The following is a 72,089-nucleotide window of genomic DNA, read 5'->3' as shown; positions in this document are numbered from 1 at the left end:
GAGTACAAATATAAAGAAGTCTTTCTGCAATTGTAAAAGGCTTTGGTGGGACTGCCACTGGAATAATTTGATCTTTGCATGGGAGACGGGCATCGCTGGCCAGGGCAGCATTTTTGCCCATCCCTAATTCTCTTTGAGAAGGTGGTGGTGAGCTGCCTTATTGAACCACTGCCGTCCATCTTCTGTGGGTACACCCGCAGTGCTGTTAGGAAGGGGTTGCAGGAGTTTGGTCCTGCGAAAGTGAAGGAATGGTGGTGGAGATCCAAGTCAGGATGGTGTATGACTTGAAGGGGATGTTGCATGTGGTGATGTTCCCATGTATCTGCTGTCCTTGTCCTTCTAAGTGGTAGAGGTCAAGGGTTTGGAAGGTGCTGTTGAAGGAACCTTGGTGCGTTTCTGCAGTGTATCTTATAGATGGTACACGCTGCTGCCACTGTGCGTCAGTAGTGGAGGGAGTGAATGTTTAATAGATTGGATGCCAATCAAGCGGGATGCTTTGTCCTGAATGATGTAGAGCTTTCTGAGTGTTGAAGCCGCAGATAGCCAGAAAAGTGGAGAGTATTCCATCACACCCCTGACTTGTGCCTTGTAGATGATGGACAGGCTTTGGGGAGATAGGAGGTGAGTTACTCGCCGCAGAATTCCCAGCCTCTGACCTGCTCTTGCAGCCATTTTTATGTGACTGTTACAGTTCAGTTTCTGGTCACTGTTAATCACCAGGTGGGGCTTTCAGAGACGGCAATAACAATGAATGTCAAGGGTATATAGTTCAATTCTCTCTTGTTAGAGATGGTCGTTGCCTGGCACTTGTGTGGCGCGAATGTTACTGGCCAATTATTAGTCCAGGCCTGGATAGTATCCAGGACTTGCTGTATTTCTACACGGACTGCTTCAGTATCTGAGGAGTCACGAATAGTGCTGAACATTGTGCAAGCATCATAGATAAATAGAAACATAGAAAATAGGAGCATGAATAGGCCATTCGGCCCTTCGAGCTTGCTCGGCCATTCGTTATGATCATGGCTGATCATCCAACTCAGTAGCCTGTTCCCACTTTCCCCCCATACCCTTTGATCGATTTCGGCCAAAGAGCTATATCTAACTCCTTCTTGAAAACATACAATGTTTTGGCCTCAAATGATTTCTGTGGAAGCGAATTCCACAGGCTCACCACTCTGTGGGTGAAGAAATTTCTCCTCATCGCAGTCCTGAAATATTCACTCCTTAGACTATGACCCCTGGTTCTGGCAACCCCCACCATCGGGAACATCCTTCCTGCATCTACCCTGTCAAGTCCTGTTAACATTTTATAGGTTTCTATGAGATTCCCCACCTCACTCTGCTGAACTGCAGCGAATATAATCCTAATCAACTCAATCTCTCCTCATATGTCAGTCCCGCAACCCAGGAATCAGTCTGGTAAACCTTCGTTGCGCTCACTCTATAGCAAGAACATTCTTCCTCAGATAAGGGGATCAGAATTGCACACAATATTCCAGCTGTGGCCTCACCTATGCACTGCAAACTTTCAGCAAGACATCCCAACTCCTGTACTCGAATGCTTTCGCTATGAAGGCCAACATACTATTTGTCTTTTTTACTGCCTGTTGCACCTGCTTGATTACCTTCAGCGACTGGTGTAGGAGAACACCCAGGTCTCGCTGCATATTCCCTTTACTCTCTTTACAGCTGTTCAGATAATAGTCTGCCTTCCTGTTTTTGCTCCCAAAGTGGATAACCTCACAGTTTTCCACATTATACTGCATCTTCCATGCATTAGCCCACTCATTCAACTTGTCCTAATCACCCTGAGGCCTCTCTGCATCCTCCTCACAACTCACCCTCCCATCCAGTGTTGTGTCATCTGCAAATTTGCAGATATTACTTTTAGTTCCCTCATCTAAATCATTAATGTATATTGTGAATAGCTGGGGTCCTAGCACCGATCCCTGCGGTGACCCACTCGTCACTGCCTGCCATTCAGTAAAAGACCCATCTATCCCTACTCTTTATTTACTATCCGCCAACCAATATTCTATGCATCACAATACACTACCCCGAATCCCATGTGCTTTAATTTTACATGCTAATCTCTTATGTTTGCATCAGCGAATATCCCCACTTCTGACCTTATGATTGAAAGGTCATTGATGAAGCAGCTGAATATGGTTGGTCCTCGGACACTACGCTGAGGAACACCTGCGGTGATTTCCAGGAGCTGAGATGATTGACCTCCAACAGCCACACCATCTTCCTTTCGGCTAGGTGTGTATGCAACAGAGAGTTTTCCCCCTGATTCCCATTGACTCCAGTTTTTTCTAGGGCTCCTTGAGGCCATACTTGGTCAAATGCTGCCTTGATGTTTTTTGTTTTATTCATTCATGGGATTTGGGCGACCCTGGCCAGGCCTGCATTTATTGCCCATCCCTAATTGCCCTTGAGAAGGTGCGGGTGAGATGCCTTCTTGAACCGCTGCTATCCATTTGGGGTAGGTATACCCACAGTGCGGGTTTGGAAGCGGCTGTCTAAGGAGCCTTGGTGCATTGCTGCAGTGTATCTTGTCGATGGTACACACTGATGCCACTGTGCGTCGGTGGTGGAGGGAGTGAATGTTGGTCGATGGGGTGCCAATCAAGCGGGCTGCTTTGTCCTGGATGGTGTGGAGCTTGTTGAGTGTTGTTTGAACTGCACCCATCCGGGCAAGTGGAGAGTATTCCATCACACTCCTGATTTGTGCCTTGTAGATGGTGGACAGGATTTGGGGAGTCAGGAGGTGAGTTACTCACCTCAGGATTCTTAGCCTCTGACCTGCTCTTGTAGCCACAGTGTTTCTATGGCTACTCCAGTTCAGTTTCTGGTCAATGGTAACCCCTCGGATGTTGATAGTGGGGGATTCAGCGATGGTAATGCTGTTGAATGTCAAGGGGAGATGGTGAGATTCTCTCTCGTTGGAGATGGTCATTGCCTGGCACTTATGTGGCGTGAATGTTACTTGCCACCTATCAGCCCAGCCTGAATATTGTCCAGGTCTTATTGCATTTCTACACGGACTGCTTCAGTATCTGAGGAGTCACGAATGGTGCTGAACAGTGTGCAATCATCCGCAAACATCCCCACTTCTGACCTTATGATTGAAGGAAGGTCATTTATAAAGGCATACGGCATGCTTTCCTTCATCGGACGGGGCATTGAGTACAAGAGTTGGCAGGTCATGTTACAGTTGTATAGGACTTTGGTTCGGCCACATTTGGAATACTGCGTACAGTTCTGGTCGCCACATTATCAAAAGGATGTGGATGCTTTGGAAAGGGTGCAGAGGAGGTTCACCAGGATGTTGCCTGGTATGGAGGGCGCTAGCTATGAAGAGAGGTTGAGTAGATTAGGATTATTTTCATTAGAAAGACGGAGGTTGAGGGGGGACCTGATTGAGGTGTACAAAATCATGAGAGGTATAGACAGGGTGGATAGCAAGAGGCTTTTTCCCAGAGTGGGGGTTTCAATTACTAGAGGACACGAGTTCAAAGTGAAAGGGGAAAAGTTTAGGGGGGATATGCGTGGAAAGTTCTTTACGCAGAGGGTGGTGGGCACCTGGAACGCATTGCCAGCGGAGGTGGTAGATGCGGGCACGATGGAGTCTTTTAAGATGTATCTAGACAGATACATGAATGGGCAGGAAGAAAAGAGATACAGAACCTTAGAAAATAGGCGACATGTTTAGAGAGAGGATCTGGATCGGCGCAGGCTTGGAGGGCCGAAGGGCCTGTTCCTGTGCTGTAATTATCTTTGTTCTTTGTTCTTTGTTCATGTGCTGCTAGATGGTACTGTTGATGATACCTTCCATCACTTTACTGATGATTGAGAGTAGGCTGATGGGGCGGTAATTGGCCGGGTTGGACTTGTCCTGCTTTTTGTGTACAGGACATACCTGGGAAATTTTTCCGCATTGCAGGGTAGATGCCAGTGTTGTAGCTGTACTGGAACATCTTGGCTAGGGGTGCGGCACATTCTGGAGCACAGGTCTTCAGTACTATTGCCGGAATATTGTCAGGGCCCATAGCTTTTGCAGTATCCAGTGCTTTCAGTCGTTTCTTCATATTACGTGGAGTGAATCAAATTGGCTGAAATCTGGCATCTGTGATGCTGGGGACTTCAGGAGGAGGCCGAGACGGATCATCAACTCGGCAGTTCTCTCTGAACATTGTTGCAAATGCTTCAGCCTTATCTCTCGCACTGATGTGCTGTGCTCCCCCATCATTGAGGATGGGGATATTTGTAGAGCCACCGCCTCCAGTTAGTTGTTTAATTGTCCACCACCATTCACGGCTGGATGTGACAGGACTGCAGAGATTAGATCTGCTCCGCTGGTTATGGGATTGCTTAGCACTGTCTATCGCATGCTGCTTACCCAGTTTGGCACGCAAGTAGTCCTGGGTTGTAGCTTCACCAGGTTTACACCTCATTTTGAGGTATGCCTGGTGCTGCTCCTGGCATGCCCTCCTGCACTTTTCCTTGAACCAGGGATTGTCTTCTGGCCTGATGGTAATGGTAGACTGAGGTTGCAGATTGTGGTTGAGTGCAATTCTGCTGCAGCTGATGGCCCACAGCGCCTCATAGATGCCCAGTTTTGCATTGCTCGATCTGTTCGAAATCTATCCCAATTCGTACGGTGAGATTGCCACACAGCACGATGGATGGTATCCTCAATGCGAAGGTGGGACATCGTCTCCACAAGGACTGTGTGGTGGTAACTCCTACCAATACAGCCATGGACAGAAGCATCTGCAGCAGGCAGTTTGATAAGGACGAGGTCAAGTATGTTTTTCCCTCGTGTTGGTTCTCCCACCACCTTCCGCAGACCCAGTCGAGCAGCTATGTCCTTTAGGACTCGGCCAGCCCGGTCAGTAGTGGTACTAACGACCCACTCTTGGTGATGGACATTGATGTCCCTCACCCAGAGTACATTTTGTGCCCTTGCCACACTCAGTGCTTCCTCCAAGTGGTGTTCAACATGATGGAGTATTGAGGCATCAGCTGAGGGAGGGCGGCAGGTGGTAATCAGTAGGAGGTTACCTTCGCCATGTTTGACCTGACGTCATGAGACTTCATGGGGTCCGGAGTCGATGTTGAGGACTCCCAGGGCAATTCCATCCCTATTGTATACCACTGTGCCACCACCTCTGGTGGGTCTGTCCTGCCGGTGGCACAGGACATACCCAGGGATAGTGACTGCAGCGTAGTGACATTGTCTGTAAGGTATAATTCAGTGAGTATGACGATGTCAGGCTGTTGCTTGACTGCTCTGTGGGACAGCTCTCGCAACTTTGGCACATGCCCCAGATGTTAGTCAGGAGGACATTGTAGGGTCGACAGGGCTGGGTTGTCCGTTGTCGTTTCTGGTGCCTAGATCCATGCTGGGTGGTCCGTCTGGTTGCATTCCTTTTCATTAACTTCGTACCGGTTAGGTACAACTGAGTGGCTTGCGAGGCCATTTCGGAGGGCATGTAAGCGTTAACCACATTGCTGTGGGTCTGGAGTCACATGTAGGCCAGACCAGGTAAGGACAGCAGATTTCCTTCCCTAAAGGACATTAGTAAACGAGATGGGTTTTGACAACAATCGACAATGGTTTCATGGCCATCATTAGACTTTAATTAGAGATTTATTATTTGAATTCAAATTCCACCTTCTGCTGTGGTTGGATTCGAGTCCATGTCCCCGGAGAAATACCCTGGGTCTCTGGGTTACTAGTCCAGTGGTTACACCACTATGCCACCGCCTACCCATGTCAAGAGCGGTCACTGTCACTACGCAGGGAGATGGAGAACCCTCGGCAACAGGCTTTTTAGCAGCTTCGTCAGGACCTGTTCTTGGGCATGATTAAATTGTGCAGGTCCACGATGTGCGTGGGCCATGTTGGGTGGAGTCAATTTATCTGCCAGCCTCTCTCCCAAGATATTGTCTGTGCCTGGGGACCGTGGAAAGGGAGCACACTTGATACCTTCTGCATCCGGTGGGCAGCTCAGGGTACAGAGTGTCTCATGGACACTGCTAAATTTCCTTTCCACAGGATGTGTTGCCATTTCCCTCTTTCGTCAGCTAGTGACTCCCAAGTGCAATAGTCGACATTTAGGACCTTCATGTCACACTTGCAAGCATCCTTTAAGTGGAGCTTTTGGCGCCCCACTGGTTGCCTGACCCCGGCTAACTCACCATACAGAAAGTCCTTGGGTGTCCGATTGTCTTCCAACCTGCGGACGTGTCTGATCCACCGATGCTGCTTCTGTTTGATTTGTGATTACGCTTGGGAGTTCTGTCTTTGGGAGGGCTGCTGCATTTGTGATTTTGTCCTGCCAGGATATACCCATAATGTGCGGCCGACAGTGAAGGTGGAAATTATTGAGCTTCTTTTCCTGGTAGCTGTCAGTTGCCCATGTTTCACAGCCATACAACAAAGTGCTGAGAACACAGGCCTTATAAACCATCCGCTTGGTCCTCAGGCCCAGCTCGGTGTTATCCCATGTGTGTTTCACGAGTTGGCCAAAGGTGGTAGCTGCTTTCCCTATGTGTGCATTGAGCTCTGCATCAAAGGGCAGGTTGTCTGTCACGGTGGGCTCAATGCAGCAGAATTTGCTAACCACTTCCTGTAGGGTGTTATTTAGTGCGATCAGGGGCAGAGATTCAACACCTTGTCCCATGACCACAGTTTTCATGACACGTATAGTCAAGGAGAACAAGTTAAGTCATTGGCACCAACCAGACCTTTACATCACGCAGAGGTGCGATCGTCCCAGTTTTCTCCACACCCGCACCTATCATAGCACAGATCACAACACCGAACACTCTCTTATCAGCTGCAAAGTGTAGTTGCACTTCCAGAATCTCCACAGCTCCAAACACGAAGGCCCACCACATATCAACATCCCTTACCGAAGCAATGATGCTAAATACCAGCACTTTGCACTGTCATTGGAACACTTGTTACCCACCAAAGCCTTAACAGGAAGCACCGATGCTGAGATTGATGGAGTTTGGAAATCACGAAGCTGAATTATTTATGAAGCAGCAGAAGCATCATTTGGTAAAGGTAGAACCCGCAACATGGGCTGGTTTGACACCTGCTCAGCTGAGATAATGTATCAGTGATGTAAAAACAACGCCTCTATGATGCACAACATAAGCCTGACAGCTTAGACACTGCACGACCTGAAAGTAGCCAAGAAAACTGTGTAAAGAAGCGAGATCTTGCACAACCACTGAATCAGATTATGTCAAGAAATCCAAACTGCATGTGATAAAGGGAATATGAGCAATGTGCGAAGCGATCAAGAGGGCGCTGGGCCCTGCCATCACCAAAGTTGCTGCTCTGAAGTCCGATTGAAAGTAAATCAGTTAAATTCTGCTTTGAAGGTTGCGGTACAATTATGCAACAGTCATTTAATCCCTAGATAAGGACAGATAGAAACATCGAGTTATACAGCACAGAAACAGGCCCTTCAGCACAGTGGCGCAGTGGTTAGCACCGCAGCCTCACAGCTCCAGCGACCGGGGTTCATTTCTGGGTACTGCCTGTGTGAAGTTTGCAATTACTTCCTGTGTCTGCGTGGGTTTCCTCCTGGTGATCCGGTTTCCTCCCACAAGCCAAAAGACTTGCAGTTTGACAGGTAAATTGGCCATTATAAATTGCCCCTAATACAGGTAGGTGGTAGGGAAATATTGGGACAGATGGGGATGTGGTAGGAATATGAAAATAGTATCGGATTAGTATCAATGGGTGGTTGATGGTCGGCACAGACTCAGTTGGCCGAAGGGCCTGTTTCAGTGCTGTATCTCTAAATAAAAAAATAAATAAATAAAAATGACTGTGCCGGCCATCCAGCACCCAACTATTCTAAACCCATTTTCCAACACTTGGCCCATAGCCTTGCATGCTGTGGCGTTTTAAGTGCTCATCTAAATACTTCTTAAATGTTGTGAGGGTTCCTGTCTCTACCACCCCTTCAGGCAGTGTGTTCCAGATTCCAACCACCCTCTGCGTGAAAAAACGTTTCCTCAAATCTTCCCAAAACATCCTGCCCCTTACCTTAAATCTATGCCCCCTGGTGCCCCCTTGGCTCCTCCAGTAATGGAAAACAAAGTTTCTTCCTATCAATCCTATTAATGACCCTCATAATCTTGCAAGCCTCAATATGTTCCCCCTCAACCTTCTCTGCTCTCAGGAAAACAACCCTCGCCTTTTCAGTCTCTCTTCATAGCTGAAATGATCCAGCCCAGGCAACATCCTGGAGAATCTCCTCTGCACTCTCTCCAGTGCAATCACATCCTTCTTATAGTGTTGTGACACTGTACTCCAGCTGTGGCCTAACTGGCGTTTTATACAGATCCATCATAACCACCGTGCTCGTATATTCTATGCCTTGGCTAATAAAGGCAAGTATCCCATATGCCTTCTTAACCACCTTATATATCTGTGCTGCTGTCTTCAATGATCTATGGAGAAGTACACCAAGGTCCCGCTGACCCTCTGTACTTCCTATGGTCATACCTTGCACTGTGTATTCCCTTGCCTTGTTCGCCCTCCCAAAATGCATTATCACACATTTCTCAGGACTAAATTCCATTTGCCACTGCTCTGTCCATCTTACCAGATCATCTATATCTCCCTGCAATCTAAGGATTTCCTCCTCACTATTTCCAACACCACCAATTTTCGTGTCAACTGCGAACTTACTGATCATACCTCCTAAATATACGTCTAGGTCATTAAAATACACTATATCGGCAAGGGTCCCATCACCGATCCCTGTGGTACACTACTGGTCACAGGCTTCCAATCGCAAAAAAAAGGCTTCGACCATTACCCTCTGCCGCCTGCCACAAAGCCAATTTTGGATCCAATTTGCCAACTTGCCCTGGATCCCATGGGCTCTTACCTCCTTTTAAATCTCCCATGCGGGATCTTATCAAAAGCCTTACTGAAGTCCATATACACTACATCAACTGTGTTACCCTTATCTACACATCCAGTCACCAACTCGGAAAAATCAATCAAGTTAGTTAGACACGATCTCCCACTAACAAATCCATGCTGACTGTCCGTACTTAATCCTTGCCTCTCCAAATGGAGATTAATCTTGTCCATCAGAATTTTTCTCAATATTTACAATCACTGATGTTAGACTGACCTGCCTGTAATTATCGAGTTTATCTCTGCTACCCTTCTTAAATGATCGTACCACATTCACTGTCCTCCAGTCCTCTGGTACCTCTTTTGTGGCCAGAGAGGATTTGAAAATTTGTCTCAGAGCCCCTGCTGTTTCCACCCTTGCCTTACATAACAGCCTGTGATGCAATTCATCTGGGCCTGGAGATTTCACCACTTTTAAGCCCGCTAGTACTTCCTCCATTTCAATCCTAATATGTTCAAGTGTATCACAATTTCCCTCCTTGCTCTCCACACCTACATCGTTCTTCTCCATAGTGAACACCGATGATAAATAATCATTTAAAAGCTCACCTACGCCCTCTGGCCCCACACAAAGGTTGCCACGTTGGTCCCCTATGGATCATAACCTTCCCCAGGTTGTTCTCCGAGCCGTAATATACTTATACAACGTCTTAGGCTTTTCCTTTATTTTGCCCGCCAGTATTTTTTTCATGACACCTCTTCGCTGTCCTAGTTACTTTTTTAAGTCCCTCCCTGCACTTTCTATACTCCTCTAGTGCCTCCACTATTTTCAGCACTTGGTATCTGCCGTAAGCCTCATTTTTCCTTATCCAATCCTCTACTTCCTTTGACATTCAGGGTTCCCTGGACCTGTTGGTCCTACCCTTCACATTAACAGGTACATGTCGGCTCGGATCTCTCACAATTTCCTCTTTGAATGACTCCCACTGATGTGATGTAGACTCCCCTGCAAGTAGCTGCCCCCTGTCCACATTGGGCAGATTCTGTTTTATCATATTGAAATCGGCCTATTCCCAATTCATTACCTTTATTTCCGGCCCTTCTTTGTCTTTTTCCATAACTACCTTAAATCGTACAGAGTACAGATCTTCAATGTGTTTCCAGGACTTCCCTATTAATGTGTTAGAGGGAACATGAGGAAAAACATTTTCCCCCAGAGGGTGCTGGGTGTCAGAAATTAACTGCCAGGAATGGTGGTGGAGGCAGAAATCCTCAAATCTTTTAAAAGGTACATGGACACGAATCTGAGGTTCTGAAACCTAGGCTATAGACCAGGTGCTGGAAGGTGGGATTAGATTGTGCGGCTAGTATTCTCGACTGGCATGGACACGACAGCCTGAATGGCTTCCTTCTATGCCCTAATCTTTTATTTGGATCTATAGTGCTTGATGGCAGGATAAATTAGCCAAAACATACTCGTGGATGCAATCCTAACAGTTACTGTGGAATCACTCCCATTGTGGAACTCCGCTGCTGTAGGTTGCAGATTGGAGTTTTTTATCACATGGGATGGGAGCATCGCTGGCAAGGCCAGAACTTGTAGCCCACCCCTAGAGAAAGTGGTGGTGAACCGCCTTCTTGAACTTCGTCAGTGCATGTGAGATAGATAAACCCACAGTGCTGTTAGGAAGGGAGTTCCAGCATTTTCGCCCCAGACAGTGAAGGAACGGCGATATTGTTCCACGTCAGGATGGTGTGTGCCTGAGAGGGAACTTGCAGGCGGTGGTGTTCCCATGTGCCTGTTGCTCTTTGCCTTCAGGGTGCCAGAGGTCACAGATTCAGAAGGTGCTGTGGAAAGAGGTTTGTTGAATTGCTGCAGTGCATCTTGTATATGGTTCATACTGTTGCCATTGTGTGCAGGTGGTGGAGGGAGTGAATGCATAATATGGTGCAGATCAAGCAGACTGCTTCGTCTTGGAGGTTGTTGAGCTTTGAGTGTTGTTGAAGCCACACACATCCAGGCAAGTGGAGAGTATTCCAGCAGACTCCTGACTTGTGCCTTGTAGATGGTAACAGTGTTTGTGGAGTCAGGAGGTGAGTTACTTACCACAGAAATCCCAGCCTCCGGTCTGCTCTTGTCATCACACTTTTTTATGGCTGGTCCAGTTAATTTTCTGGACAATAGTAATCCCAGGTTATTGATGGCGGTGAATTCAGTGATGGAAATGCCAAGGGGAGATGGTTAGGTTTGCTCTAGTTGGTGATGGCCATTGGCACTTGTGTGGTGCGAATGTTTCTTGGAAATGGGACCTCCAGGAGTGGACTGTAAGAAAGCTAGGTTTCAGTATTCTGTCAAATACATGAAGAACCAGAAGAATCCTTACAAAGGAACTGTTTGGGGTTGTACCAGTCAGCAGAGGACCAGGGATGAATAATGCCTGACTACCCGAACTGTATGACACTGAACCCAGATTGGAACAAGATGCGAGGAGAATATGGACAAATACCACCCACAATTGAAGGAGACAAAATCAGCTATTAGATAAGCTGAGAGATCTTTGGAAATGAGATGGTCCATAATTCAGCGAATCTGATCAGCATATCCTTCCATTCCTTTGTCCCGCTTAAATTTACCTAGCTTCCCTTTAAATGTATCTCTGCTATTCATCACAACTATTCCCTGTGGTATCACATTCCACATTCTTCCCTCGCTTTGGGTAAAGAAGGCTCTCCTGAATTCAGTATTGGTTTATTGGTGACTATCTGATATGTATGATCATTAGTTTGGGAACCGCCCTCAAATGGAAATATTTTCACCATGTCCGGCCTGTTTAAGCTTTGACTAATCCGAAAGACCTCTATGAGCTCACCCATCAACCATCTCCATTATCTCCAGCAAAGAGCTCCAGTCTGTTCAGCCTTTCTTGATAACTTTATCCTCTCAATACTTAGACAAATCTTGCAAATATTCTTCGCACCTTTTCCAGTGCCTTCATATCCTTTTGATAATGAGGAGACCAGAACTGTTCGCAGTTCTCCACGTGTAGTCTAACCAATGCTCAATACTAGTTTAACACAAATTCACTTCTTTTCAATTCTATTCCTATAGAAATGAACCTTTGATCTTCATTTTCATCTTTTATGGCCTTATTCAGCGGTGTTGCTACTTTAATTGGTCAATGTATCTGTACCTTTGCTCCTCTGTCCCATTTGGACTCTTATTTTCCAAATTGTAGTGTATCCTCCTTATTCATCCTGCCAAAATACATCACAGCAGTTTTATCTATATTGACATTCATTTGCCGATTACAATTCCTTTTCTGCAAGTTTATCGATGTCTTGGTGCATTTCGTCTCAGTTTTCCTCAGGAGTAACTATCTCCCAATTTGGTGTCATCCACAAATTTTTAAATTGTACTTCCGGTTCCCGGGTCTAAATCATTTGTGAACAGAGTGAATAGCAGTGGTCCCAGCACCAATCCCTGTGGAACACCACTTCCCACTTTCCGCCAGTCTGACTAACTACACTTCACCCCGAACCTCTGTTTTCTGCTTGGTAACCAGCTTAGTCTCCATAACTGTCTGTACAATCCGCTAGGTAACCAAGATCAGGCTGTCTGTGGCGAACGACCAGGCAGCAGATTGCATGGAAAGGTGGCCAGAAAGTAGAAATCGGAGCGTTCGTTTTTCTGGGAATTCATAGTGGTGTACGGTGAACCACCACCGAAATGGGCAGTTAGCTCCTGGTGTTTGAGAGAAATCAGCTTTCAAAATGATGCAGAGTTTCACCCAATGAGGGAGATCTGGGCTCAGCCCCGCCCATTCAGGGCCATAGGCACCGCCCCTCATTCTCTCCATTTGGTTGGAGGACCAACTTCCAGCTCAGTCCCCCAGCCGTGCCTTTTTTCTTCCTATTGGTCCAGAGATATCATCAACCAGCCGGATGTTGTGAGCTGCCAAGTTCAAGAGGTGGAGCGAGTCGGTTAATAAACGCTGAGAGGAGTAGGTCCCAGGTAAACACCGGCCGGAAAGCACAGTGTAAACAGCAAACTCCAAGAGGAACAAGAAGAGTTGGGAACACTCAGGGAGTGTCTGTAAATGGAGGAGAAATGTGGACTCGTCTTGGAATGTCTGCAAATGACAGAGGATTGGTAAGTAGTGGAAAGGGATGGTACCTCATCTCTGGATAATACAGAGAGACTGGTGCAATAGGGAGATACATGGCAGAAGACATTTAATGCAGAAAAAATGTAAAGTAATGCATTTTGGAAGGAAGAATGAGGAGAGGCAATATAAAATAAATGATACAATTTGAAACAGTGTGAAGGATCAGGGAGACCCGGGGTGCATGCACAGAAATCTTTGATGATTGCAGGACAAATTAATAAAGTGGTTTAACAAGCATACCGGATACCTGGCTTTATAAATAGAAGCCTGCAGACCAGAGGCAAGGAGATTCTGATAAACCTTTATAAATCACTAATTAGATCTCAGCTCGATTATTGTATCCAGTCTGGGCATCAGACTTGAGAAAAGATTCAAGGCTTTGGAGAAAGTGTAGGAGAGATTTACTCGATTGATACCAGGAATGAGGGGTTTTAATTCTCTGGAGAGGCTGGGATTGTTCTCATGCGAGCAGAGAAGGTTAATGGGAGATTTAATGGACATGTTCAAAATGATGAGGGATTTTCTTTGAGTAGAGAGGGAGACACTCTTTCCACTGGCAGAAGGATCAGTAACCAGAGGACAGACATTTAAAATAATTGGCCAATGAAGGCAGCCGGAGGAGGTGAGAAGAAATGTTTTCAGACAGAGAGTTGTTCTGATCTGGAATTCAATGTCTGAAAGGATGGAGGAAGCAGACTCAATAACAACTTCCAAAAGGAAATTAAATAAAAACTTCAGTGGGGAAATTTTCCAAGGCTATGGGGAAGGTGACATATTGGTTAGTTCTTTCAGACAGCCAGCACATACATAATAGATCGAATGGCCTCTTTCTCTGGTGCATCATTATGTGAAGTGGGGAATATCAGCGAGAATCTGAATAAGAAGGAGAAATGGAGAGTGGTCAGTGAGCGCCCATCATCAGAACTGGGAGATGTTGTAATGAAAAGGGAGGGCCAGAGTGTCGGATGATGGGGAGAGAGCACGTACACACAGACAGAATCAGCATCTTCAGGGGAAAAGAGAGAGAGGGGGAAAACAGTGAAGGGACACAAGAGCACAAGAAATAAGAGAAGTAGACCATACAGCCCATCGAGCCTACTCCGCCATTCCATACGATCATGACAGATCTTGAGCTTCAATTCCACGTTCCTGCTCGCTCCCCATATCCTTTGATACCCTGCGAGACAAAAAATCTGTCTATCTCAGCCTTACATGCATTCAAGGATGGAGCATCCCCAACCTTCTGAGTTAGAGAATTCCAAAGATCCAAAACCCTTTGAGTGAATTAATTTCTCCTCATCTCAGTCCTGAATGATCGGTCCCTTATCCTGAGACTGTGCTCCCCGTGTTCTAGATTCCCTGAGCAGTGGGAACAATCTCTTAGCTTCTACTCTACTCAGCCCTTTCAGAATATTTTATATCGCCAACAGATCGCCTCTAATTCTTCTAAACAACACAGAATACGGGCACAATTTATTCAGCCTCTCATCAAAGGACAACCCCCTCATCCCTGGGATCAATTTAGTAAATCTTCGTGAGACAGCCTCCAGTTCAACTATATCCTTTCTTAAATGTGGAGACCAAAACCGCATGCAGTATTCCTTGCAGTCTCACTAAAGCCCTATACAATTTTCGTTAGAAGTCTTTATTCCTGTACTCCAATCCCCTTGCAATACAGATCAACATGCCAATTGCCTTCCGAAGAGCCTGTTGCACTTGCATGATAACTTTGTGCATTCCTTGGACGAATACCCCCAAGACTCTCCCAATATCGACACTGACCGGTTTCACATCCTTTACAAACTGTGTAGCAGTGAGTATAGAACTATAGATCCAGAGTCAGCACCATCAGGGAGGAGAGAGAGGCGGGAACCAGTGAGTTTAGAATTGAACTCAGCCAGATTCACCAACTTCAGGTGAGGAGTGAGAGGAGCCTATAAGTGTAGAACTGAACACAGTCAGTTTCAGAACTTTCAGGGGAGGAAACAAAGGGGAACAAATGAGTGTCGGGCTGAACCCAGTCAGAATCGCCACCTTCAGAGGAGGGTGAGAGGAACCAGAGAGTGTCGAACTGAACCCAGTTAGAGTCAGGGTAGGGGAGAGAAGAACAGTTAGTGTAGAAATGAACACAGTCAGAGTCAGCAAATTTAGGAGAGGAGAGAGAGCGGAACCAGGGAGTGTAGAACTGAAACCAGTCAGAGTCAGCACCTTCAGGGGAGGACAGAGAGGAACCACTGAGTACAGAAGTAAGCCCAGTCGGATTCAGTTGTTATGCTCGCAGAAAAAGCAAGGATGAAAAATGAAGCGAACTGCAACAGGAATTAACTATAAAAATGACGTGGTGAGTTAAACTCCAAAACATGGACACATTTTTACAGACAAGATTGGCTTTTGGTCAGGTAACTCTACTCCTGTAATACAAAGTATCTGGGTCGCTGGAGACCACAGTGGCGCAGTGGTTAGCACCGCACCTCACAGCTCCAGGGACCCGGGTTCGATTCCGGGTACTGCCGGTGTGGAGTTTGCAAGTTCTCCCTGTGTCTGCGTGGGTTTCCTCCGGGTGCTCCGGTTTCCTCCCACAAGCCAAAAGACTTGCAGGTTGATAGGTAAATTGGCCATTACAAATTGTCACTAGTATAGGTAGGTGGTAGGGAATTATAGGGACAGGTGGGGATGTGGTAGGAATATGGGATTAGTGTAGGATTAGTATAAATGGGTGGTTGATGTTCGGCACAGACTCGGTGGGCCGAAGGGCCTGTTTCAGTGCTGTATCTCTAAAATCTAAAATCCATCATCACATCTGGTCCAGCCCTGGGAATTCATTACAATTGGAAACAGGCTATTCAAAGCAAAGCGAACATCATGTCCCTCTGAATGCAAACAATTCCCAGTCTCTCACCATTCTCACCTGTCTTCAACTATTGTGTTATGAAACACCCTGGCAGAAAGGGAGACTGCAGATTCAAAAGTCAAAATAGGTTTGACCTAACACCACGGTATCATGATGAGCCATCTTAAAATCCCAATTTCAACAACTGTGCAAATTCAAAGCTGTTGTATAAACCCTGCAGGGGAGAGCATTCTTTGGTCACATGACCGAAACCAAGCCTGTCAGACATTTTTTCCTTAAAAAGAGAGAGAGAGAGACTTCGGGGCGGCACAGTGGCGCAGTGGTTAGCACCGCAGCCACACAGCTCCAGCGACCCCGGTTCAATTCTGGGTACTGCCTGTGTGGAGTTTGCAAGTTCTCCCTGTGTCTGCGTGGCTTTTCTCTGGGTGCTCCAGTTTCCTCCCACAAGCCAAAAGACTTGCAGGTTGGTAGGTAAATTGGCCATTATAAATTGCCCCAATTATAGGTAGGTGGTAGGGAAAGATAGGGACAGGTGGGGATGCGGTAGGAATATGGGATGAGTGTAGGATTAGTATAAATTGGTGGTTGATGGTCGGCACAGACTCGGTGGGCCGAAGGGCCTGTTTCAGTGCTGTATCTCTGAACTGAACTGAACTGAAGGCCTTACATCCAGACAGAGACAATGTGAGGCTGACCAGCTAAGCAAACCTGCCCGACCTGCAAAAACAGTTTCACATACTTTTTGAACAACTGAGGCAGACAGTAATTGCGAGGTGACTTTGAAATCCCCACCAGTGGAATTAAAGCAGGAATCTGCAACACTTCAGCAAGTTCTAGACTACAAACATTCAGGCCTGCACCTTTGAAAAGACTTTCCTCCCGAGGTGATGCAACAGGTTTAAAAAAAAAACAAAACTCTTACATCACTTGGGACTTTCAGTGCATCTTAACTTTTCCTTTCTATCTATGCTTATGTTTGTTTGTGAGTGAATGCATCAGTGAACAAAGGTTATGAACAATTTAGTTATTGTGGAAAAATAGTTATCTTGCTTTGTTTCAATGGAAGAGAAAACCTGCCGTTGGTCAGTTTATCTAACCCTTAAAACACTCGGCGGCTTAAACAGTACTTTAACAGAAACACTACCTCAGTGGGCAGTTGGGATGTGATAGTGGAAGCCAGCAACCCTATTACCTACCTGTCCATAACATGCAACTGAGTGTAATGTATCCAGGTTTGTTGATGATACAGAGTTATGTGGACAAGTAAACAGTGAGCAGAACACAAACAAGCGGCATTGGGATATAGACAGGTTGGGTGAGTGGGCAGGAAAATGGCAGATAGAATACAAAGTGGTAATATAAAAGAAAAATACTGCAGATGCTGTAAATCTGAAATAAAAAACAAGAAGTGCTAGAAATACTCAGCAGGTCTGGCAGCATCTGTGGAGAGAGGAGCAGAGTTAACGTTTCAGGTCAGTGACCCTTCATCAGAACTGGCAAAGGTTAGAAATGTAATAGGTTTTAAGCAAATAAATCGGGGGTGGGGCACGGGATAACAAAAGGGAAGGTGTTGATCGGACAGGTCACAGAGAATAAATGACCAGAAGGTCATGCAGCAAAGGCAAACGGTATGTTAATGGTGTGCTGAAAGACAGACCAGTAGTGCAGAGAGGGTATTAATTGACAGAACAATGAACAGCCTTGGCACAAAGCACAAACATGAAAAAGTGGTTTAAAAATGCAAAATGAAAAAAACTACAATAAAATAAGCAAACCAAATGTAAAAAAGAAAGAAAATAACTAAAAGTAAAAAAGGTGTGCCTGTCATGCTCTGAAATTATTGAACTCAATGTTCAGTCCGGCAGGCTGCAGCGTGCTTAATTGGTAAATGAGATGCTGTTCCTCGAGCTTGCGTTGATGTTCACTGTTACACTGCAGCAATCCCAGGACAGAGGTGTGAGCATGAGAGCAGGGGGGAGTGTTGAAATGGCAAGCAACCGGAACTCTCGGAATCATGCTTTCAGATTGAGGGGTGGTGTTCCGCAAGGCAGTCACCCAGTCTGCATTTGGCTTCCCCAATGTAGAGGAGACCACATGGTGAGCAGCGAATACAGTATATCACATTGTGTGCTTTCCATGTAATCGCAGGAGATGTAATACCTGTCCTTTCACCTACCCACTCTTCATTAACCAAGGCCCCAGGCACTCCTTTCAGGTGAAGCAGCGATTTACTTGTATTGCTTTCAATGTAGTATACTATATAATAAATCAAACACAATCATAAAGGATAATAAAAGCTTATCAAGGGTTATAAAGGATTTTAAACAGTTACAAGGGATTATGGATGATTGGAAAGTGTTATAAAGTATTATAAAGGTTTAAAAAGGTTTAAAATGGGGTATAAATGGTCATCAAGTATTATAATGGTTATAAAGGCGTGTAAGGAACAAAGAAAATTACAGCACAGGAACAGGCCCTTCGACCCTCCAAGCCTACGCCGATCCAAATCCTCTATCTAAACCTGTCACCTATTTTCTAAGGGTCTGTATCTCTTTACTTCCTGCCCATTCATGTATCTGTCTAAATACATCTTAAAAGATGCTATCGTGCCCGAGTCTACCACCTCCGCTGGCAATGCGTTCCATGCACCCACCACCCTCTGCGTAAAGAACGTTCCACGCATATCCCCCCTAAACTTTTCCCCTTTCACTTTGAACTCGTGTCCCCTTGTAATTGAATCCCCCACTCTGGGAAAAAGCTTCTTGCTATCCACCCTGTCTATACCTCTCATGATTTTGTACACCTCAATCAGGTCCCCCCTCAACCTCCATCTTTCTTATGAAAATAATCCGAATCTACTCAACCTCTCTTCATAGCTAGCGCCCTCCATACCAGGCAACATATACAGATAAACATGTACAGATGTTTAAATGTTTACAAATAGTTATAAACATTGATAAACGTGTCTAAATATTGTAAAGGTTATAAATTGTGTCACAGAATATGCCCCACCCCCAACCCATCACTCTGGAAACATTCCCCGTCCACACTCTCCATCATCCTTGGAAACTGGCCCCGCCCCCTCTCTCCATCACTCTGGCCAACAGACCCCGCCTCCAGTCACCGTCATCATGAGAAACTGGCCCCGCTCTCACCCTCCACCATCGCACAGACCGCGCTCTCCATAGAGCTCTGACTCCATAGCGAAAGTTCCCGACCGCACGCTGTCACCATAGTTACAGGCCACGCCCCACACTGTCACCATAGCGACATGTCCCGCACCGCTCTGGCTCCATACTGTGTGCCCCCGTCCTCGTTCTGCCTCCATGATGACAGGCCCCGCCCCTCTCTGGCACCATAGTAACATGCCCCGCCCCACTTTGTCACAATAGAGACAGGCCGCACCCCCCGCCATGTCTCCATTGTGACAGGCCCCACGTCACTCTCTCTCCAGAGTGACAGGCCACGATCCCCGGCTGCTGGAAATAGTCAGTAATTTAGTTTCTCTCATCACTGAATGAATTTAACAATTGTAGTAAAGGGATATTTCAGCACATTCTTCAACTGCTCTCTGAACTGACTCTGAGTCACGGCGTAAATCGCAGTGTTTGTGGAGCAACTCAAGAGCTGCAGCATGAAGCCCAATTCCTGCAAATAAGCAGGTGGAGCTTCAGACTCAACCACAGGCCCCAAGTTCAACATCCGCCATCTTATTGTACTCACCGTAAACATTGCCCATAACAGAATGAAATTCCCACAAATAACGAACAGTAAAATTATGGATTTCCTTCGGCTCTCCATCTCTGGGTCTCTGCGACTCTCCCCACTGCTGTGAACCCGGAGTCTCTTGCGTCCTCTGCTGCTCACTAAAATGTGTCTGACGGTGACAGCATTGAGCATCAGAATCAATATAAATGGGGCAATCGGGGTTAGAATGTTATGGAGGAACTCGATTGCTGCCCATACACGAGAATAATAAACCTCCATTGTTACCAAGCAAAACCAGGGATTGTTCACCAGCAAATACCGACCCGTTAACATAAAATACCAGAAGATGTTCTTTAAACAGCTCAGCACAGTCACTGTTCCCACAACCACAGCCCATGTTTTCTCAGTGCAATATTTACTTTTCAGTTTCTGGCAACAAATGGCCACAAATCGATCAAAGGTGAAAGTGACGGTGAACCAGACAGAACAGTCTGTGACTGTGTAAAGCAGGACGGCGTGGATATTACACACGGGGATGGAATACAGGTACATAAACCGTTCCCCATAAACAATGGGAATGTGTCTCAATATCAGGTCCAGGATAATGACCAGTAGGTCCGCCGCTGACATGGCCACCAGGTAGCGAGTGACACATTTGGAGAGACCGCACCTTCCCCGAGACAGGATCCCAATCGTCAGCAAGTTAACTGTGAGGAAGGGAAATAAACAGAGAAATTATACATCAGGCTGGAGCAAAGTTACCAGTTTGATTGAGTACTTATTGAGATTTATAAATGTGTTCCTGTATCCAGTGAGGTATTAAAATGATTGGACCTGAATGAACAAATGGGAAGGTCTATGATACGGTGGAAGACAGGAGAGATTAAATAACAAACGGATGATATTGAAATTGTCAAACTGAATGTTGATCATAATACGCCCCCTCCCTCTTTTCCCCGTCTGGTATAAAAACTGTTCCATCTCTAATCTCTCCCAGTTCTGATGAAGGATCACTGACCTGAAAGATTAACTCTGCTTCCCTTTCCACAGATGCTGCCAGACCTGCGGAATATTTCCAGCATATTCTGTTTTTATTTCATATTTCCAGCATCTGCAGCACTTTGCTGTTGTATATAAAGCTAAATGCTGGACTGACTGAGAATTTCCCGCAGCTGGGAAAGGCAGCACAGAATTTAATTATTTCAAAGCAACAATTGAGAATGAGTCCCCTGAAAAAATAATGAAACAAATAATCTCAATTGTTACTAAGTTGACTGTAAACAAGGGAAGTTATCAGGAAATGTTACACCAGGTTTGAAGAAAAAACAACATTTTGAAGGAATTTGGGGTGACATTTGTACATTTGTTACTACATTCAGGGATGGATCTAGTTTTTGTATCAATGACAGCAATTTCTGCTGGGGACAGGAAGCTGAATATAGTGGAGCCAGCAGGGTTCCTGACGGCAGGCCGAATATATGAGCGGAACCAGATCTTAGCAATTCAGAGCTGATTACTGACACAATTCAGTGGCACTCGGGCAATTAATTGCCTGGTTCCATGGTGCACATCCCTTTAAGGTTGGGGATTCCGCCTGCCAAAGTTGCTGAACAATTAGAGGGCCAGCAGCTCAGTTGTATTTGCAACACCACCCGGACCTTGGGAACTGCCAGTACTTCACAAGGCCTGGATGCAGGGCCATTCTGGATCCTTAAACCCTAGATTAGTGTGGAGAGGACACCAGATCCAGTCAACTGGTCATGGCCACTGCCAGGACAGCCCTGGGACCAGGACCCTGACTGGAGATCTGTACCCCTGGCAACAGAAGCAAGGACACTGGAGCCAATCATTGAGTAGGGCCACTGCCAATAATACACCAGGCCAGGGACCAATGGTATAGGTGGGAAAAGGGATGAGGTTCTGAAATCAGAATTTAGGGAGTTAAGAAGGAAATTAAAAGCAGGACCTCAAGTGCAGTAATCGCAGGTTTACTCCCACTGCTACGTGCTAGTGAGCATCGGAATAGGAGGATTGATCAAATGAAGACGTGGCTGGAGAATTGATGTAGGAGGGAGGGAATCATATTTCTGAGGCATTGTGACCGGTTCTGGGGCAGGTGGGACCTGTACAAGATGGACAAGCTACACCTTAACAGTACTGGAACGAACATCCTCACAGCAAGATTTGATAGTGCTGTTGGGGAGGTTTAAAACCAGCTTATCATGGGAGTGGGAACGTGAAGGGTAGCTCAAATTGGAAGTAAAGCTGATAACAGGAGGTAGAAAAGACAGTGAGGCAAAAGGAAAATGAGGTGGTGTTGCGCTGATAATAAGGGATGAAGACAGTATATTTGGAAGGGAGGATCTCAGATCGGAAGAAAAAAATGAGGACTCTGTTTGGGTGGAGCTAAGAAACAGCAAGGGGCAGCAAACATTGGTCGGAGTTGTTTATAGACCACCAAACAGTAGTAGTAGTGTGGGACATGGCATTAATCAGGAGATTAGAGAAGCATGTCACATCGGTAATACAGTAATCATAGGTGACTCCAATTTGGAAATCGACTGGGTAAACCTAATGAGCAGGATGAGTTTCTAAGTGCGTCTTCGGGATGATTTTCTTGAGCAGTATGTTGAGGAACCGACTAGAGAACAGGCTATTTTAGATCTAGTATTAGGTAATGAGAAAGTTCTAATTAATAATTTTGTTGAAAAATAACCTTTCGGGATAAATGACCGTAATATGATAGAATTTTACATTATGTTTGTAATTGAGGTTTTTCAATCTAATGCTAGGGTGTCAAATTGAACAAAGGGAATTATAGAGGGATGAGGGGCAAATTGGCTGAAATATTACATAGTTTACAGCAACGATACATTCAAGGCACAATAACCAGAAAAGTAAAGGCAGTCAACCATGGATAACAAAGAAAGTTAAGGATTGTATAAGATTAAAAGAAAAGGCCTACACAGTTACCAGAAATAGTAATGTAACTGAGGATTGGGATCATTGTAGAAAACAGCAAATGAAGAAATGATAAAGAAAGGGAGTTTAGAATATGAAAGTAAGCTAACAAAAACATATAAACGGACTGTAAAAATCTTCCATAGGTACATAAAAAGGAAACGTTTGGCTAAGACAAATGAAGGTCCATTGCAGACAGAGTCAAGAAATTTATAATGGGGAATAGAGAAATGGTAGAGAAGCTAAATGATTATTTTGTGTCTGTCTTCAATTAGGAATATGTAAGAAATCTCCCAGAACTTGAGATCCAAGGGATTAGGGGGAATGAGGAATTGAAGGAAATTAGTATCAGTAAGAAGGTTGTATTGGAGAAATGGATGGGGTTGAAGGTTAATAAGCCCCCAGGACCTGATATTCTACATCCCAGAGTGTCAAAAGAGGTGGCAATGGAGGTAGTGGATCCATTGGTGACCATCTCCCAAAATTCTATAGATGCTGGAGCGGTGGAGAGAGAGAGAGAGAAAGAGCCTGCTTTGGTGATGGATTTTCAGTTACTGTGTCTGCTGTCAATGGGATAAAGCTTACAGTTTCTGCAGAGCTGTGAAGGCTTTCACATGAGTCCATCAAACTCTTTTGTTTTTTATATTATTGAGGGTTATTCTGGATTCCCCTTCTGGAATTCAAGGTGCTGCATGCCCCCGTGTTGATAAAGCAATTCCAGATAATTCAATCAGAGTAAGCCATTGTTCTGGTTAGGCTTTGGGAGACTTTTCGTCTGCAGTTTGATCTTTTACTGTTTCACATCTAACTTACGGTGGCCATATTGGATGCCAGCCGTTTGCTTTTTAAAGTTACTTGCAAGACTTTTCATTAAAAGTTTAATGTAAGTTACCAATTAATTCCATTAATATTTCACCTTTGGCTTGTGGAGTTTTTCATGACACATATTAATAGAAGAGGGAAACCCTCCAGTGACACAATTAGGGTCCATGGCGACAGACATTAATTACAGTCACTCAACAAGCAGGTTCAGTAAACCCCTTTTAAACCAGCACTTTTTGTACCGCAATAAACGGACCATTTACCCAGTCTAGATGATAGATATGAGGGTTGCTGAAGGAAGGAATGGTGGAAATGGCACAGGCACTGACCATAATCTTCCAATCATCCTTGGATATGGGAATGATAACAGAGGGCTGGAGGTTTGTACATTTTATACCCTGCTTACAAAAGGATACAGAGAATAACTCCTGTAACTACAGAGTAGCCAGCATAGTGCCACCGCTGGGAAATGTTAAGCGTTCACAACCCAGGACAAAAATATTAATTGTTTGGAAAATGATAGATTTATAAATAACTTGCAGCCTGGATACAGTAATGACAAAGCAGGTCTGGCAGATTTCAAAAATTCTGTTTATAAAGTGTTTTTAATATAGTAGAACATCCATTGGTGCTTCCCAGGAGCATTATAAAACAAAACATGACAGTGAGCCACAGCAGGAGATATCAGATCAGATGACCAAAAGCTTGGATCAAAGAGGTGGGTTTGAAGGAGAGTCTTAGAGGAGGAACGTGAGGTGGAGATTACGGAGAGGTGTAGGGAGGTTATTGCAGAGGGTTGCACAAGATGTCTGAATTAATGGAGAGCAGCTATCTTGGAGGGTTGCGGGGCTGGAGGAGATTACAGCGATAGGGAGGGGCGTGCCTTTGGTGGGATTTGAAAACAAGGTTGAGAATTTAAAAATCTAGACTTTTCCTGACTGGAAGCCAGTGTAAGTCAGCAAACACAGTGGTGACAGAGGAACGGGACTTGATGTTACTAAGGTGTAAGCAGGCGATTTTAGTGATGGAACAAATATCAGGTCAGAAAATCATCTCGGAGTCAAATGTAACACTAAAGTTGCAAACAGACCGATGTAATCTCATACCGTTGTCAGGGAGAGGAATGGAGTCTGTAGCAATGGAGGGGAGTTTGGACCAAGGACCAAAACAATGACTTCTGTCTTCCCAATATTTAATTGGAGGAAATGTCTCCTCATCCAGTACTGGGTGTTGGATATGCAGTCTGATAATTTAACAACTGTGGAGGAGTGGAGAGAGGTGGCGGTGAGGTAAACTTGATGGAGTTCGTTGATGAAGCAAAGGAGGTGGTTGATGAATGTACATGATTGAAGTTATGTCTATGGACTTTCAAAAGGCGTTTGATCCACTTCCGCTAAGAAACTGTTTGTCGCCTCAAACCCAACATTCAGCTTCGATGGGAAGGCAAAACAACTTCTTTCCCCTCCTTCAGCATAGCCTGGACAATAACCCAAGTTCGTATACACCTATTATCACAATGCACACCCACCATGTTCTGCTTCCCAAATATCCGGGAATTTTGGCCCCAATTCCTTTCACCTTTTATTCTCACCTTCATTTCGTCCCCAGATTAAATTTCATCCCGGCAGAATGCCCTCTGAGGGGCCGGGCGCTCGAAATTTCTCTGCATCCATACTGTTGCTGTTAATGGACTAATAGAGCCATAAAATCCAAAAAGAAACCCCCTCCCACAGCCCTCTGAGCGTGCCTACATTTGGCCAATGCTGTCAGTACCTCCAGAATGGATAGCAATGGCGAGAACTATGAGGAATTCCAATGCAAGCGTTCTGTGGGAATTGAGTATTAAAGAAAAAGAGATAATTTAAATTCCTGAATAGGTCCTCTGCGAACAGGGCTCAAATAAAAGTGGGATAAGTTGAAAGTTTTAACCACTGGACCATGGCAGCTGAAATCACATGCCTTTAATACAGATCAAGAATGATCTTGCACTAATTCACTTTAGTCATGTTCTTGTTTCCTGGGACAAAAAAGTTGTTTGCAGATGTCAATCACAATAAACAAACTGTTGGAGGGAACTTCCTTTATTTATCAAAAAAAAACAAAAATCAGCAATTGTCAATCAATACAGCCCAATCAGAGAGAGAGAGAGCGAGAAAGAGAGTGAGAGAAGAGAGAGAGATGAGACGGTCGAGCAACTTCCTATATCCAGTCTTGGCCCTGTTACACATACCTGCTGCTCACCCAGGCCCCGCTCTCCGAACCAGTCAATATCCTTATCGAGACCCTTCAGATATTGTTTAAGAAATGAGAACAAATTTCAAAGTTCATCACAGCTGGATTGAATGGAACAAAGTTGAATAACATATTTACTGTCACTCGGTAACCACGTTAGACATTTCTTCAATTGGTAGCACTGTTGCAATAACCTCTATGTGAGGTATGTTCCAGCATCATAAACCGGGAGAATGCACTTCATCATTAATCGGGAGAATGCACTTCATCATTTCTGGGCAGTTAGGCAATTCACATCTTGATTCTGCCCTGATTCACTTTTCCAAAGCGGATCTACAGATTCTGCAATTTGGGCACTGGAGTTATTGTGTTTTTTTTTCTTTTTAAGTTTTCACCTTCCGGACTGACAACGTATTACAAATCTCAGATCAACCTTGCGTCATGTCCCAGTCTCGGTTAGAAGTGACACATAGCAACACCAACACGCTTACAGACACAACACGGTCACATTCAGATTTAGTCTGATTAATTTTGAGAGTTGTTTTCAGGTCGAATGCAACTTTGAACAAATAGTGGGTGATTGAGATGCCTTTCAAATATTTACAGTGAATTTCTGCACGCAGAGCAAGTGTTTCAATCAGACATTCCGAAATCCTTTCCGAAGCAAAGGTAGATAACTTTCCTGCCTGATTGTCCTACTCAATTTCACAACATCGTCTGAATTCAGGCTGTGCTGGGATTTTAAGCCAGGATATTCTGTTTACTAGACAGCTGTTTTTCACCAACTGAGTCACAGAGCAAAATATTGCCATGTGCTTTCCTTGAGCTATAGGTTATTGCAGGTCTCTGTTGATGTGTTTATCCTGGATATTACATTTCCAGGTTCTTTTAAATCCATCAGTTTACATTTCTTTGTGAGAGAGCAGGAGCTATGAATATATGTTTAGAAGATTTCCCTGTCAATCATTCCCATCACTATCTCTTCCCAAACTTTGTACAAAGGCATTAATGAAGGAATCAAACACAGCACGTCTTGAAAATTGTCTGATAAAGTTTGGAAGTTGAAAGTGCTTATTGGAGCGGATGTATTTCTGCAGACATATAGCAGATATGAAAATAACCATCATTGGGACATGGTTTGTACATGTAACCTATTTGTATACAATGCTAATAACTCAACGCTTTGATAGCATAATGATGTTATGGGAGTGGTTCTTTTTTTTCTTTAAGAGATGATATTTAAGTTGTGGACTGAGTGAAGTGTTCACAGACTGCAAGGCACCTTGTTCCAAGCAGCACAACAAGAAAATGAGAGGAATAGTTATAACTGTCACATGATTTGATTGTTAATTTTAGTCTCAGTTTGCACTGTGAAATACGTGCAACCTGGACCAGCAACATGCAGTGAGCCTTTTGCAAACCAGCGAAAAAAGCAACTCTCTGTAAAAGAAGACTTGCCTCTCTTGCAAAAAGAAATCCTACTTTTGAGGTGTGGCTATCGCCTACCTGGAGAGAGGAAAGGACCCCCGGAGGGAGAAACATACCCAGGAAAAGAGGAGTTGCTACTCTCTGTGGAGGAAAAGCTGTTTTGCAGATAGGAAGCCCCTGCAGTTTGAAAGGTAACAGATTCATTTTGCCTCCAGTCTCTGAAGAATCCCTGCCTCAAGAGTGATTCCTGTTGCCTCTTTTGTATTGGGAGATACTGAAATATCAAGAAAGCATCTAATGCTGGACTGCTACTTCGAAACTCAAGTACACCTGTTGCTACCCCCTTGTGTGACGGCTGCTGCAGCCAAAACAGAAATAGATCCTACAGAATTACTGGGCTGTCCTCTCAGCATATCTGGCACCATTTGCAGCCACAAAGTCCATCAAAGTTCTGAACCTCCTCAGCTCCTTTCTCCCAGGATTTGACTGCTGTCTTTAATCTGACAGCAGTTTCCATTCTATTGCAAACTGAACACGTACAGTTTCCACCAGAACAGCCCACCTCTCCGGAACTTCCTCAACTCTGCTTACTACAGTCTCGATGGTGTGCATCCACCAGTAGCACATTTATCCAAGCCCTTCAGTGACAGCTGTAAGCACTTAATGGCCAGGTCTGTTTAATCAGCCACTTTAAGTAAAAGAAACAGTTGCTGAATTCAATCTTCACTTTCTTTAGCTTGACGGTGGTCCACTCCTGGGTGATTGGCCTGATATAGAGAGGAATATGTCTTATTTTATCTGATTCCAATCAGTTTCAGTTTCCCCAGAAACCCAAAGATTTTCCCAGTTTCTGTTTCAGCATTGCTTTCCATTTCTGTTTCAATGTTAGTTTCCCTTTCAGTTAGGGCATGTCTTAAAAGACAAGCTTTGAAAAAAAAATGTCAGGGACCCAACATTCAACAAGTCATTTGATCAGCCAGCAGCTGACACAGCCGACACCTCCGCCCCCACCCCCCCCTCACCCCTCCATTGCTCCACAAACTGCAGATTTCATCAGCTTGCTAAAAATGGTGATGACAAGATGAGATAAAAGTTCATTAATACAGGCAGTTGACAGCAGCAGGGACTGCAGTGAAAAAGATCATGCGGCTTCTGGTGACTGTCCTACTTGGGTGATGGAGAATTTGGCTGGCTCCAAGGCTGAATCAGATGGTGAAGATACCATTTGTACATCGGATAAACGTGCTTATTTTGGGACAATATGGCAGAGCCCATGGGATACAGTGGAAGACGAGGAACATATGAGAGTGCTCAACAAACATTCAGTTCTTATATTAAAATAATTGATATGATTTTTAGGGCTAATAACATTTTGAAGGTGAAAATGAAGATATCAAGGCTCAGACTGTAAGAAAACAATGCTATTAATGGAGATTGGCTTGGAAGTGTGTGGCACACGAACAAATCCTACCCGAACAAGGTAAACAATGTGTCATTTGAAACAATCATCAATAAGTTGGTGGAACATTTCAACTCAAAGCCATTAGAGATAGTGGAAAGCTACAAAGTAGGAACCAGACATGCAAAAAGTGGTGAAACAGTTGGTGAGTACATTGCGGCAGTGAACAATTTAATATTCCATTGCAGTTTCAGCACATTCTTTGACCGTGCATTATGAATCAGATTTGTGTGTGGATTGGTGGAGTTACTAAATACACAAAATCTTATATTTGAGCTGGTGTAAACGATGACTCGTTCTATAGAAGTTACCACAAAAATGCACGGAGAATTCATCCTGTGCAAGTGACTAGTACAGCTTTTTTCCACAGTTAGAAGGATTTTGCCAAGCCTATGAGGAGAAAACTAGTCAGAAGTATGCTGGTGATGGCGGTTCAGTGTCTCGTTATCACTGGAAGGGCAACCACACGCATTAGCGTGTCAGTAGGGAAATGGCAAATGTTTTAATTGCCAAACGAATGACCACATTGCAACTGCTAGCTGAGAAAAGGCCAAAGCAAGAAAGGGAAATCATTCCGGTGGAATGCAAAACACTTACAGCACAAGGGTGCAGTTCAAAATCTTCAGTAAATCAAGAGTGCTTAAGTAAAGAGGAGCTATGGCTCTTCAATGTTTATGCCACTCGCAATAACTCAAATGACAGAGAGCTTTGTGCAAAGGAGTTAGTAAATCAGCAGTGAAAATTGCTCCATTATGAATGCAGATATTTACGAGGTCAAATTCAGTGTCGTACCTCTAACTGAGAGCACAGCTCAGGTGGAAAACTACTCTTCTGATGTGTTAGAAACGTGTGGACAAATGGAGTGTAATTTCCAACATAATGGCAAGTCCCTCAAGTTACCTATTGTTGCAGTGAAATATCTCAACCAACCAATGTTAGTGATCAAAGACTGACTTGACAAGCTGAAGTTAGAGTGGAAGCACATTTTCCACTTTGAGACAGTCAATAAACTTTCTCAGCCATTGAATAATTTTCAGCAACATGTCCGTGGCTAGCTATGAAGACATAATCGGTGTGAAAGTGCACATCTGAATCAGGTCTGAATCAAAACCAGTAAATTGAAAAGCTGGGCCAGTTCCTTATGCTCTAAGAACCCAGGCTGAAGACGAGATATAGACGCCATAGAGGAACAGTGTGTGAGAGAAAACTGATTTCAGAGATTGGTAACCCCGATTGTAGTCGTGCCCAGGTCAGAACAAAATCATAAGACTATGCAAGGACTACAAAGTTGCAATCAACCAGGCAGTGGATAATGAGCAGTACCCACTGCCGACCTCTCAAACGTTGTATGCGGACTTCCTGGGATGCAAGCTTTTCATGAAGTTGGATTTGTCCCATGCTTATGCATAGCTCATGGTGGATCTAAGGAGTCGGCAGTATCTTACAATAAATGCACACGTGGTGTTATACTCGTGCACAAAGCTGTCTTATGGTGTGAGGTTCTCTCCAAAAAGCTTCCAACATACAATTAATAAGATTTTGTAATGAGTTATCCATTGCTTGTGTAATCAGGATGATGCGTTGTTCATGACTGCAACAGAGGAAGAGAATCTTCAAGTGATGGATGAAGTATTAAAAGGTCTCCCTGATCTCAATGAGAAGTTCAAAAAAGAGCAAGTGTGCCTTTGTTCTCTCTGAAGGTATGCACGTAAGATAAGTTTGACAGGTGATGCACTACACATTCATCATAGCACAAATCGTGACCTGCAGCCAACATGCAAGGCTTCACCTATGGAGTTGAAGCAGTGATCAATCATGCCATGTATGATGGTCAAGAGAAGCATGTTCTTCATGTGCATTGACGAAGAGTGAATGCAACTACACGCAGGTAGAAAAGGAAGTGATTGGAATCATCTTCTGTATGATAAGGCTTCACCAGTTTTTGAAATATGAAAACTACACCCCAGTAACAGATCATAAATATCTACGAATTATTCTGGGACCAAATTCGACAATATTGACAGTGGGAGCATGAAGGATGAAAGGTGGGCTGTACTTCTCTTACAGTATGATTACATCGTCAAATATCACAGTTCGGAGAGTAACAGGGTAGTTGCTATGGGGGACTTTAACTTTCCAAATATTGACTAGAAATACTATAGTTCGAGTACTTTAGATGGGTCAGTTTTTGTCCAGTGTGTGCAAGAGGGATTTCTGACACAGTATGTAGACAGGCCAACCAGGGGCGATGCCACATTGGATTTGGTACTGGGTAATGAAACCGGGCAGGTGTTAGATTTAGATGTAGGTGAGCACTTTGGTGATAGTGATCACAATTCGGTTAGGTTTACCTTAGCGATGGGCAGGGACAGGTATATACCGCAGGGCAAGAATTATAGCAGGGGGAAAGTAAATTATGATGCGATTAGGCAAGATTTAGGATGCGTAGGATGGGAAAGGAAACTGCAGGGGATGGGCACAATCGAAATGTGGAGCTTATTCAAGGAGCAGCTACTGCATGTCCTGTCAGGCAGGCAGGAAGTTGTCGAACGAGGGAGCCGTGGTTTACTAAAGAAGTTGAAGCGCTTGTCAAAAGAAAGAAGAAGGCTTATGTTAGGATGAGACGTGAAGGCTCAGTTAGGGTGCACGAGAGTTACAAGCTAGCCAGGAAGGATCTAAAGGGAGATCTAAGAAGAGCATGGAGAGGACACGAGAAGTCATTGACGGATAGGATCAAGGAAAACCCTAAGGCTTTCTATAGGTATATCAGGAATAAAAGAATGACTAGAGTTAGATTAGGGCCAATCAAGGATAGTAGTGGGAAGTTGTGTGTGGAATCAGAGGAGATAGGGGAAGCGTTAAATGAATATTTTTCGTCAGTATTTACAGAAGAGAAAGAAAATGTTGTCGAGGAGAATACTGAGATTCAGACTACTAGGCAAGATGGGATTGAGGTTCACAAGGAGGAGGTGTTAGCAATTTTGGAAAGTGTGAAAATAGATAAGTCCCCTGGGCCAGATGGGATTTATCCTAGGATTCTCTGGGAAGCCAGGGAGGAGATTGCAGAGCCTTTGTCCTTGATCTTTATGTCGTCATTGTCGACAGGAATAGTGCCGGACGACTGGAGTATAGCAAATGTTGTCCCCTTGATCAAGAAGGGGAGTAGAGACAGCCCTGGTAATTATAGACATGTGAGCCTTACTTCGGTTGTGGGTAAAATGTTGGAAAAGGTTATAAGAGAAAGGATTTATAATCATCTTGAAAAGAATAAGTTCATTAGCGATAGTCAGCACGGTTTTGTGAAGGGTAGGTCGTGCCTCACAAAGCTTATTGAGTTTTTCGAGAATGTGACCAAACAGGTGAATGAGGGTAAAGCAGTGGCTGTGGTGTATATGGATTTCAGTAAGGCGTTTGATAAGGTTCCCCACGGTAGGCTACTGCAGAAAATACGGAAGTATGGGGTTGAAGGTGATTTAGAGCTTTGGATCAGAAATTGGCTAGCTGAAAGAAGACAGAGGGTGGTGGTTGATGGCAAATGTTCATCCTGGAGTTTAGTTACTAGTGGTGTACCACAAGGATCTGTTTTGGGGCCCCTGCTGTTTGTCATTTTTATAAATGACCTGGAAGAGGGTGTAGAAGGGTGGGTTAGTAAATTTGCGGATGACACGAAGGTCGGTGGAGTTGTGGATAGTGCCGAAGGATGTTGTAGGGTACAGAGGGACATAGATAGGCTGCAGAGCTGGGCTGAGAGATGGCAAATGGAGTTTAATGCGGAAAAGTGTGAGGTGATTCACTTTGGAAGGAGTAACAGGAATGCAGAGTGCTGGGCTAATGGGAGGATTCTTGGCAGTGTAGATGAACAGAGAGATCTTGGTGTCCAGGTACATAAATCCCTGAAAGTTGCTACCCAGGTTAATAGGGCTGTTAAGAAGGCATATGGTGTGTTAGCTTTTATTAGTAGGGGGATCGAGTTTCGGAGCCACGAGGTCATGCTGCAGCTGTACAAAACTCTGGTGAGACCGCACCTGGAGTATTGCGTGCAGTTCTCGTCACCGCATTACAGGAAGGATGTGGAAGCTTTGGAAAGTGTGCAGAGGAGATTTACTAGGATGTTGCCTGGTATGGAGGGAAGGTCGTACGAGGAAATGATGAGGGACTTGAGGTTGTTTTCGTTGGAGAGAAGGAGGAGGAGAGGTGACTTAATAGAGACATATAAGTTAATCAGAGGGTTAGATAGGGTGGACAGTGAGAGTCTTTTTCCTCGGATGGTGATGGCAAACACGAGGGGACATAGCTTTAAGTTGAGGGGTGATAGATATAGGACAGATGTTGGAGGTAGTTTCTTTACTCAGAGAGTAGTAGGGGCGTGGAACGCCCTGCCTGCAACAACAGTAGAGTCGCCAACTTTAAGGGCATTTAAGTGGTCATTGGATAGACATATGGATGAAAATGGAATAGTGTAGGTCAGATGGTTTCACAGGTCGGCGCAACATCGATGTTCTAAAAAAAAATGTTAACGCTGATATACTGTCGTGTTTGCTGCATTAGATCTCAGAATTAGGCAGTGAAGGTGCAATCTTCATAATAGGTGTAGTGGATGATGACTTTCCAATCACTGCAACTGAAATTGCAGCTGAAACTCAGAAGGACTCAGTGTTGAAAAAAAAATCCATGAACAGGCATTGAATGGATGGATAGAAAGTGACCAGTGTACAGGCGGGTAACTGAAACCATTCCACAATCATCACAATGAGTTGCCTTGTGAACAAGACTGCATGAAGTGGGGTCATAAAGTGGTGGTACCAAGTTGTTTGAGAGATAGAATTCTGACAGAATTCCATACCGAACACACAGAAATGGTCAGTATGAAATCTATGCAAGACGTTTAGTTTATTGGCCTTTTCTAGGCAGCTATCGAGGATTATTGGTGAGCAAATGTACTATGTGCCAAAACTGCGGAAATAAGCTGCTTCAAATGCCTTAGCAATTATGGCCATGGACGAGTCGACCATTTCAAAGAATTCATGTATAGCTTTGTAAGAAAATAAAATTACAATTTCTTAGTTCTGATTGATAACCACTCGAAATGGATCAAATCAAGGTCATGAATGTAAACACCAATGCTATTATTGCTTCTCATGCTTTACCAAACGAGTTTGTCTCAGATAATGGCTCTCAATTCAATTCTGCCTCGTTCCAAAATTTCATGAAGCGAAATGCTATCAAACCTCCCCTCACTTCATTATCATCTGGCATCAAATGGAGCTGCTGAAAGATCCTTAGGATAGTGAAAGAAGCAATGACGAAACACATGCTTCATGGTTGTTCAAATCCCAGTATGTTTCAGCGGTTGGCTAATTTCCTGCTGAAGGATAGAACAATCTCACCCTCCAGTACAGGGTATACACCTGCTGAGGTTTTGGTACATCACAGAATCGTTAATGTGCTGGAGGAGGCCATTCTGCCGATCGTGTCCTCACCAGCTCTCTGAAAGAGCAACTCCCTCAGTTCCATTCTCTGCCTTCTCGCCGTAACCCTGCACGTTCTTCCTTTTCAGATAACTGTATAATTCCCTTTTGAATGCTTCAATTCAACCAGCCTCCAGCACACTCTCAGGCAACACATTCCAGATCTTAACCACTCGCTGCACGAAAAGGTACTGCCTCATTTCACTTTTACTTCTGTACCAATTTAGTTATATCAGTGCCCACTCGTTCTCATTTCTTTCACGAGTGGGACCAGTTTCTCTTTATCTACTCTGTCCAGTCTCCTCATGATTTTGAACACCTCTATAAAATCACTTCTCGGCCTTCTCTTCTGTGAGGAAAACAGTCCTAACGTCTCCAGTCTATCTTCATAACTGAAATTCCTCATCACTCGAAACCTTCGCACGAATCCTTTCTGTACTCTCTCCAATGTGATCACATATTTCCTAAAGTGCAGCACCTAGAATTGGACGCAATACACCAGCTGAGGCCGAACCAGTGTCATGTACAAGTTCAACATGACTTCCTTGTTCTTGTACTCTTTGCTCCTATTAATGAAGCCCAGTATACTATGTGTTTTATAAACCGCTCTCTCAACCTGTCCTGTCACCTTCAATGACTTCTGCACATATACACGCAGGTCCCTCTGCTCCTGCACTCCCTTTAGAATTGTACCCTTTATTTTATGTTGTCTCTCCATGTTCTTCCTACCAAAATGAATTACTTCCCATTTCTCTGCATTGAACGTCTTTTGTCACCTGCCTGCCCATTCCACCAACTTGTCTATGTCCTTATGCAGATTAACACTATCCTCTTCACAGTTCACGATGCTTCCAACTTTCGTTTCATCTACAATCTTTGAAATCATACCCTGTGCTCCAAGGTGTAAGTTGTTAATATATATCAGGAAAAGCAAGGGTCCCGACACGGACCCCTGGAGAACTCCACTACTAACTTTTCTGCAGCTTGGAAAACATCCAACAACCAATACATTTTCTTTCCTGTCACTCAGCCAACTTCATATCCACGTTCCCATCATCCATTTTATTCCATGAGCTACAAGTTTGCTCACTAGTCTGTTGTGTGACACTGTATCAAATGCCTTTTGAAAGTCTGCAATTTCTACCCTCACTTCCCTCAGTAACCTTGGATGCATCTATCTGGTCCTGGTGCTCTATCCACTTGATGTACAGACAGCCTAGAGAATACATCCTCTTTATCAATTTTAAACTTCTCTACTGTCTGAATTACCTCCTGTTCCACCATTGCCTGGGTTGCATCTTCTTCCTTGGTAAAGACAGATGCAAAGTATTCATTTAATACCTCAGCTATGCCCTCTGCCTCCATGGGTTAATCCCCTTTTCGGTCCCTAATCGGCCCCACTTCTGCTTTTACCACCCTTTTACTATTTAAATGTCGATTAAATACTTTGGCATATCTTTTAATGCAAGCTGCCAATCTCTGTTCATGCACTCTTTTTGTTTCTCATATTTGCTTTTTCACATCCCCTCTGGACCTTCTATATTCAGCCTAGTATTTTCTACCTGGCATCTGTCATCAGCGCAATTTTTCTACTTTATCGTAATCACTACCTCTTTTGACATCCAAGGAGCTCTGGATCTGTTTGCCGTGCTTTCCCCTTTCGATGTAATATACCTTGACTGTGCCCAAACTATCTATTCTTTGAAGGTCGCCCATTGTTCATCTACCAGCCTTACTGTCACCTTTTGACTCCAGTTTATTTGCCCCAGTTCCATTTTTACCCCATTGAAGTTAGCCCCCCCCCCCCGTTAATCATTCTTAGTCTGGATTGCTCTTTATCCTTTCCCATAGTCAGCCTAATTCTTATGATGCAATGATCGCTATCCCTAAGTGCTCTCCTACTGATAATTGATCCATTTGGCCCACCTCATTCCCAAGAATTAAGTCTAGCACTGCCTGCTTTCTCGTTGGACTAGAAACATACAGTTGTAGAATATAGCAACATAGGAGCAGGAGTAGAACATTCAGGCCATCGATCCTGCCCTGCCATTCAATATGATGCTGAGCGTGTACTATAGACCCTCACAAAGTCAGAGGGAGGTAGAAGAGCAGACATGTGCTCAAAGAACTGAGAACTGGATGAACAATAGGGCAGCAATATAAGGGATTTAAATTCCCCAAATATTAAATAGGATAGTTTTAGTTTGAAAGGATTTGATGGAGCAGAACTCTTGAGATGCAATCAGGAGAACATTTCTGCCCAGTATCTGCCAAGTTCAAAAAGAGAGGGGGCAATTTTAGAATTACTTTTAGAAAATGAAGGTGGGCAGGTAGAAGTAGCAGTGGGAGAGTGTTTTGGTGGTAGTGATCATAATTCAGTCAGTTTTAACATAATTGTTGAAAAGGACAAGCAGAGAACAGGAGTCCGAGTTCTCAATTGGGGCAAAGCCAATTTTACTAAACTGAGGAGTGATTTAGCGAAAGTGTACTGGAAACAGCTAATTGAAGGTAAATCAGTCTCAGAGCAGCGGGAGGCACTAAAAGGGGAGATTCAAGGTGTTCAGGGTAAACATGTTCCAACAAAGAAAAAGGGTGAGGCGGCCAAATCTCAACCCCCGTGGATATTAAGTTTAGTTTTAGTTTAGAGATACAGCACTGAAACAGGCCCTTCGGCCAACCGAGTCTGTGCCGACCATCAACCACCCATTTATACTAATCCTGCACTAATCCCATATTCCTACCACATCCAGACCTGTCCCTACATTTCCCTGCCACTTTCCTATACTAGGGGCAATTTATAATGGCCAATTAACCTATCAACCTGCAAGTCTTTGGCATGTGGGAGGAAACCAGAGCACCCGGAGGAAACCCACGCAGACACAGGGAGAACTTGCAAACTCCGCACAGGTAGCACCCGGAATCGAACCCGGGTCGCTGGAGCTGTGAGGCTAACCACTGCGCCACTGTGCCGCCCCAAGCACCCGATAAGATAAGATGAGGCAGAACAGGAAAGCTTTTGTCCGACACCGAAAACTCAACATTGCAGAAAACCAAGAGCATAGAAAGTGGTGGGCTAATATCATAATGGAAATTAGGAAAGCAAAAAGAGATCATGAAAGAATATTGGCAAGCAAAATCAATGTGAACCCAAGGATTTTTTTTGCAGTACATTAAGAGTAAGAGGATAACTAAGTGGAGAGTAGGGCCCGTAATAGACCGAAAATGTAACCTATGTGTCGGGGAGGAAGATATTGGTATGGCTCTTAATGAATACTTTGCGTCTGTCTTTACAAAAGGGGGGGCGCAGATATTGTAGTTAAGGAGGGAGACTGTGAAGTTTTGGATATGATAAACATAGGGAGAGAGGAAGCATTAATGGGAGTAGCATCCTTGCGAGTTGATAAATCACAAGGACCGAATGAAATGAATCCTAGACTGATAAAAGAAGCAAGAGATGGATTAGTAGAAGGTCTGACCATCATTTTATTGTCTTCACGGGATACAGGTGTAGTACCGGAGGATTAGAGAACTGCTCACATTGTACATCTATTTGAAAAGTGATTGAGGGATAAACTGAATAATTACAGGCCAATCGGTCTCACCTCAGTAGTGCGGAAATTATTGGAATCTATTCTGAGAGGCGGGCTAAACTGGCGCTTAGAAAGGCACAGGTTAATCTAGGATAGTCAGCATGGATTTGTTAAGGGAAGATCTTGTTTGACCAACCTGATCGAATTTTTTGAAGAAGTAACAAGGAAGATAGATGAGGATAGTACAATTGGTGTGGACTACGTGGATTTTAGCAAGGCGTTCGACAATGTCCCACCTGGCAGACTGGTTGGAAAAATAAAATCCCATGGGATCCAGGGAAATACAGCAAGGTGGGTATATAATTAGCTCAGTGGCAGGAAACAAAGGGTAATTGTTGATGGGCGTTTTACCGACTGGAGGGCTGCTTTCAGTGGTGTTTCACAGGGCTCAGTATTGGGTCCCCTGCTTTTTGTGGTATATATTAATAATTTGAAGGTAAACGTAGGGACCATGATCAAGAAGTTTGCAGATGACACAAAGATTGGCCATGTGATAGATAGAGAGGAGGATAGCTGTAGGCTGCAGAAGATATTGATGGTCTATTCAGATGGGCAGAAAAGTGGCAAATGGAATTCAACCTGGAGAAGTGTGAGGTGATGCATTTGGGGAGGTAAAACAAGGCAAAGGAATACACGATTAATGGGAAAATACTGAGACGTGTAGAGGAAGTGAGGGACATTGGAATGAATGTCCAAAGATCACTGAAGGTAGCAGGACAGGTCGATAAGGTGGATAAGAAGCATATGGAATATTTTTCTCTATTAGGCGAGGTATAGAATATAAGAGCAGGAGGTTATGTTGGAACTGTATAACTCATTGGCGAGGACAACACTTGAGTACTGTGTGCAGTTCTGGTCACCACATTACAGAAAATATGCAATTGCACGAAGAGGGCACAGAGGAGATTTACGAGGATTTATCCAGGACTGGGAAAATGCAGCTATGAAGAAAGATTGGATCGGCTGGGGTTGTTCTCATTGGAACAGAGAAGGCTGAGAGGAGATCTGATTGAAATGTACAAAACTTTGAGGGGCCAGGATAGAGTGGAGGTGAAGTGTCTACTCAACTTAGCAGAGAGGTCAGTGACTAGCGGGCATAGATTTAAAGGGATTGGGAGAAACATTAGAGGAGAGATGTGGAAAAACCTTTTCACCCAAAGGGTGGTGATGCTCTGGAAATAACTGCCTGAAAAGGTAGTTGAGGCAGAGACCCTCAACTCATTCAAAAGGAGTCTGGATATGCACCTTAAGTGCCATAATCTGCAGGGCTATTGATCAAATACTGGAAGTTGAGATTGGAATAGGTGGATCGTTATTCGGACAGCACAGACAAGATGGGTCAAGTGGCCTCTTTCTGTGCCTTAAACTTCCTATGATTCTATGATAATCCACTTCAATGCTTGTTCCCGCCCTACCCTCATATCTCATTATGCCATTTGTGTTTGGGAATCTGTCAATCTCTGCTTTAAACAGACCCAATGAATGAGCTTCCACAGCCCTCTGGGGTAGAGAATTACAAAGATTCACAACCCTCCGAATAACGAAATTCCTCCTCATCTCTGTCCTAAGTGAATTCCCCCTTGTTTTGAAATTGTGTCCCATGGTTCTAGACTCTCCAACCAGGGGAAACATATTACCTCCATCTACCCTGTCTAACCGGTTAAGTATTTTGTAGATTTCAATTACATCACCTCTCATTCCTGGAAACGCTAGCGAATACAGGCCCAGTTTCCCCAATCTCTCTTCGTAGGACAGTCCCACCATCCTAAGAACAAGTCTGTTGAACCTTTGCTGCACTCCCTCTAAGGCAATAATATCCTTCTTAAGGTATGGGGAACAAAATTGCACACAGTGCTCCAGGTGTGGTCTACACAAGGTTCTATACAATTGATACAAGACTTCACCACTCCAGTGATCAAATCCTCTTAAGATAAAGGCTAGCATGCCATTAGCCTTCTTAATGGCTTGCAGCACCTGCATGTTAACTTCCAGTGATTTATTAATAAGGCCACACAGGTCTCTTTGTGCATCTACATTTTCTAATCTCTTACAATTTTGGAAATACTCTGCACATCTATTCCTCCTACCAAAGTGGATTACCTCACATTTTCCACATTATATTCCATCTGCCACGTTCTTGCCCACTCACTAACTCTGTCCAAATCCCTTTGAAGCCGCTTTACATTTTCCTCACAACACACATTCCCACCAAAATTTGCGTCATCTGCAAAATTGGAAATACTACATTTGGTCCCCACATCCAAGTCACTGATATATTCTGTGAACAGCTGTGGCCCAAGCACAGATCCCTGCAGTACCCCAATAGTCACAGCCTGCCAATGTGAGAATGACCTGTTTATGTAATGTTCCTGAACATATTCTTGGAACTCTTGCCCCTGACTGCCCTTTACACTAATATTATTCCAGTCCATGTTTTGTTAATTAAAGTCCCCCTTTATAACTACCCTATAATTGTTGTTCCTTTCTGTAATTTCCTTGAAATTTGTTCCGCCACGTCCTTCCCACTCGCTGGTGGCCTATAGGCAACACCGAGCAATGTAACTGCATCTTTTTTGAACCTTAGCTTTAGCCAAATTGAATCGGTCCTACATTTCTGGGACATCCTACTTCTCCAGCACTGCAATGTTCTCCTTAATCAATAATGCCAACCTTCCCCCTTTTTTCACGTTCCTGTCTTTCCTGAATACCGAGTATCCAGGAATATTAACACCCAGTTGTGCCCTTCATTGTGCCAGGTCTCTGTTATTGCTGCAACACTATATTTCCTCATGGCACACTGCACCTGTACGTCACCAGTCTTATTAACAACACTCGTTGTATTCACATACAAGTGCATTAACCTTTATTCAGACTTTATTACTTTCTCCCTTACTCTGGCACCACCTAATAACATACTATCCCTACTCGCGTGTTATCTATCAACCCCACCGTTCTGTGCACCTTGGTATTCTTCTCTAATAGTTGCTCCTGGTTCTCGCACACCTGACAAGTTCCATACCAATGACAATTTAGCATAAACCCTCCCGAACAGCACTAGCAAATCGCCCTGCGAGGATATTGATCCAAGCCCCGATACGATGCAACCCATCCATCATGTACAGGTCCCACTTGCCCCAGAACCGGTCCCAATGTCTTAGAAATCTGATGCCCTCCCTCGTACTCCAGTTCTCCAGCCACGTGTTCACTAAATTCTCCTATTCCTATTTCACTAACAGTGGGACTGGGAGTAATACTGAGTTTATTGCTTTTGAGGGCTTTCTTTATAATATCCTTCCGAGCTCCCTAAAATCTGCTTTCAGGAGCTCATCCCCTTCTTACATATTTCATTGGTACCAGTATGGACCACGACCTCTGGCTGTTCACCCTCCCCCAGAAGAATGTTATTCAGCCTTTCCATGAAATCCTTGACCGTGGCACCAGGGAGGCAACACAGCATCATGCAGTCACGTTTACTGCCGCAGGACCGCCTGTCTGTTCCCCTAACTAACGAATCCACTATCACTATTGCTCTTCCACTCCTCTTCCTCCTCTCCCGTGCAGCTGAGCCACCTGTGATGCCACCAACCTGGCTCTTACTGCACTCCACTGAGGAACCGTCACCCTCACCAGTATCCAAAATGGAAATTCGATTAGTGAGTGAGATCATATCAGGGGAATCCTGCACTCCGTGCCTGGTTCTCTTAAACTGCCTGGCAGTCATCTGCCTGTATGTTTCTAACCTGCGGTGTGACCACCTCTCTAAACGTGCTATCCACATAGGTCTCTGCCTCGCGGATGCACAACAGCGACACCAGCCACCGTTCGACTTCCGAAACCCAGAGATCAAGCTTCTGCAGCCGGTAACACTTCCTGCAGAAGTGGTTGTTTTGGACGCATGGTGTGTCCATGAGCTCCTATATGCCACAGCATGTAGAGAATGCTATGGACTCATTTTTGAGTGTGGTTCTACCAAACCGGACTGCTAACGTTGAACACAAACAAACCAATCAAAAACATCAGTATGACACAAACAAGGGAGAACACAGTTTCACAAAAAATGAGCATGCTTGTGTTTTCAGTCCATCTCACAAGTTACACAAGTCCTACCAAAATGAATCACTTCACATTTCTATGCATTGAACTTTATTTTCCACCTCTCTGCCCATTCCACCAACTTGTCTATGTCCTTTTGAAGTTCTACAATATCCTGCTCACAGTTGACAATGCTTCCAAGTTTCGTATAATCTGCAAACTTTGAAATTGCGCCCTGCACACCAAGGTCCAGGTCATTAATATAAACCAGGAAAAGCAAGGATCCCAACACTGATCCCTGGGAAACTCCACTACAAATCTTCCTCCAGCTCGAAAATATCCATTAATCACTACTTTCTGTTTCCTGTCACTAAGCTAATTTTGTATCAGTGTTGCGTGTGGCACTGTATCAAATGCCTTCTGGAGGTCCATGTACGCCTCATCAACAGCATCACCCTCATCAATCCGCTCTGTAACCTTCTTATAAAAACTCCAGAAACTTAGTTAAACATGCTTTTGCCTTAATGGAATCATGCTGCCGTTCCATAATTAGCGTACATTTGTCTATGTGACGATTGATTTTAGGCCAAATTATTTTTTCTAGACGCTTTCCCACCACCGAGGTTAAACTGACTGGCCTGCAGCTGCTGGGCTTATCTTGACACTATTTTTTGACCTGGAGTGTCACGTTTCCAATTCTCCAGTCCTCTGCTACCACCCCAGTCTACGGAAGAATGATAAATTATGGCAAGTGCCTCAGGGACTTCCACCCTCACCTCCCTCAGTATCCTTGGATGCATCTCCCTGGTGCTTTATCCACTTAAGTACAGACAGCCTATCTACTACTTCCACATTATCTATTTTAAACCCGTCTAGTGTCTGACTTACCTCCTCTTTCAACATTGCCTGGGGTGCATCTTCGTCCTTGATAAAGACAGATGCAATGTTTTAATTTAATACCACAGCTATGGGGTTCACACGGAGGATAATATCACAGAAGAGACGGTGGGATGCGGTGCCATTGTTACCGGACTAATAACGGGGACACACAGCGTATTGCTCTGGGAACAGGGGGTCGAATCCCACCACAGCAGAACAAAGAACAAAGAACAAAGAAAATTACAGCACAGGAACAGGCCCTTCGGCCCTCCAAGCCTACGCCAATCCAAATCCTCTATCTAAACCTGTCGCCTATTTTCCAAGGGTCTGTATCTCTTTACTTCCTGCCCATTCATGTATCTGTCTAGATACATCTTAAAAGACGCTATCGTGCCCGCGTCTACCACCTCCGCTGGTAATGCATTCATTGCACCCACCACCCTCTGCGTAAAGAACTTTCCACGCATATCCCCCCTGAACATTTCCCCTTTCACTTTGAACTCGTGTCCCCTTGTAATTGAATCCCCCACTCTGGGAAAAAGCTTCTTGCTATCCACCCTGTCTGTACCTCTCATGATTTTGTACACCTCAATCAGGTCCCCCCTCAACCTCCGTCTTTCTATTGAAAATAATCCTAATCTACTCAACCTCTCTTCATAGCTCGCGCCCTCCATACCAGGCAACATCCTGGTGAACCTCCTCTGCACCCTCTCCAAAGCATCCACATCCTTTTGGTAATGTGGCGACCAGAACTGCACGCAGTATTCCAAATGTAGCCGAACCAAAGTCCTATACAACTGTAACATGACCTGCCAACTCTTGTACTCAATACCCCGTCCGATGATGGAAAGCATGCCGTTTGCCTCTTGACCACTCTATTGAACTGCGTTGCCACCTTCAGGGAACAATGGACCTGAACACCCAAATCTCTCTGTACATCAATTTTCCCCAGGACTTTTCCATTTACTGTCTAGTTCACTCTTAAATTGGATCTTCCAAAATGCATCACCTCGCATTTGCACTGATTGAACTCCATCTGCTATTTCTCCGCCCAACTCTCCAGTCTATCTATATTCTGCTGTATTCTCTGACAGTCCCCTTCACTATCTGCTACTCCACCAATCTTAGTGTCGTCTGCAAAATTGCTAATCAGACCACCTATACTTTCCTCCAAATCATTTATGTATATCACAAACAACAGTGGTCCCAGCACGGATCCCTGTGGAACACCACTGGTCACACGTCTCCATTTTGAGAAACTCCCTTCCACTTCTACTCTCTGTCTCCTGTTGCCCAGCCAGTTCTTTATCCATCTAGCTAGTACACCTTGGACCCCATGCGCCTTCACGTTCTCCATCAGCCTACCATGGGGAACCTTATCAAACGCCTTACTGAAGTCCATGTATATGACATCTACAGCCCTTCCTTCATCAATCAACTTTGTCACTTCCTCAAAGAATTCTATTAAGTTGGTAAGACATGACCTTCCCTGCACAAAACCATGTTGCCTATCACTGATAAGCCCATTTTCTTACCAGATGGGAATAGATCCTATCCCTCGGTATCTTCTCCAGCAGCTTCCCTACCACTGACGTCAGGCTCACCGGTCTATAATTACCTGGATTTTCCCTGCTACCCTTCTTAAGCAAGGGGACAACATTAGCAATTCTCCAGTCCTCCGGGACCTCACCCGTATTTAAGGATGTTTCAAAGATATCTGTTAAGGCCCCAACTATTTGCTCTCTCGCTACCCACAGTAACCTGGGATAGATTCCATCCGGACCTGGGGACTTGTCCACCTTAATGCCTTTTAGAATAGCCAACAATTCCTCCCTCCTTATGCCGACTTGACCTAGAGTACTCAAACATCTGTCCCTAACCTCAACATCCGTCATGTCCCTCTCCTCGGTGAATACCGATGCAAAGTACTCGTTTAGAATCTCACCCATTTTCTCTGACTCCACGCATAACTTTCCTCCTTTGTCCTTGAGTGGGCCAATCCTTTCTCTAGTTACCCTCTTGCTCCTTATATATGAATAAAAGGCTTTGGGATTTTCCTTAACCCTGTTTGCTAAAGATATTTCATGACCCCTTTTAGCCCTCTTAATTCCTCGTTTCAGATTGGTCCTATACTCCCGATATTCTTTCAAAGCTTCGTCTTCCTTCAGCCGCCTAGACCTTATGTGTGCTTCCTTTTTCCTCTTAGCTAGTCTCACAATTTCACCAGTCATCCATGGTTCCCTAATCTTGCCATTTCTACCCCTCATTTTCACAGCAACATGTCTCTCCTGCACGCTAATCAACCTCTCTTTGAAAGCCTCCCACATATCAAAAGTGGATTTACCTTCAAACAGCTGCTCCCAATCTACATTCCCCAGCTCCTGCCGAATTTTGGTATAGTTGGCCTTCCCCCAATTTAGCACTCTTCCTTTAGGTCCACTCTCGTCTTTGTCCATGAGTATTCTAAAACTTACGGAATTGTGATCACTATTCCCAAAGTAGACCCCTACTGAAACTTCAACCACCTGGCCCGGCTCATTTCCCAACACCAGGTCCAGTATGGCCCCTTCCCGAGTTGGACTATCTACATACTGCTCTAGAAAACCCTCCTGGATGCTCCTTACAAATTCTGCTCCATATAGACCTCTAACATTAAGTGAATCCCAGTCAATGTTGGTAAAATTAAAAGAATTCGAAGGTGAAACTTTAATTCAATTAATAAATCTGGAATTAAAAAGCTAGTCTAATATTGGCCATGAAACCATTGTCGATTTTTGTAAAAACCTATCTGGTTCACTAATGTCCTTTAGAGAAGGAAATCTGCTATCCTTGTCTGGTCTGGCCGACAGGTGACTCCAGATCCACAGCAATGTGGTTGACTATTTCATGCCCTCTGAAATGGCCTAGCAAGCCACTCAGTTGTACCTAACTGCTACGAAGTCAACAAAAAGAATGAAACCGAGCAACCACACGGCATCGACCTAGGCACCAGAAACGACAATGGCAAACCCACCCCTGACGACCCTGCAAAGTCCTCCTTAGTAACATCTGTGGGCTTGTGCCAAAGTGGGAGAGCTGTCCCACAGACAAGTCAAGCAACAGCCTGACGTAGTCATACTCACGAAATCATACCTTGCTGACAATGTCCCAGACACTGCAATCACTCTCCCTGGGTATGTCCTGTCCCGCCGGCAGGACAGACCCAGCAGAGGTGGTGGAACAGTGGTATACAGGAGGGAGGGAGTTGCCCTGGGTGCCCTCAACATTGACTCCTGACCCCATGAAGTCTCAAGGCATCAGGCCAAACATAGACAAGGAATCCTCCTACTGATTACCACCTACGGCCCACCCTCAGCTGATGAGTCTGTGCCCCTCCATGTTGAACACCACTTGGAGGAAGCACTGATGGTGGCAAGGGCACAGAATGTACCCTGGGTGGGGGACCTCAATGCCCATCACCAAGAGTGGCTCGGTAGCACCACTACTGACCGAGCTGGCTGAGTCCTAAAGGACAAAGCTGCTAGACTGGGTCTGCAGCAGGTCATGAGGGAACCAACAAGAGGGCAACGCATACTTGACCTTGCTCTCAACAATCCGCCTGCTGCAGATGCATATATCCATGACAGTATTGTTAGGAGTGACCACCGCACAGTCCTTGTGGAGACGAAGTCCCGCCTTCACATTGAGGATACCGTCCATCGTGTTGTGTGGCACTATCACCGTGCTAGATGGGATGGATTTCGAACAGATCTAGCAATGCAAAACTGGGCATCCATGAGGCGCTGTGGTCCATCAGCAGCAGCAGAATCGTACTCAAACACAATGTGTAACGTCATGGCCCTGCATATCACCCACTCTACTATTACCATCAAGCCTGGAGACTAACCCTGGTTCAATGAAGAGTGCAGGCGGGCATACCAGGAGCAGCACCAGGCTTACCTCAAAATGATGTGTCAACCAGGTGAAGCTACAACCGAGGACTATCTGAGTGCCAAACTGCATAAGCAGCATGCGAGAGACAGAGCTATGTGATCCCATAGCCAACGGATCAGAACTAAACTCTGCAGTCCTGCCACATCCAGCCATGAAGGTGGTGGACAATTAAACAACTAACTGGAGGAGGTGGCTCCACATATATTCCCATCCTCAATGATGGGGGAGCCCAGCACATCAGTGCGAAAGATAAGGCAGAAGCATTTTCAGAAATATTCAACCAGAATTTCTAAGTTGATAATTATCTCGGCCTCCTCCTTCAGTCTCCATTATCACCGATGTCAAACTTCAGCGAATTCGATTCACTCTTCTTAATATCAATAAAAACACAAGACACAGGATACTGCACAAACTGTGGGCCCTGACAGTATTCCAGCAATAGTACTGAAGCCCTGTGCTTCAGAACTTACCGCGCCCGTAGCCAAGCCTTTCCAGTACAGCGACCACATTGGCATCTTCCCGACAATGTGGAAAATTGCCTATGCATGTCATGTACGCAAAAAGCAGAACAAGTCCAATAGGGCTGACTACCACCCCATCAGTCTACTCTCAATCACAGTAAAGTGATGGAAGGTATCATCGACAATGCCATCAAGCAGCATTTGCTTAGCAATAACCTGCTCAGTGACACTCAGTCTGGTCTCTGCCAGGGACACTCAGCACCTGACCACACCACAGCCTTCGTTCAAACATGGACAAAAGAGCTGATCTCAAGAGATGAGGTGAGAGTGATTGCCCTTGACATCAAGGCATCATTTGACCGAGTACGGCATCAAGGAGCCCAAGCAAAACTGGAATCAATGGAATCAGGGGGGAAATTCTCCGCTGGTTGGAGACAAACCTATCGCAAAGGAAGATGGTTGTGGTTGTTGCAGGTCAATCATCTGAGCTCTCGGACAGCACTGCAGGAGTTCCTCAGGGTAGTGTCCCAGGCCCAAGCATCTTCAGCTGCTTCATCAATGACCTTCCTTCAATCATAAGGCCAGGAGGGGGGATCTTCACTGATTATTGCACAATGTTCAGCACCATTCACAACTCCTCAAATACTGAAGCAGTCCTTCTGGAAATGCAGCAAGACCTGGACAATATCCTGGCTGGGGCTGATAAGTGGCAAATAACATTCGTGCCACACAAGTGCAGGTTAATGACCATCTCCAACAAGAGAGAATCTAACTATCTCCCCTTGATATTGAATGGCATTACCATCGCTGAATCCCCCACTATCAACATCCTAGTGGTTACCCTTGACCCGAAACTGAACTGGAGTAGCCATATATATATAGCGTGGCTGCAAGAGCAGGTCAGAGGCTAGGAATCCTGTGGCGAGTAACTCACCTCCTGACTCCCCACAGCCCGCCAACATCTACAAGGCACAAGTCAGGAATGTGATGGAATTCTCTTCACTTGCCTGGATGGGTGCAGCTCCAACAACACTCAAGAAGCTCGACACCATCCAGGACAAAGCAGCCCGCTTGACTGGCACCCCTTCCACAAACATTCACTCACTCCACCACTGACAAACAGTGACAGCAGTGTGTACCATCTGCAAGATGAACTGTAGCAACGCACCAACGATCCTTTGAGAGCACGTTCCAAATCCGCGACCCCTACCACCTAGAAGGACAAGGGCAGCAAATGCATGTGAACAACACCACCAGTAAGTTCCCATCCAAGTCACACACCAGCCTGACTTGGAACTATATCGCCATTGCTTCACAGTCGCTGGGTGAAAATCCTGGTGCTCCCTTACCATCACCACTGTGGGTCTACGTGCCTCACATGGACTGCAGCGGATCAACAAGGCTTTAACAAGGGCAATTAGGAATGAGCAATAAAATCTGCCCTGGCCAGCGACGCACACATCCCATGAATGAATTAAAAAAGGTGTTAGTCGGTCATGTAATTAGTCATGATGGATAGCTCGATTAATTAATTAATTAATTAATTAATAGCTAGATAGAGAGTGAGAGACTTACCAAGGACACCAACAATAGCGAGAATCGGATAGTAAATATACTGAATCATCATCAGTGCCCAATAGATCCGATGGTCTAATGTTACCCAATAATATTCTGCAGTAAGATGGAAAAAACAAGAGGATAAACTCCTTTCCATTGTTGCAACATTCCAATCTATTGTTCTCAGATTCTGATCCATTGTTGTAACATTCCAATCTATCGTTCTCAGATTCTGACCCATTGTTGTAACATTCCAATCTGTTGCTCTCAGATTCTGATCTATTCTCTCAGTTTCTCTGCAACTGCTGATCTCTGTTATTGCCGGGGATGATGCTCCCACTGACACAATGGAATAACACACTGAAAGCAATCCCTTATTAATAGAATAACAAAACCCTCCAATGCTACAATTAGGGTCTATGGAGACTGACATTAATTACAGTCATTGAACAAACAAGGTTCAGTTAACCCCTTTCAATCAAATATTTTTGTACCACAATGAAGTAGGACATTTAGCCGATTTGGATGGGTTAACTGAGAGTTGTTGAGGGAAGGAAAGGAGGAAATAGCAGAGTCAATTGGAGGCATCTTTCATTCCTCTTTGGTTGTGGAAGTGGTGCCATTGGATTGGTGGTTTGCATCAGTTAAACTTTGTTTAAGAAAAAAGAGGGATAGAATAAACCATGTAATTGCAGTGCAGTAAGAATCTCAAGGTGATACGATGGTGGGAACGTTTCAGTCATGAACAAGCACAAAGCTGCCTGTTATTTTACATGGGAACATAGGACAAGCAGAAGGCCATTCAGCCCATTGAGCATGCCGTGTCATTCAATATGATCATGGCTGATCATCAACTTCACTGTCTTTTTCAAACACTATCCTCATATCACTTTATATCATTGACAGGTTTCTAAATACCAATTCTTTATTAGAACATTATTAGAATATTACAGCGCAGTACAGGCCCTTCGGCCCTCGATGTTGCGCCGACCTGTGAAACCATCTGACCTATACTATTCCATTTTCATCCATATGTCTATCCAATGACCACTGAAATGCCCTTAAAGTTGGCGAGTCTACTACTGTTGCAGGCAGGGCGTTCCACGCCCCTACTACTCTCTGAGTAAAGAAACTACCTCTAACATCTGTCCTATATCTATCACCCCTCAACTTAAAGCTATGTCCCCTCATGTTTGCCATCACCATCCGAGGAAAAAGACTCTCACTATCCACCCTATCTAACCCTCTGATTATCTTATATGTCTCTATTAGGTCACCTCTCCTCCTCCTTCTCTCCAACGAAAACAACCTCAAGTCCCTCAGCCTTTCCTCGTAAGACCTTCCCTCCATACCAGGCAACATCCTAGTAAATCTCCTCTGCACCCTTTCCAAAGCTTCCACATCCTTCCTATAATGCGTTGACCAAAACTGCACGCAATACTCGGCCTCACCGGAGTTTTGTACAGCTGCAGCATGACCTCGTGGCTCCGAAACTCGATCCCCCTACTAATAAAAGCTAACACACCATATGCCTTCTTAACAGCCCTATTAACCTGGGTAGCAACTTTCAGGGATTTATGTACCTGGACACCAAGATCTCTCTGCTCATCTACACTACCAAGAATCTTCGCATTAGCCCAGTACTCTGCATTCCTGTTACTCCTTCCAAAGTGAATCACCTCACACTTTTCCGCATTAAACTCCATTTGCCATCTCTCAGCCCAGCACTGCAGCCTATCTATGTCCCTCTGTACCCTACAACATCCTTCGGCACTATCCACAACTCCACCGACCTTCGTGTCATCCGCAAATTTACTAACCCAGCCTTCTACACCCTCATCCAGGTCATTTATAAAAATGACAAACAGCAGTGGCCCCAAAACAGATCCTTGCGGTATACCACTAGTAACTAAACTCCAGGATGAACATTTGCCATCAACCACCACCCTCTGTCTTCTTTCAGCTGGCCAATTTCTGATCCAAAGCTCTAAATCACCTTCAACCCCATACTTCCGTATTTTCTGCAATCGCCTACCGTGGGGAACCTTATCAAACGCCTTACTGAAATCCATATACACCACATCCACTGATTTACCCTCATCCACCTGTTTGGTCACCTTCTCGAAAAACTCAATAAGGTTTGTGAGGCACGACCTACTTTCACAAAACAGTGCTGACTATCGCTAATGAACTTATTCTTTTCAAGATGATTATGAATCCTATCTCTTATAACCCTTTCCAACATTTTACCCACAACCGAAGTAAGGCTCACAGGCCTATAATTACCAGGGCTGTCTCTACTCCCCTTCTTGAACAAGGGGACAACATTTGCTATCCTCCAGTCTTCCGGCTCTATTCCTCTCGACAATGACGACATGAAGATCAAGTACAAAGGCTCTGCAAACTCCTCCCTGGCTTCACAGAGAATCCTAGGATAAATCCCATCTGGCCCAGGGGACTTATCTATTTTCACACTTTCCAAAATTGCTAACACCTCCTTCTTGTGAACCTCAATCCCATCTAGCCTAGTAGTCTGAATCTCAGTATTCTCCTCGACAACATTTTCTTTCTCTACTGTAAATACTGACGAAAAATATTCATTTAACGCTTCCCCTATCTCCTCTGATTCCACACACAACTTCCCACTACTATCCTTGATTGGCCCTAATCTAACTCTAGTCATTCTTTTATTCCTGATATACCTACAGAAAGCCTTAGGGTTTTCCTTGATCCTATCCGCCAATGACTTCTCGTGCCCTCTCCTTGCTCTTCTTAGCTCTCCCTTTAGATCCTTCCTGGCTAGCTTGTAACTCTCAAGCGCCCAAACTGAGCCTTCACGTCTCATCCGAATATAAGCCTTCTTCTTCCTCTTGACAAGCGCTTCAACTTCTTTAGTAAACCACGGCTCCCTCGCTCGACAACTTCCTCCCTGCCTGACAGGTACTTACTTCTCAAGGACACGCTTTTGCTGCTCCTTGAATAAGCTCCACATTTCGATTGTGCCTATCCCCTGCAGTTTACTTTCCCATCCTACGCATCATAAATCTTGCTTAATCGCATCATAATTTCCTTTCCCCCAGCTATAATCCTTGCCCTGCGGTATATACCTGTCACTGTACATCGCTAAGGTAAACCTAACCGAATTGTGATCACTATCACCAAAGTGCTCACCTACATCTAAATCTAACACCTGGCTGGGTTCATTACCCAGTACCAAATCCAAAGTGGCATCGCCCCTGGTTGGCCTGTCTACATACTGTGTCAGAAAACCCTCCTGCACACACTGGACAAAAACTGACCCATCTAAAGTACTCGAACTATCGTATTTCCAGTCAATATTTGGAAAGTTAAAGTCCCCCATAACAACTACCCTGTTACTCTCGCTCCTGTCGAGAATCATCTTCGCTATCCTTTCCTCTACATCTCTGGAACGATTCGGAGGTCTATAGAAAACTCCCAACAGGGTGACCTCTTCTCTCCTGTTTCTAACCTCGACCCATACTACCTCAGTAGACGAGTCCTCAAACGTCCTTTCTGCCGCTGTAATACTCTCCTTGATTAACAATGCCACACCTCCCCCCCCCCCTCCTCTTTTACCATCTTCTCTTTTCTTACTGAAACATCTAAATCCCGGAACCTGCAACATCCATTCCTGCCCCTGCTCTATCCATGTCTCCGAAATGGCCACAACATCGAGATCCCAGGTACCAACCCATGCTGCAAGCTCACCCGCCTTATTTCGGATGCTCCTGGCGTTGAAGTCGACACACATTAAACCAAATTCTTGCCTGTCAGTGCCCTCTTGCGTCCTTGAAACCTTATCCCTGACCTCACTAATCTCAACATCCTGTACACTGGAACTACAATTTAGGTTCCCATCCCCCTGCTGAATTAGTTTAAACCCCCCCGAAGAGCACTAGCAAATCTCCCCCCCCCCCCCCCCAGGATATTGGTACCCCTCTGGTTCAGGTGAAGACCATCCTGTTTGTAGAGGTCCCACCTACCCCAGGAAGAGCCCCAATTATCCAGGAAACCAAAACCCTCCCTCCTACATCATCCCTGCAGCCACGTGTTCAACTCCTCTCTCCCCCTATTCCTCGTTTCGCTAGCACGTGGCACGGGCAACAACCCAGAGATAACAACTCTGTTTGTTCTCGATCTAAGCTGCCACCCTAGCTCCCTGAATTTCTGCCTTAAATCCTCATCTATCTTCCTACCTATGTCGTTGGTGCCTATGTGTACCACGACTTGGGGCTGCTCCCCCTCCCCCTTAAGGATCCTAAAAACACGATCCGAGACATCACGAGCCCTGGCACCTGGGAGGCAACACACCAAACGTGAGTCTCTCTCGTTCCCACAGAACCTCCTATCCGTTCCCCTAACTACGGAGTCCTCAATGACTAATGCTCTGCTCGTCTTCCCCCTTCCGTTCTGAGCAACAGGGACAGACTCTGTGCCAGAGACATGTACCCCATTGCTTACCCCTGGTAAGTCTTCTTTAAACATACTCAATGACTAAACTTCCACAGCCATTTGGGGTAGAGAGTTCCAAAGATTCACAGCCCTCTGAGTAAAGAAATTTCTCTTCATCTCGGTCCTAAGTGGCTTCTCTCTTTCGAAATTGTGTCCCCTGGATCCAGACTCCCTAACCAGGGAAAACATCTTACCTACATCTACAGTGTCTATCCCTTTAAGTATTTTGTAGGTTACATTCTTCGAAACTTCAGAGAATACAGCCCAGGTTCCCCAATCTCTCTTCATAGGACAGTCCGCCATCCCAGGAACAAAGTCTGGTGAACCTTCGCTGCACTCCTTCTATTACAATAATACCCTTCCTAAGGAAAGGGGACTAAAACTACACATAGCACACCAAGTGTGGTCTAACCAAGGTTCTATATAATTGAAGCAAGACTTCCTTACTCCTGTACTAAAATCCTCCTGCAATGAAGGCCAACATACCATTAGCCTTCTTAATGGCTTGCTGCACCTGCATATTAGCTTTCAATGACTGATTGACAAGGACTCACAGATCCCTTTGCACATCTACACTTTATAATGCCTTATCGTTAAAAAGAAATGCACTGCACATCAGTTCCTCCTTCCAAAATGGATAACCTCACTTTTTTTCACATTATGCGCCATCTGCCATGTTTTTTTTTATTCATTCATGGGGCCAGCGTCGCTGGCGAGGCCAACATTTATTGCCCATCCCTAATTGCCCTTTAGAAGGTGGTGGGGAGCTGCCTTCTTGAACCTCTGCACTCCACGTGGGGTAGGAAGGGTGTTCCAGGATTTTGGCCCTGTGGCAGTGAAGGAACGGCGATATAGCTCCAAGTCAGGATGGGGTATGGCGTGGCGCGGAACCTGCAGGTGGTGGTGTTCGCATGCATTTGCTGCCATTGTCCTTCTGGTGGTAGAGGTCGTGAGTTTGGAAAGTGCTCTTTAAGGATCCTTGGTGCGTTGCTGCAGTGCATCTTGTTGATAGTACACACTGCTGCCAGTGTGCATCGGTGGTGGAGGAAGTGAATGTTTGTGGATGGGGAGCCAATCAAGCAGGCTGCTTTGTCCTAGATGCTGTCGAGCCTCTTGAGTGTTGTTGGAGCTGTACCCATCCAGACAAGTGGACAGTATTCCATCACACTCCTGACTTGTGCCTTGTAGTTGGTGGACAGGCTTTGGGGAGTCAGAAGGTGAGTTACTCGCCGCAGGATTCCTACCTCCGACCTGCTCTTGTAGCCACAGTATTTATATGACTACTCCAGTTCACTTTCTGGTCAATGGTAACCCCCAGGATGTTGATAGTGGGGGATACAGCGATGGTAATGCCATTGAATGTCAAGGGTAGATGGTTTGATTCTCTTTTGTTGGAGATGATCATTGTCTGGCACTAGATCATTCATCAATTCTGTTCAAATCCCATTGAAGCTGTTTTGAATCTTCCTCACAACACACACTCCCACCTAGTTTTGTGTCATCCACGAAATTGGAAATATTACATTTGGTCCCCACATCCAAATCATTGATATATATTGTTAACAGCTGGGGCTCTGGCACTGATCCCTGTGATACCACGCTAGTCACATCCTTCCAACTTGTGAATGACCCATTTATTCTACTATCCGCTTTTTTCCCGTTAACCAATCCTTAATCCATGTCAGTATATTGCCTCCTATCCCATGTGCTTTTATTTTGCTAAAGGGAATTTATCAAATGCCTTCTGAAAATTCAAGTATAGTACGTCCACCGAATTCCCTTTATCAATTCAGTTGGTAACATCCTCAAAAAACTCCAACAGCTTCATGCAACATGATTTCCCAATCATAAATCCATGTTGACAATGCCCAATCAGATCATTATTATCCAAGTATCCGCTCATCACATCCTTTAAAATAGATTCTAGCATTTTCCCAACGACTGATGTACGGCTAACACGTCTGCAATTCAATGTTTTTTCTCTCTCCCTTCTTAAATAGTGAGGTGACATTTGTGACCTTGAAATCTACAGGAACCTTTCCAAAAACTATAGAATTTTGGAAGATGATCGCCATTGCATTCGCTATCATCATAGGTACCCTTTCAACACTCAGAAATGTAAAATATCAGGTCCTGGTGACTTATCAACCTTCAGACCCATTAAATTTTGCAATACATCCTTCTTACTAAGACTAATTTCCTTCAATTCCTCATTCTCCCTAATCCCTTGGATCTCTAATCTCTGGGAGATTTCTTGTATCTTCCTCAGTGAAGACAGACACAAAGTAATCATATAGTTTCCATGCCATTTGTCGATTTTCCATGATGTTTAGTTTAGTTTAGTTTAGAGATACAGCACTGAAACAGGCCCTTCGGCCCACCGAGTCTGTGCCGACCATCAACCACCCATTTATACTAATCCTACACTATTTCCATATTCCTACCACATACCCACCTGTCTCCATATTTCCCTACCACCTACCTGTAATAGTGGCAATTTTATCATGGCCAATTAACCTACTAGCCAGCGAGTCTTTGGCATGTGGGAGGAAACCGACGCACCCGGAGGAAACCCACGCAGACACAGGGAGAACTTGCAAACGCCACACAGGCAGTACCCAGAATTGAACCCGGTTCGCTGGAGCTGTGAGGCGGCAGTGCTAACCACTGCGCAGCCCGTAAATTATCCTGACTCTGCCTGTAAAGGACGCACATTTGTCTTAAGAAAACGTTTCCGTTTTACATACCGAGAGAAGCCTTTGCAGACCGTTTTAATGATTTTTTTTTAAACTGGCTAACATTCGTATTCTATTCTCCATTTGTTTCTTCGTCTTCCTTTTCTGTATTCTAAATACTCCCAATCCTCAGGTTTACGACCATATCTGGAACCTTTATAGGCATTTCCTTTTAATCTTATACAATCCTTAATTTTCTTTGTTATCCAAGGTTGACTGCCTTTACTTTGTTTTTTTTTATTCCTTGAAGGAATATATAGTTGCTGTAAACGATGTAATATTTCTTTAAAGATTATTCATTGCCTAAGTACCGTCATACCTTTTAATGTATTTTCCCAATCCAGCTCGGCCAATTTGCCCCTCATAGCTTCACAATTTTCATTGTTCTAATTTAACACCCTGGCTTTAGATTAAACTGCCTCATATTCAAACATGATGTAAATTTCTTCATATTATGATCACTCATCCCTGAAGATTATTTTACAACAAGATTATTAATTAATCTTTTCTCATTGCATAACACTCGATCTAAAATAGCCTGTTCTTTTGTCAGTTCATCAACATACTGCTCGAGAAAATCATCCAAGCACAACCCAGAAACTCGTCCTCCACAGCATTAGTGATTATTAGGTTTACCCAGTCTACATGAAGATTGAAGGCACCCGTGATTACTGTATTACCCATGCTACATGATTCTCTTATCTACTGTTTAATGCCATGTTCCACACTACCACTACTGTTTAGTGGCCTATAAAGAACTTCTACCAATGCTTTTCTGCCCCTTGCTGTTTCTTAGCTCCATCCAAACAGATTCCACATTTTGCTCTTCCGATCGGAGATCCTCCCGTAATAAAGTACTGATCTCACCCTTTCTTACCCTCACAACACCACCTCTTTTTCCCTTTGGCCTGTCCTTCCTAAATGTCGAATATCCTTGAATATTGAATTCCCAGTCTTGGTCACCCTGTCGCCAGGTTTCTACTTCTGTATGCGACCACGACTCAACCCCACCTCAGGCCTTCTCATGTTGAAACTCTCATCTATGCCTTTATTATCTTTAGACTTGGCTATTTCAATGCTGTTGTGACAACATTCACACAGTCTGCCCTCTGAAAACTTTAGGTCATCTAAACCTACACTGCCATTCTCCTAGCCTGCACCTAATGCCGTTCACCAATCACATTTATGCTCACTGGTAACGAAATCCTTGTTTTGAAAATCAAGGGTTTATAAATCTCAACCATCATGAACTTGTTAAAGGCAAATTGTAGCTTACGAACGTGAAGGAGTTATGTGATGAAGTGATAGAGGGAATTGATGAGGGTGGTGCAGGTGATGTTAAGTATTTAGACTTTTAAAGGCATGTGATAAATTGCCACTTAATAGGCTTCTTAGGAAAACTGGAAACAATGGATCAATCTGGCAATGGTTCTGTAAACATTGCATTGGCTAAGGCACAGAAAATAGGGAGAAGTGGTGAGCCATTGTTTTTTTTCTGGCTGGAGAGTTATACACATTGTTGTCCCGAAGGCACCAATATCAACAACAACAAACTATCTTTGTATCGTGTACTTAATGTCATAAACAGTTCCAAGCTGATCACAGAGGAATTATAAAACAAAACATGTCACCGAGCCACAGAGCAGATATTAGGGCAGATTACTCCCGAGGGCAGATTATTCCCAAGGCCACGTGCTCGTGAGTATGTAAATAGGAAAATGAATGTGTGGCTGGAGAGATGATGCAGGAAGGAGGGCTTCAGATATCTGGGATATTGGGACCGGTTCTGGGGAAGGTGGGACCAGTAAAAGCCACAGAGTCTGCATCTGAACAGGACTGGGACAAATTTCTTTGCAGGAAGTTTTTCCAGAGCTGTTGGGGATGGTGTAAAATAGTTTGGAAGGGGCATGGGAATCTGAAGGCAATTTCAGATAGGACAATTTCAGGCGAGGGGACGGAAGGCAGAAAATTAGCGCGTGACTCGGAAAGACAGGAGAAGCAAATGTTAAAAAGTGTGCAGAACAAGAATTTGGCAGTGTTAAAGGGTATTTATTCAAATTCAAGGAGTTTCGCAAATAAATGAGATGAGCTGAGGACACAGATAGACAAATTGTAACACAATAGCATTGCTATAATGGAAACTTGGCTTAAAGTAGGGCAAAAATTGCAGCTCCACATCTTTGGATATGGAGTTTTCAAGCGGGATAGAGAGGGAGATAAAAAAGAAGGGATACAGCATTATTAGTTAAGGAATCAATAACAACTTTGAGGAGGGATGATGTGCTAAATAAATCATCAAACGAGGCCACATGGGTGGAGCTCAGAAATGTAAAAAATGGACAGCCACACTATCAGTAGTGTACAATAGACCCCCAAATAGCGAGAAAGAGATAGAACAACAAATGTGTAGGCAAATTTCTGAGTGTTAATGCTATAGTTGAGGATTTCAACTAACCCAGTATTAACTGGGAGACAAACAGTGTGAAGGGCACGGAGGGCACAAAATTCTTGAACTGCATTCAAGTGAACTTCTTTTTAGCCAGAATGTAACAAGCCAAACGAAGAGGGGGCGCAATTCTAGATTTAGTCTTCTTTAGCAAACAGGGTTAAGGAAAATCCCAAAGCCTTTTATTCATATATAAGGAGCAAGAGGGTAACTAGATAAAGGATTGGCCCACTCAAGGACAAAGGATGAAAGTTATGCGTGGAGTCAGAGAAAATGGGTGAGATTCTAAAAAGAACATGACAGCGCAGTACTGGCCCTTCAGCCCTCGATGTTGCGCCGACCTGTGAAACCATCTGACCTACACTATTCCATTATCATCTATATGTCTATCCAATGACTACATAAATGCCCTTAGAGTTGGCGAGTCTACTATTGTTGCAGGGAGGGCGTTCCACGCCCCTACTACTCTCTGTGTGAAGAAACTACCTCTGACTTCTGTCCTATATCTATCACCCCTCAACTTAAAGCTATGTCCCCTCGTGGTTGCCATCACCATCCGAGGAAAAACGCTCTCACGATCCACCCTGTCCAATCCTCTGATTATCTTATACGTCTCTATTAAGTCACCTCTTCACCTCCTTCTCTCTAACGAAAACAACCACAAGTCCCTCAGCCTTTCCTCGTAAGACCTTCCCTCCATACCAGGCAACATCCTAGTAAATATCCTCTGCACCTTTTCCAAAGCTTCCACATCCTTGCTATAATGCGGTGACCAGAACTGCAGGCAATACAGCAGGTGCGGCCGCGCCAGAGTTTTGTACAGCTGCAGCATGACCTCGTGGCTCCTAAACTCGATCCCCCTACTAATAAAAGCTAACACACCATATGCCTTCTTAACAGCTCTATTAACATGGGTGGCAACTTTCAGGGATTTATGTACCTGGACACCAAGATCTCTCTGCTGATCTACACTACCAAGAATTTTCCCATTAGCCCAGTATTCTGCAATCCTGTTACGCCTTCCGAAGTGAATCACCTCACACTTTTCCGCATTAAACTCCATTTGCCATCTCTCAGCCCAGCTCTGCAGCCTATTTATGTCCCTCTGTAACCTACAACATCCTTCGGCACTATCCACAACTCCACCGACCTTCGTGTCATCCGCAAATTTACTAACCCAGCCTTCTACACCCTCATCCAGGTCATTTATAAAAATGACAAACAGCAGTGGCCCCAAAACAGATCCTTGCGGTACACCACGAGAAACTATACTCCAGGATGAACATTTACCATCAACCACCACCCTCTGTCTTCTTTCAGCTAGCCAATTTCTGATCCAAAGCACGAATTCACCTTCAATCCCATACTTCTGTATTTTCTGCAATAGCCTACCGTGGGGAACCTTATCAAACGCCTTACTGAACCCCATATAGACCACATCCACGGCTTTACCCTCATCCACCTGTTTGGTCACCTTCTCGAAAAACTCAAGAAGATTTGTGAGGCACCACCTACCCTTCACAAAACCGTGCTGACTATCTCTAATGAACTTATTCTTTTCAAGATGATTATAAATCCTATCTCTTATACCCTTTTCCAACATTTTACCCACAACCGAAGTAAGGCTCACAGGTCTATAATTACCAGGGCTGTCTCTACTCCCCTTCTTGAACAAGGGGACAACATTTGCTATCCTCCAGTCTTCTGGCACTATTCCTGTCGACAATGACGACATATAAATCAAGGACAAAGGCTCTGCAATCTCCTCCCTGGCTTCTCAGAGAATCCAAGGATAAATCCCATCTGGACCAGGGGATTTATCTATTTTCACACTTTTCAAAATTGCAAACACCTCCTCCTTGTGAACCTCAATCCCATCTCGCCTAGTAGTCTGTATCTCAGTATTCTCCTCGACAACATTTTCTTTCTCCACTGTAAATACTGACGAAAAATATTCATTTAACGCTTCCCCTATCTCCTCCGATTCCACACACAACTTCCCACTACTATCCTTGATTGGACTTAACCTATCTCCAGTCATTCTTTTATTCCCGATATACCCATAGAAAGCCTTAGGGTTTTCTTTGATCCTGTCCGCCAATGACTTCTCGTGTCCTCTCCTTGCTCTTCTTATCTCTCCCTTTAGATCCTCCCTGGCGAGCTTGTAACTCTCAAGCGCCCTAACTGAGCCTTCACGACTCATCCTAACATAAGCCTTCTTCTTCCTCTTGACAAGCTCTTCAACTTCTTTAGTAAACCACGGCTCTCTCGCTCGACAACTTCCTCCCTGCCTGACAGGTACATACTTATCAAGGACACGCAGTAGCTGCTCCTTGAATAAGCTCCACATTTCGATTGTGCCCATCCCCTGCAGTTTCCTTCCCCATCCTACGCATCCTAAATCTTGCTTAATCGCATCATAATTTCCTTTCCCCCAGCTATAATTCTTGCCCTGCTGTCTACGCCTGTCCCAGCCAATCGCTAAGGTCAACCTAACCGAATTGTGATCACTATCACCAAAGTGCTCACCAACTTCTAAATCTAACACCTGGCCGGGTTCATTACCCAGTACCAAATCCAATGTGGCTTCGCCCCTGGTTGGCCTGTCTACATACTGTGTCAGAAAACCCTCCTGCACACACTGGACAAAAACAGACCCATCTAAAGTACTCGAACTATAGTATTTCCAGTCAATATTTGGAAAGTTAAGGTCCCCCATAACCACTACCCTGTTACTCTCGCTCCTGTCAAGAATCATCTTTGCTATCCTGTCCTCTACATCTCTGGAACTATTTGGAGGTCTATAGAAAACTCCCAACAGGGTGACCTCTCCTCTCCTGTTTCTAACCTCGGCCCATACTACCTCAGTAGACGAGTCCTCAAACGTCCATTCTGCCGCTGTAATACTTTCCTTGATTAACAATGCCACACCCCCCCCCCCCCCTCTTTTACCATCTTCTCTGTTCTTAGTGAAACATCTAAATCCCGGAACCAGCAACATCCATCACTGTCCCTGCTCTACCCATGCCTCTGAAATGGCCACAACATCGAGATCCCAGGTACCAACCCATGCTGCAAGCTCTCCAACCTTATTCCGGATGCTCCTGGCGTTGAAGTAGACACATTTTAAACCTAGCTCTTGCTTGCCAGTGCCCTCTTGTGTCCATATAACCTTATCCCTGACCTCACTACTCTCAACATCCTGCACACTGGAACTACAATGTAGGTTCCCATCCCCCTGCTGAATTAGTTTAAACACCCCCGAAGAGCACTAGCAAATCTCCCCCCCAGGATATTGGTACCCCTCTGGTTCAGGTGAAGACCACCCTGTTTGTAGAGGTCCCACCTACCCCAGAAATAGCCCCAATTATCCAGGAAACCAAAACCCTCCCTCTTCCATCATCCCTGCAGCCACGTGTTCAACTCCTTTCTCTCCCTATTCCTCACTTCGCTAGCACGTGGCACGGGCAACAACCCAGAGATAACAACACTGTTTGTTCTCGCTCTAAGCTTCCACCCTAGCTCCCTGAATTTCTGCCTTAAATCCTCATCTGTCTTCCTACCTACGTCGTTGGTGCCTATGTGTACCACGACTTGGGGCTGCTCCCCCTCCCCCTTGAGGATCCCAAAAACACGATCCGAGACATCACGTACCCTGGCACCTGGGAGGCAACACACCAACCGTGAGTCTCTCTCGTTCCCACAAAACCTCCTATCTGTTCCCCTAACTATGGAGTCCCCAATGACTAATGCTCTGCTCCTCTTACCCCTTCCCTTCTGAGCAACAGGGACAGACTCTGCGCCAGAGACCTGTATCCCATTGCCTACCCCTGGTAAGTCGTCTCCCCCAACAATATCCAAAACTGTATACTTGTTGTTGAGGGAAACGGCCACAGGGGATCCCTGCACTGCCTGCTGGTTCCCTCTCCTTCCCCTGACGGTAACCCATCTACCTTCTTCTTTTACCTGAGGTGTGACTGCCTCCCGATAACTCCTCTCAATAATCCCCTCCGCCCCCCTAATGATCCGAAGTTCCTCCAGCTCCAGTTCCCTAACGCGGTCCTCGAGGAGCTGGAGCTGGGTGTACTTCCCGCAGATGCAGTCAGCAGGGACACCCTTGGCGACCCTTCCCTCCTACATTTTGCAGGAGGAACATTCAACTGCCTTAACCTCCATTCCCACTATTCTAAATTCCCAAGTTTTTAACCAATCACACGATAAAACAAGAAGAGAAATAGAAAAAGCCTTACCTTACCTACACACAACCGAGTCCTTTTTTTTGGTAAGAGGAGGAGGGCGGGTGTTAGACACTACAAGAGTAGTGTCTCGGGTTCAGAAACAGCCCAAATATATAGGTTTCTACTTACCCAGCAGTCCCTGCTCCACCGAAACTCCCGATGAAATTGACTTCCCAGCTGTTCACTTCTCGCTCGCACTGCCTGTGCTCCTGGAAAAGCTGCACAACGAAAAGGTAAGAGAATTTACACAGCCCAAATATCTAGGTTTCCACTTACCCAGCAGTCCCTGCTCCACCGAAACTCCCGATGAAATTGACTTCCCAGCTGTTCACTCCTCGCTCGCACTGCCTGTGCTCCTGGAAAAGCTGAACAACGAAAAGGTAAGAGAATTTACACAGCCCAAATATATAGGTTTCTACTTACCCAGCAGTCCCTGCTCCACCGAAACTCCCGATGAAATTGACTTCCCAGCTGTTAACTCCTCGCTCGCACTGCCTGTGCTCCTGGAAAAGCTGCACAACGAAAAGGGAAGAGAATTTACACAGCCCAAATATATAGGTTTGTACTTACCCAGCAGTCCCTGCTCCACCGAAACTCCCGATGAAATTGACTTCCCAGCTGTTCACTCCTCGCTCGCACTGCCTCTGCTCCTGGAAAAGCTGCACAACGAAAAGTGAGTACTTTGCATCGGTATTCACCGAGGAGAGGGACATGACGGATGTTGAGGTTAGAGACAGATGTTTGATTACTCTAGGTCAAGTCGGCAAAAGGAGGGAGGAAGTGTTGGCTATTCTAAAAGGCATTAAGGTGGACAAGTCACCAGGTCCGGATGGGATCTATCCCAGGTTACAGAGGGAAGCGACAGAGGAAATAGTTGGGGCCTTAACAGATATCTTTGCAACATCCTTAAACACGGGTGAGGTCCCGGAGGACTGGAGAATTGCTAATGTTGTCCCCTTGTTTAAGAAGGGTAGCAGGGATAGTCCAGGTAATTATAGACTGGTGCGTCTGACGTCAGTGATCGGGAAGCTGCTGGAGAAGATACTGAGGGACAGGATCTATTCCCATTTTGAAGAAAATGGGCTTATCAGTGATAGGCAACGTGGTTTTGTGCAGGGAAGGTCATGTCTTACCAACTTAATAGAATTATTTGAGGAAGAGAAAAAGTTGATTGATGAGGGAAGGGCTGTAGATGTCGTATACATGGACTTCAGTAAGGCGTTTGATAAGGTTCCCCATGGTAGGCTGATGGAGAAAGTGAAGGCGCATGGGGCCAGGGTGTACTAGCTAGCTGGATAAAGAACTGGCTGGGCAACAGGAGACAGAGAGTAGCAGTGGAAGGGAGTTTCTCAAAATGGAGACGTGTGACCAGTGGTGTTCCAAAGGGATCCGTGCTGGGGCCACTGTTGCTTGTGATATACATACATGATTTGGAGGAAAGTATAGGTGGTCTGATTAGCAAGTTTGCAGACGACACTAAGATTGGTAGAGTAGCAGATAGTGAAGGGGACTGTCAGAGAATACAGCAGAATATAGATAGACTGGAGAGTTGGGCAGAGAAATGGCAGATGGAGTTCAATCAGGGCAAATGCGAGGTGATGCATTTTGGAAGATCCAATTCAAGAGTGAACTATACAGTAAATGGAAAAGTCCTGGGGAAAATTGATGTACAGAGAGATTTGCGTGTTCAGGTCCATTGTTCCCTGAAGGTGGCAACGCAGGTCAATAGAGTGGTCAGGAAGGCATACGGCATGCTTTCCTTCATCGGACGGGGTATTGAGTACAAGAGTTGGCCGGTCATGTTACAGTTGTATAGGACTTTGGTTCGGCCACATTTGGAATACTGTGTGCAGTTCTGGTCGCCACATTAATAAGGATGTGGATGCTTTGGAGAGGGTGCAGAGGAAGTTCACCAGGATGTTGCCTGGTATGGAGGGCGCTAGCTATGAAGAGAGGTTGAGTAGATTAGGATTATTTTCATTAGAAAGACGGAGGTTGAGGGGGGACCTGATTGAGGTGTACAAAATCATGAGAGGTATAGACAGGTTGGATAGTAAGAAGCTTTTTCCCAGAGTGGGGGATTCAATTACGAGGGGACACGAGTTCAAAGTGAAAGGGGAAAAGTTTAGGGGGGATATGCGTGGAAAGTTCTTTACGCAGAGGGTGGTGGGTGCCTGGAATGCGTTGCCAGCGGAGGTGGTAGACGCGGGCACGATAGCGTCTTTTAAGATATATCTAGACAGATACATGAATGGGCAGGAAGTAAAGAGATACAGACCCTTAGAAAATAGGTGACAGGTTTAGATATAGGATTTGGATCGGCGTAGGCTTGGAGGGCCGAAGGGCCTGTTCCTGTGCTGTAATTTTCTTTGTTCTTTGTTCTTTGTTCTTTAATGAAGCTGGGCAAGTGGATGAAATAGCACTGGGTGACCATTTTGGTGATGGCAATCATAATACAGTTAGTTTTAGCATAATAATGGAAAAGGACAAAGATAAGGCAGGAGTTAAAATTCTAAATTGTGGGAAGGTAATCATCAAACGAGGCCACATGGGTGGAGCTCAGAAATGTAAAAAATGGACAGCCACACTATCAGTAGCGCACAATAGACCCCCAAATAGCGAGAAAGACATAGAACAACAAATGTGTAGGCAAATTTCTGAGTGATAAAGCGATCGTTGAGTATTTCAAATAACCCACTATTAACTGGGATACAAACAGTGTGAAGGGCACGGAGGGCACAAAATTCTTGAACTGCATTCAAGAGAACTTATTTTTGGCCAGAATGTAACAAGCCCAACGTAGAGGGGGCGCAATTCTAGATTTAGTCTTTTGTAATGAAGCTGGGCAAGTGCATGAAATAACAGTCGGTGACCATTTTGGTGATGTCAATCATAATCCAGTTAGTTTTAGCATGATAATGGAAAAGGACAAAGATAAGACAGGAGTTAAAATTCTAAATTGTGGGAAGGCAAATTTTACAAAACTGAGAGGCGTTCTGGTGAAAGTGGACTGAAATACAGCTGCTGGAAGGAAAATCATTGGCAAACCAGTGGGAGGCATTCAAAAGCGAGATACTACAGGCGCAGTGCAGGCATGTCACCAGAACGATAAAGAGTGATACGGCCATATATGGAGCCCCCTGGTTAACTAGAGGCTTACAGGCTGAGTTAAAGAAGAAAAAAGAAAGATTATGATGATCACATAAACAAAAACAAACGTAATAATTTAGAAAGCCAAGACGAGTATAGAAAGTGAAGGGGTGAAGCAAAAAAGGAAATTAGAAAAGCAAAGAGAGGACATGAAAAAATATTGGCAGGTAAAATGAAGGAAAAAGCGAAGATGTTTTATCAGGACATTAAGAGCAAGTGGATAACTAAGGAAAGGGTAGGGCCTGTCAGAGATGCACAAGGGAATTTACACATAGATGCAGATGATGTGGGCAGGATGCTTAATGAGTTTTTTTAGACTCTGTCTTCACAAAGGAGAGTGATGATGCAGACATTGCAGTAAAAGATGAGTGTGTAATATAGATATAATAAGCATAATGAGAAAGGAAGTACTAGACGTCCGATATGTCTGAAAGTGGATAAATCGCCAAGGCCGGATGAATTGCATCCCAGGTTTTTTAAGGAAGCCAGGGAGGAAATAACGGATGCGTTGAGGATCATCATCAGATCCTCACTAGACAGAGGAGAGACACCAGAGGACTGGAGGTCAACAGACATTGTACCATTGTCTTAAAAGGATGTGAAGGAAACGCCAAATAATTATAGGCCGCTCAGTCTGACCTCGGTGGTGGGTATATTATTAGAATCAATTCTGAAGGACAGGATCAACTGCCATTTAGAAAGGTAGTTATTAATCAGGGATAGCCAGCATGGACGTGCTAAGGGAAGGTCGTGTCTTACTAACTTAATTGAATTTTTAAAGAAATAACAAGGAGGATTATGAGGGTAGTGTAGTGGATGTGGTCTACATGGATTTTGTAAGGCACTTGACAATGTCTCACATGGCAGACTGGTCAGTAAAATGAAAGCCCATGGGATTGAGGGGAATGTGGCAGGTTGGATCCAAAATTGGCTCAGTGACAGGAAACAAAGGGTAGTCGTAGACAGAAGTTTTTTTGTGAATGCAAAGCTGTTTCCATTGCCGTCCACAGGGCTCAGTGTTTGGCCCCTTGCTGTCCGTGGTATATATTAATGATTTGGACATAAAAGTGGGGGGCAGGATTGGGAAATTTGCTGATGACCGAAAAATGGGCGAAAAGTTGATAGTGAAGAGGCGAGCCGTTGAGTCCAGAATGACAGCAATGTTTCATTGAGTGGGCAGAAAAGTGGCAAAAGGAATTCAATCCAGAGAATTGTGAGGCAATGCATTTGGGGAGGGCAAATAAAGCAACGGAATACACAATAAACGGGAGGATATGGCGAGGGGTAGAGGAAGTGTGAGACCTTGGAGTGTGTGTCCTCAGTTCCCTGATGGCGGCATGACAGGTAGTTAGAGTGGTGAAGGCGGCATATGGAATGCTTTCCTTTATTGATCGAGGTAAAGAATTCAAAAGCAGAGATGTCATGCTGGAACTGTACAAAACGCTGGTTAGGTCACAGCTGGAGTATTGCGTACAGTTCTGGTCGCCACATTACAGGGAATACAGAGTTGCACTGGAGAGAGTACAGAGGAGATTGAAAAGAATGTTGTCAGGGCTTGAAAGTTGCAGCTATGAAGGAGGAGTGGAACCGCTAGGGTTGTTTCCCTCAGACCAGAGGGGGCTGAGGGGTGACTTGATTGAGGTGCACAAAATTATGAGAGGCCTAGATAGGGAAGGACCTGTTTCCCCTAGCAGAGAGGTCAATTATCACTGGGCACAGATTTAAGATGATTGGGAGAAGGATTAGAGGGGACATGAGGAAAAACGTTTTCACCCAGAGGGTGGCAGGTGTCTGGGATTCACTGCCAGGAACAGGTGGTGGAAGCAGAATCCCTCAACTCATTTGAAATGTACCTAGACCTGCACCTGAGGTGCTGTAGCCTGCAAGGCTGCAGACCAGGTGCTCGAAGGTGGAATTAGATTGGGCGGCAGGTTTTCTCGGCCGGCACGGACAGACCAGGACGGGCTAAATGGCTCCCTTCTGTGCTGTAATATTTTCTATGGTTCTATGCATGCATTTCTCATCTCTTTTGAAAAGCTTGCAAAACAACCGAAGTGGCCAGCAGAGAGCCAAACCCTGCTATTGCAAAGCAAACTAACAGGAAAAGCTCAGGCAGTTTATGCACAGTGTGACGAACTCTCATCAGGCAACAACGTGATGGCTGAAAATCCTATCCTGAGTGCATATGAGCCAGTACTGGAGGCGTACCACCAAAAGCTCAAAACTCTCTGAAAGCAGCCTGAACAATCATACCTCGAGTTTGAAAGGTGAAGCAACTCGTTTCTGTGCATGGGCACTCAAGATACAGCCCGTATATGAAACCCTCGAGTGGTGATCGTTCAGTAGGAGATCAAAAATTCACTTCCCCTTTCCATTAAGACCCAAGTGGAAGAAGAAAAGGTTCCAAGAGCCAGGGAGGCAGCGACACTAGCTGATGAATTCACGCTTGCACACAATCCCTTACCCAAAGGAAACCATTCCATAGTCACCTCCATAAACCTGAAAAAGATGGAAGGTGGGAGGCAGATAGCAGGATGAACAGCCATGAGTGAGAAGGGAGAGCTGGAAAACAGGGGTCCCTCGTCAGTCCGGAACAGACGGTGCTTAGAGAAGGAGTGATGCCCCAAAGTCTGTGTGTTTCCACTGTAACAAGGCACATCACGTCCGAGCTGACTGCTGGACGTTACAGTGAAAAGCTGTAGGATTAATTAGGGTACACCAGACCAATACAGGAAAAAGAGCCCTCATGGGAAGCACAGAAGACCAGGCTGTGGCTTTAACTGCGGCAGTAAAACCCAGTATGCCCACCACTGAGAGTACAGGGACATTTAACAAAATCCCTGCGAGATCCCAGGATTTTGTACCCTAAGGAAAAGTGACCCGATACCCCTCGAATGCAGCAATAAGCCCAAAGCCATACTTGGGATACAGGGGCCACCTAATCCCAACTGCTGGGAAATTGCATGAACTTTCTCCCAGAGAGGGCATCGAACGCTCAGGTATTAGTAAACAGCATCGGGGAGGGTAAATGCCCATACCTCTATATTGGATGCACCTGGAGTGTCGCTTTCTTTCATTACTGGTAATCGTGGGGATTGTCCCCAGTTTACCTTTGGACAGGGTCTACCTGTTCCTGGGTAATGATGTGGTCAGGGTGAAGGTGGTAGTTTTCCCAGTGGCTTTTGAGAGACTGAACTAGGTCAGGCAGACAGAGCAGTTACAGGAGAAGGCCCCTGGCATTTTTCCTACCTTTGTGTTGTGCTGGTCCATGGCCAAACAAGCTCTTTCAGAGGAGGCTGAACTGACACTGCAGACTGATGACCCACTTGTCTAGTTATCTGAAACCTTCTTTGGGATATTAGAGGACAAAAGGGATGTGTTAAATAGGTCTTCCTTGGTCGTGGCTCAGAAAGCAGACCCAATGTTAAAACGTTAGCACAGACTGTCGAAAGTTAAACTGAAGCTGAGGGAGTTCCAGAGTGTGACTATTTTAAAAAATGAGGTGAATGGGAAGTGGAGACCTCCTCACAGACGAAGAGTGGACAGTGGTTCACCAGATAGTGGTGATCCCGAGGCACCATAAGGAAATACTAATAATAACCCAGGAATTCCAATGGCTGGGCATGTCGACATCAGAAAACCCCAAGCCTGCAAAACAGCATTTTGACTGTCCACAACTCCACAAAGATGTGGTGGAGTTCTGTAAAACTGTTCACATGTGCAAGGTTGTGGGGAAGCACCAACTTGCAATAAAAACTGCACCCCCAAGTCCCATACCAGCTTTTGGGGAACCCTTCAACAGAATGCTGGTGGATTGTGTGGGACACCTGCCGAAAACAAAAGGGGTTAACCATTACCTTCTCACCATTATGGATGTGGCGACCCGATTCCAGAGGCCATTCCCCCGAAGAACTATCTCTGCCAAGGTAGTAGTGGAGGGGCGAATCCAATTCTTTATCCAATATGGGCTGCCTGCTGAGATCCAGATGGACCAGGGCACGAATATCATTGTATTCGGGATGACGTCAAACTTAACAATTAACAAAAATATTATAACCGCGCATTAGGGATGCAGTCTAATTTAACAATTAACCGGACTGTTATCCACTTTTTATGAAGGATCATAACTCATATTACAATTAGCCATATATTATAGCCGGTGTATTAGCGATGACATCGAATTTGACAATTAACTGGAACGTTTTGCACTCTATTAGTTATCATACTTAATTTAACAATTAACCAGATTATTGCCTGTGTATTATGGATGGAATGTAACTGAACAATTGACTGGAATGTTGCACACTCTATTAGCTATCATGCATAATTCAACAATTAACTAGAATATTATCCCCTATGTATTAGGGATGTCATCAAATTAAACAATTAACTGGAACGTTTTACACTCTATTAGTTATCATGTCTAATTCAGCAATTCACCAGAATATTATACCCCATTAGGGATGGCATCGAATTTAACAATGAGCTTGAACAATCTAAACTCTATATTAGGTATCATGCCTATTTCAACAATTAACCACAATATGAAACCCTGTGTATTCGGGATAACATCAAATTCAACAATGAACTGGAACTGTTTACAGTCTATGCATGTTATCAGGCCTAATTTAACAATTAACCATAATATGATACCCCGTCTGTTAGCGATAGAATTTAACTTGACAATATATTGGAATGTTTTACACTCTACATTAGTTATCATGTCTAATTTTACAATTAAAATACAACCGTGGGCAGCACAGTGGCGCAGTGGTTAGCACCGCAGCCTCACAGCTCCAGGGACCCGGGTTCGATTCCGGGTACTGTCTGTGTGGCGTTTGCAAGTTCTCCCTGTGTCTGCGTGGGTTTTCTCTGGGTGCTCCGGTTTCCTCCCACAAGCCAAAAGACTTGCAGGTTGATAGGTAAATTGATCATTATAAATTGTCATTAGTATAGGTAGGTGGTAGGGAAATATAGGAACAGGTGAGGATGTTTGGTAGGAATATGGGATTGGTGAAGGATTAGTATAAATGGGTGTTTGATGTTCGGCACAGACTCGGTGGGCCGAAGTGCATGTTTCAGTGCTGTAACTCTAATTTAATCTAATTATACTCTGTGTAGTGGTGATGACACCTTCTTCTTCTTTGGCCTCCTTGTCTCGAGTGACTGGAGCAGGTCAGTGGTTTGTGAAGCAGCACCTGGATAGGCTATAAAGGCCAATTCTATAGTTACAGACTCTTCCACAGGCGCTGCAGATGAAATTGGTTGTCGGGGCTTTTACACAGTTAGCTCTTCCCTTTGCACTTCTATCTTTTGTCCTACCAACAGCTAAGTCTCTTCGACTCGCCACATTTTAGCCCCGCCTTTATGGCTGTCCGTCAGCTCTGGCGATCGCTAGCAACTGACTCCAACGATTTGTGATCAATGTCATAGGACTTCATGTCGCGTTTGCAGACGTCTTTAAAGTGGAGACATGGACGGCCGGTGGGTCTGATGGCAGTGGCAAGCTCGCTGCACAATGTGTCCTTGGGGATCCTGCCATCTTCCATGCGGCTCACATGGCCAAGCCATCTCAAGCGCCGCTGGCTCAGTCGGGTGTATATGCCGGGAATGTTGCCCACCTTGAGGACTTCTGCGTTGGAGATACGGTCCTGCCATCTGCTGCCAAGGATTCTCCGTAGGCAGCGAAAATGGAATGAATTGAAACTTCACTCTTGGTTGACATATGTTGTCCAGGCCTCGCTGCTGTAAAGCAAGGTACTGAGGACACAGGCTTGATACACGCGGACTTTTGTGTTCCGTGTCAGTGCGCCATTTTCCCACACTCTCTTGGCCAGTCTGGACATGGCAGTGGACGCCTTTCCCATGCACTTGCTGATTTCTGCATCGAGAGGGGTTACTGGTGACTTAGTAACTTAATTAAGGGGAACGTTTTAAACTCTATATTAGTTATCATGTCTAATTAAATAATTAACAAGAAAAGGTTTCCTGTGCATTCGAGATGACATCTCATTTAACAATTAACTGGAACATTAGACACTCTATGTTCGTTATCATGCCTAATTAAACAATTAGCCAGATTATCCCACATGTATTCGGGATGACATCTAATTTAACAATTAACTGGAACATTTTGCACTCCATACGCGTTACCATGCCTAATTTGAACACTTAACCAGATTATACACTCTTTATGTGAGATGACATCTAATTTTACAATTAACTGGGACATTAGACTCTCTATATTAGTTATCATGCCTAATTTAACAATTAACCATAATATTGTACCCTGTGTATTAGGCATCTAATTTAAAAATGAACTTGAACAATGTACGCTCTGTATTAGTTGTCATGCTGAATTTGAGACTGAACCAGAATATTATTTTCCAGTGTATTAGGCATCGCATTGAATTTAACAATTAACTGGAACAATTTACACTCTATACCAATTATCATGCCTAAGTTAACAATTAACCAGAGTATTATACCCAGTGTATTAGGGATGGCATTTAATGTAACAATTAACTGGAACGTTATATACTCCATATAAGTTATCAAGCCTAATTTGAACATTTAACCAGAATATTACAACCTG

At 44.7% G+C, this 72,089-nt stretch overlaps 1 protein-coding gene across 1 annotated transcript; it reads right to left on the bottom strand.

The window, feature by feature from the left end:
• Positions 1-19,432: 19,432 nt before the first annotated feature.
• Positions 19,433-52,794, bottom strand: LOC137359290 (probable G-protein coupled receptor 139). Its single transcript, XM_068025328.1, has 3 exons — positions 52,785-52,794; positions 48,471-48,710; positions 19,433-20,337 (listed from the first exon to the last, which is right to left on the bottom strand). The coding sequence occupies exons 2-3, from the start codon at positions 48,691-48,693 to the stop codon at positions 19,433-19,435; spliced, it is 1,128 nt and encodes a 375-aa protein (XP_067881429.1). The 5' UTR covers positions 48,694-48,710; positions 52,785-52,794.
• Between the last annotated feature and the right edge of the window lie 19,295 nt (positions 52,795-72,089).

Source organism: Heterodontus francisci, unplaced genomic scaffold (assembly GCF_036365525.1).
Source record: "Heterodontus francisci isolate sHetFra1 unplaced genomic scaffold, sHetFra1.hap1 HAP1_SCAFFOLD_146, whole genome shotgun sequence".
Lineage (NCBI taxonomy): Eukaryota > Metazoa > Chordata > Chondrichthyes > Heterodontiformes > Heterodontidae > Heterodontus > Heterodontus francisci.
Note: the sequence above shows the minus strand (reverse complement) of the source record. Positions and strands in the feature narration are given on the sequence as shown.

Bases quoted from the DNA above. Each gene is read 5' to 3' on its own strand.
- LOC137359290 (XM_068025328.1), bottom strand. From the start codon at position 48,693: ATGGGTCAGAATCTGAGAACGATAGATTGGAATGTTACAACAATGGAT. The intron at 20,338-48,470 runs GTAAGTCTCTCA...CCTTCCTCACAG, and splicing joins CGCTATTGTTGGTGTCCTTG to TTAACTTGCTGACGATTGGG.